At 42.8% G+C, this 72089-nt stretch overlaps 1 pseudogene; it reads left to right on the top strand.

Moving 5' to 3' along the window:
- The first annotated feature begins 20078 nt into the window (after positions 1 to 20078).
- On the top strand, positions 20079 to 56329 carry LOC116874930 (annotated as a pseudogene).
- The last annotated feature ends 15760 nt before the right edge of the window (positions 56330 to 72089 follow it).

The raw sequence follows: 72089 nt of genomic DNA, 5'->3' as shown, positions 1-72089 counted from the left end.
AAGATGATTCAAAATTCATTGCTCATAGAATTAAAAAAAAAAAAAACCTTGAGAGTATGAAGACCTTCACTATTAGAAGGGATCCCATAAAACTTCCTACTAAAGAAGTCATACCTTGTAGGGAGTATGGGTGGCTCAGTAAGTTAAGCATCTGCCTTCAGCTCAGGTCATGACCCTGGGGTCCTGGAATTGAGCCTTGAGTCAGGCTCCTTGCTCAGCACAGAGTCTGCTTCTCCCCCTAACTGCTGCTCCCCCTGTTTGTGTTCTCTTCCAAATAAATGAACAAAATCTTAAAAAAAAAAAAAAAAAAGGAGAAGGAAAAGGCATACCTTTGCTTTACCCTTATGGCAGAATTAATAAAAATTCACACAAATTTACATTTACCTACACTATTGTTAATGTACAGACACATTTATAAATGACAATTTGATATGTTCTGAACTTCCCAGAATGGTAGAGAATGCAGAAGTTCAAGTTTCCTAAGAATAAGAACAATAGATCGGTTATCATTGCATCCCCCCCATTTCTTTAGTACATGGAAGAAAATTCATGTACAGTAATTTGATTCACATTAACAGCTTTGCCTTCTGGGACTTTAAACAGTTGTTTTTGTGGAAAACAGAATACAAATATAATAATTTCAAAAACAATAAGAGTTTATAAAGGCTAATATGTTTTTAGAGTAGAAATAACTCCATGAGAACCAGAATAATCATAAAAGTCTGTCTGGGAAGGATACAACTGAATGTGTGGTTTGAGGAATATAATTTCAAAAGATCACTAGATTCTACTTCAAAAGATCACTAGATTCTACCCTTGGAAAAAAACATGAACAGAAAAAGGGGCAAGGATTAACATGTGCTAATAGAACAAGGAAGGAATTAACCCTCATCCAAGGAAAATCTTCTGAAAAGAAATTGGATGCAAAATCGTTTGCATAAGATTGGAAAGAATGTGGGAGATTAGCTCCCAGGAGTGGAAAGTTTACCTTGGATCATGATTGAAAAGTAAGGCTCTAGAAAGAATTTGTCAGGGCAGTGAAATAATGAATTCGGTTTAAAGAAAAAGAATGTATGGTGGTCATCAGAGCTGAATGAACATGTCACAATCATAAATGTTGTTATTCCTCTAATTTTCAATGACTAAAGTTTTAGAAAGAATTTTGAGGGTAAGAAATGAAAGGTTGGATTAATACTTAAAATTTTAAAGAGAAAATTGTAAGATATATTGTGATTTTGTCCAAATGTGATACATGAAGTGAGGAGTGATGGAAATTTTGTGTCTGGATCAGCTGAGAGTATGTGTAGGTGCCACTGAATATGGGTTGAGAATTTTCAAGAAGTAGAATCATCAGGATTGTCACGAGGGAGATGAATCATGAGAAAGTCGAGTCCTCTGTGGAAAAATAATACAGAGTGAATCAGAGAGGAGTGTTAGAGAGTTTCTATAGTTAAGAAGTTGGAGGTAGAAGAGAAATCACTTAATGGAAGAGAAAAGAATTAAGGCAAGACGAAGACTCTTAATAGTGTAGGACCCAGGGCCCCAAGAGAGAGGGGTTTCCAAAGAAGATGCCCAGTCAGTAAGGTTAGCCATAAGTGTAACTGAAGGTAGCTGGGGGGAGACATAAGTTGAACAGACATTAAAAAAAATCTCAATAAAGGGGTTACATATCATTTCCAGGATCCAATTTTCAACATAACTGTGGTAAAATGAAAGTTTGGTTTGGTGGGAAAAAGAAAAAGTAAAGAAAACCCCCCAAAGACCATATAACAACTGTGCTAGGCAGACCATGGAAGGGTAAGCTGGTGTGGAGGCAATGACTGCTGTGAAGCAATGCTTGATTCTAGGATCAGAGGCTTCGTTTTACACCTATGACATTTTGGGCCATAAAAAGGTACAGAAATTAGAATCAAGATGCCAAAATAAAACCAAGCTATCAAAGGACTGTGCATTCCACAAGAGAACATTCTAGAGCAAATCCACTCAACTATCAGAAATAATGAGAAATCATCCTTTCTTAGTCCATGCTTTAAATTGCACTGTATCATCCCATATTACATCATCACAGTCTTGTTCTCCAAGGTGACTGGGGATGCACGCCCTGGTTGGTTTGGGAATCCTGGGCCATCCTGAGCTCAAGGCGTCCAGGTTGGTAGCATCCTCAGACACCAAGCAGAGGCAAGAAAGCAAGTGCTCCTGGAACAGACAACACCCTCCAACAAAGATGGTCACAATGCACGTTTAGAAAATACATGAAGAGACAGGGTCCAGGCATGAAAGGAAGCAGGAAATCAGAAAGGCCTTCTCATATTGGATATTACAAAATTATTTAAATTACTGAAAGAACTACAAAAGGGAGGTCATAACATAAAGAAGGAGATACGATCGACAGAGACTAAAAACACTCACTTATTCAGAAACTTCAGAAATGAGTTAAACTAAGACTATTATACTATTTAAGAAAGAAAAAAAGGGAATGAATCATAGGTGGGTTTTAATATTGATAGATGAAGAGAAAAAAATGCATCTTAAAGAAATAATCATCATTAAGGTTGACAGTAATTACATCTGTTTTCTCTGATAAAGGCTGTGAACTGCCTTGTTACTATTCCTACGGTTTTGTCACATTTTTCAATGCCAAAACTAAATACTTTTGTTATAATATTTATTATTTTTCACAGAAATAAATATTGCCCTTGTGGGAACCATGCTCATAGGCAGCCAGCTCTAAATAGCAGTTCTCATACAGTTTTAGTGTAAAAGCCCTAGACTAACTTCAAGTTCACGACCACTTTCCAACACTTTACAGAGTTGAAATCACATTAGCGGCTCAAAATCTTAAGAGAGACTGTGTCCTCAAGGAGAAAGGAGATTCAGAGATACACTTGTCTGGGACAGAATTAGCCACATACTAGTAAGAATCATTCAGCCAGAATAGTTGACACAGTTGAACTGGTCAACACCCAGGGACCACAGAAATTGTGGAGTCTTAGACTAAAGAAAAGTGATTTAAGACACTTGTTAAAGATGGACATGAAGAACTTATGGACAAAAGGCTTTGCAGCAGAGGAGAGAGAAAGGGCTCAACTCTGAATTAGGGAGGAAGAGAGGGGTATACAGCCTAGGAGCAGGTGGCGGGGGAGTCCTGGATGCAAAGTTACTAAGATGAAATGTCATGGGGAAGAGGTCCCGGTTAACACAACTTGACAGGACACATGTTGAAGACAAACCAGAGTGATTTGACGTGAGGGTGGCAGAAAAGCATATGATCAGACATGGGGGTGGGGAAGTTTTATTAAGCTGACTCAGCAGGATTCTTGCTAAAACTGGACAAAGTGGGTCAAGAAGATGGTCCAAGGCCAGGGACCAAGGTTGGGGGCTAGTTAACAAGAGGGATCCTGGGAACCTGACTAGGTTTGGTCAAGGAGAGTCTTTGTCAACATTCCATAAGCTCTTCTTGCACAAGACTCAAGGAGTCTTTCAACAAAACAGCTGGAAGAGCCATCGGTGTTGTCCATTTGGTTTCAAGAACTGGGAAGAACTCTGTGGGAATCATCTCTATTTGCTGCAGAACAAAAGCATCAGTACCTGGGAGAAAGGGAGAAACCCTACTGGTTCCTGGGCATACTCATTTCAGCAAGGGAAACAAAAGCAAGGCCCATGAAGCACAGAGGGACAAGAGAAAAGATAACCCCAGCCAAGAGCCAAGGTGTGGCGCAGATAGAAAGGGAGTCTAATCAAAATGGAGGCCACACCCACAACCCACAAGCACTGAACAAGCCCATGTGGAGAAATATACTTAAACACAAAGTCTTCCCCCAACCCAGAAAACCACCACAAAAGTAAAATGGAAAAGAAACAGTAGTATTATCGAATAATTAGCAAACCAGAATGTGATGTGCATTATTGGCAACCACTGAGAGATCACAAAGACAGCTGGAAATCCCACTCCTTCATAGCTAGACACAAGGCATCACAGGCATGCTGTGAGGATAAAAAAGAGCCAGTCCATGAGGGACAGGACCCATGGCACCATTCATCCCAGTGAGTTCACACTCAGTTCACAAGGAATGGGTGACCACTGTGTTTGCTAAAGGGGTGTATTCAGAGGAAAACAAAGTATTCCCATCTTCTTGACAGCAGGTAGTTTTGCAACTTGGAACAAGGTGACCCCCACCCAATTAGGCTCCTCCCCTCCTACAGGGAGAGACAGGAGCGTCCCCTGAAGTTTGCATGTCAAGGAGATGGCTCCCAGGCCCTTGATAGGGGCATTCCTGGGTCACAGAACTGACAAATATTTCAAAGGAATATTTAAAAAGACTCACATATATTTCAAAAAGAGGAGAAAGTGCTTACAGTTATAAGTTTTCTAAAACAAAGGATCTGATTAGAAAGGGGTGGAAATCTCTTATTTTCAACCTGGAGCATTAAGCCTCCTACATTTAATTTACATCCTTCCTTCTGCAGATTTGAATGACAAGTGGTGGCAATTGCTACCCTTGGAGGGACAGGAAGAACTCAGAGCTTGCAAAGGAGTCCCTGTTGAGGACAAAGCAAAGCTCAGAATCAAGTAAGTCATCCCACAGCCACTCTAAAACAGGGGGTCTCTACAGGAATTTGGAAGTTGTGGGCATAGAGGATCACCATAGCAACAACAGATCTCAGACACAGGCCAAACTACATCAGTACAAATCCCACACTTTGCCTCACAAAAGGGAGCAGTGCCATCTCCAGATGGCACTGAATATGGAAGGCTCTGAACAAAAAATGGGTGAGGCGTATGGAAAAACAAGTGTAAACAATCCACTTCCAAGCAACAGAGAAATCCTCAGAAACAGCATAGATATGACACACATTTTATAACTATCTGACATGGGAATCTTGAAAGGAGATGGAGGAAGAAAGAAATACTGCATTTAGAAGAAAAATGGATAAGGATTACAGCAGATTTCACATCAGAAACTGTATAAGCCAGAAGATAACCAAGCTACATGCTCAACGCACTATAAGAATAACAACCATCAACCCCAGATCTGTGCCAAGCATACTTTTTCAAAAATGATTGAGAAATAAAGTCTTTTTTGGGGAAAAAAAGAAAGAAAAGGAAAAAGAGAAAAAAAAAAAGAAGGAAAGGAAAAAGAGAAAAAGGATTAATTTCCAGGAGACCTAGTCTCTAAGAATTGTTAAAGGAAACTCTGTAGCTGAAATAATGCATCATACAAAACTGGAATCTACACAAGGAAAAGAAGAACTCTGGAAATGGGAAAAATAAAAGTAAAATTTAATATATTACTTTTCTTACTGTGGGATGCTCTTAAAGATAACTCACTCAGGCCAAAAATAGTAGCAGAAGCCCATGTGTTTATAACATATGTAGAAGTATAATATGAGAAAATAGTTCAAGTAATGTGAGCAGAAATTCGAGCATAAATTGTTGTAAAGTCCTGCCAAAAAAGGGAGCATCTGATTCATTGTTGATGTATATTTTAACCCCAAAGGGATCTACTGAAAAAGTAAATAAACAAAAGGGTTGTAACTAATAGGGAAGTCAAAGAGATAAAATGGATTCGAAACAAACACCTCATTAGAAGAAGACACAGAAAAGGAGCTCAGAACAAGCAGAGAAGAAATAGAACAATACAAACAACAACAAAAACACTCTAAGAGATGATAGATTTTAATCCAAATACATGATACTGGTATAAACAAGTCAATAATAAATAGAATAAGTCAGATTGTGTAACAAAGAAAGACTTCATGCTGCTGATAGGAAACCAATTTTATTAATTTTTTAAATTTAAATTCAATTAACCAACACAGAGTACATCATTAGTTTCAGATGTAGAGTTCAATAATTCATCAATGGTCTATAACACCCAGTGCTTATTACATCACGTACCCTCCTTAATGTCCATCACCCAGTTACCCCATCCCCCCATCCCCCTCCCTTCCAGCAACCCTCAGCTTGTTTACCCAAGTAAAGTGTCTCTCATGGTTTGTCTCACTGTCTGATTTCTTCCTATTCAATTTTCCCTCCCTCCCCCCATGATCCACTATGCTGTTTCTTATGTTCCACATATGAGTGAAACCATACAGTAACTGTCTGTCTCTGACTTATTTCACTTAGACTAATAATCTTAGACTTAGTTCACTTAGACTAATACTAATACTAATAGAGTTCCAAACAAATCAGTGTAAATTGTAAATATTCATCCTTTCTGATGACTGAGTAATATTCCATTGTATATATGAACCACATCTTCTTTATCCATTGTTTATTGAAGGAAATCTTGGCTCCTTCTACAGTTTGGCTATCATGGATATTGCTGCTGTGAACACTGGGGTGAAGGTGCCCTTTGGATCAATACACTTGTATCTTTGGCATAGATACCCAGTAATGAAATTGCTGGGTCATAGGATAACTCTATTTTGGACATCAAGAGGAACCTCCATACTGTTTTCCAGAATGGCTGTACCAGCTTGCATTCCCACCAATAGTGTAAGAGCATTCCCCTTTATCGACATCCTCACCAAAATCTGTCACTGGCTGACTTGTTGATTTTAGCCATTCTGAGCAGTGTGAGGTGGTCTTTCAATTTTCGAATTTCCCTGATGGCTAGTGATGTTGAACATTTTTCATGTGTCCATTGGCCATTTGGATATCTTCTCTGGAGAAGTGTCTGTTCATGTCTTCTGCCCACTTCACTGTATTATTTGTTTTTTGGGTGTTGAGTTTGAGAAGTTCTTTATAGATCCTGAGTATCAGCCATTTATCTATAACATCATTTGCAAATATCTTCTCCCATTTTATGGGTTACCTTTTAGTCTTGCTGAATGTTCCTTTGCTGCACAGAAGATTTTTATCTTGACAAAGCCCCAATAGTTCATTTTTTATTTTGTTTCCCTTGCCTCTGGAGATGCGTATAGTAAGATGTTGCTTTGGCCATGGTCACAGAGGCCACGGCCTATGTTCTTCTCTAGAATTTTGATGGATTTCTGTCTCACATTTAGGTCTTTCATTCATTTTGAGTTTATCTTTGTGTGTGGTGTAAGGGAATGGTCCAGTTACATTTTTCTGCATGTGGCTGTCCAATTTTCCCAACACCATTTGTTGAAGAGACTGTCTTTTTTCCATTGGACATTCTTTCCTGCTTTGTCGAAGATTAGTTGACCATAGAGTTGAGGGTCCATTTCGGGTCTCTCTATTCTCTTCCATTGATCTGTGTGTCTGGTTCTTGTCCCTGTACCATGCTATCTTGATGATGACAGCTTTGTAATAGAGCTTGAAGTCTGGAATTGTGATGCCACCAACTTTGGCTTTCTTTCCAACATTCCTCTGGCTATTCAGCGTCTTTTCTGGTTCCACATAAATTTTAGGATTATTTGTTCCAGCTCTGTGAAAAATGATGATGGTATTTTAATGGGGATTGCATTGAATGTATAGATTGCTCTGGGTAGCATAGCCATTTCAGCCATATTTATTTTTCCAATCCATGAGCATGGGATGTTTTTCCATCTCTTTGTGTCTTCCTCATAAGTGTTCTATAGTTTCTAGAATGCAGGTACTTTACCTCTTTGGGTAAGTTTATTCCTTGGTATGTTATGATTTTGGGGGCAATTGTAAATGGGATTGACTCCTTAATTTCTCTTTCCCCTGCCTCATTGTTAGTGTATAGAAATGCACCTGATTTCTGTGCATTGATTTTATATCCTGCTATGCTGCTGAGGAGCTGTAAGAGTTCTAGTAATTTTGGGGTGGAATCTTTTGGGTTCTCCCCATAAAGAATCACATCATCTGCGAATAGGGAGAATTTGACCCCCTCTTTGCCAGTTTGAATGCTTTTTATTTCTTTTTCTTTTCTGATTGCTGATGCTAGGTTTCTACTACTATGTGCAACAACAGTGGTGAGAATGGACATCTTTGTCCTGTTCCTGACCTTAGGGGAAAAGATCAATTTTTTTTTCCCATTAGGAAATCAACTTTAAATATAAAGTGATGGGATACGAGTAAAAAGATGCAGCAGAATGTAGATGCATACTCCAGCCAACAGGCTGGAGTCATTTCATTATAATTAGGCAAAGCCAGTTAGTCAAAGCAAGAACACCCAACTTTGACATCAACACGGACGGGACTGAAGGAGATTATGCTGAATGAAATAAGTCAAGCAGAGAAAGGCCATTATATGGTTTAGCTTATTTGTGGAGCATAAGAAATAACATGGAGAACATTAGGGGAAAGAAAGGAAAAATGAAAGGGGGGGATCAGAGGGGGAGAAGATCCATGAGAGACTGTGGAGTCTGGGGGAAAAAACTGAGGGTTTTAGAAGGGGTTGGGAGGATGGGTGAGCCCAGTAATGGGTACTAAGGAGGGCACATACTGCATGGAGCATGGGGTGTTATATGTAAACAATGAATCTTGAAACACTGCCTCAAAAACTAATGATGTACTGTGTGGTGACTAACATAACTTAGAAAAAAATCCTGATATAAAAAAATTAGGACTGCATTTTAGAAAGGGGTTAATTATCTAAAAGGACACTATAATCCTCAACTTGAATCTCCTAGCAACAGAGCTTCCGAACACCTGACACAGAAATGGAAAGAACGGAGAGGGGAAACAAACTCGCACTCAGTGTGGAGGGTTTCCACACTCCTCTGTTGTGACGGATAGAACAGCGAGCTGAGAAAACCGTAAGGATAGGAAGGATCTTCCCAGAGCCATCAGCCAGATGCCTTTGACTGTCACTGCGGAATGCCCAACTCAACAACACTATGTGTACATTCCTTTCAAGAATATTTACATGAAGTATTTAAGAACATTGACTATATTGTGGGCCACAAAACAAACCTCATGAAATTTAAAACTATATATATATATGTATATATATATATAGAGAGAGAGAGAAAGAGAGAGAGAGAGAGAGAGAGAGCGAGCACATGTCCTCAAACCATAATGGAATTAAACTAAAAACCAATGACATAAACTATCTGAACCACCCTCAGATACTTGGGAAGTAAGTACAGAACCTTAAAGAACTCATGGTGATGAGGGAGCAGAAGGCAACTTCAAGACAAAGCAGAAGCTGGCATGTGTGCGACGTTCATCAGGCACTCCTGTAAGAGCTGAAGCTAAGAGAAGAGAAAAACAAATAGTTAACTGATAAAGATCACAATCCCTCTCGACAGGAGTCTCCAACAGTTTACCACTGTCTTCGTGATTTACAAGCAGAAAGCATTCTTATCAATAGCCTGGCTCCCAGAGATGCTTAACTCAATTTTCTGGAGCTGTAACATCACCCTCCCCTCCACAGTGCTGTAGGAAACAGAGGCAGAAGGAAATAAACAAAGTTAGATTTCTTTATGATCTGTGTTCTATTGACAAGGACTTGTGATAGGGAGAGTATAACATTCCTCAGAGATCTCCCAACTGTCTTTTTTCTTTTTTAAAGATTTTATTTATTTACTTAAGAGAAAGAGAAAGTGGGAGAACACAAGCGGGTAGGGTCAGAGGGAGAGGAAGAAGCAGACTCCCCACTGAGCAGGAAACAGGACATGGGGCTCCAACCAAGGTCTCCAAGATCATGACACTTAACCGACGGAGCCACCCAGGCGCCCCCAGTTTCCAACTGTCTTAACTTTAATGCCTTACTAGAAGGAAAGCCACCTTAACTGGGCAGTAGTCAGGACTCCAGCATCTGGAGGGTCTTCTGTTGCATATAAAAGCCCTTTTGGATACCACCCTCCTTTGTTACCTTCCCCAACTCCCAAGTATCTAGTCAGCCATCCTCCCAACCTCGAGGACGGCACCTCCTTCTGTTCACGGGTCCCGTCCCTGGGCTGTAACAAAGTCACATTTGTGCGCAAAAGCCATCTCAAAGAGTTCTTTCTTGGCTGTGAGACCCAGGCTTCACCAACACTCCAAGACTACATCATTGGGATAAAAAGAAGATCTCAAGAACAACAAAAATCACCTTTCATAGAATATAAATGAAAAGCCAACATGTCAAAATACGCAGGACACAGGTTAACCAGTGACTACTGGGAAATTTATAGCATTTAATGTCTTTGTTAGAAGAGAACAAAAATTCTCAAGTGAGTTATCTAAACATTCACTTGAAGAAAATGGAACAAAGGAGGGCGAATAAATTCAGCAAACAGATGCCAGGAAACAAAGGTTAGAGCAAGAAACAGTGATACTCAGAAAAACTGGAAATACAGAAAAATCTATGAACACCTTGGTTATTTGAAAGACCAGTAAAATTGATAAACCTTTAGCCATGCTAAGAAAAAAAAAAGACCAAATTATGATTTGTTATAATATGTAATAACTATGTCTATAAATTCCACGCCTTAGGTGAGACGTACTGGTTTCCTGATAGACACACATTACCAACTTCACTGAAGGAAAACAGGTAACTTGAATAGATCTATGTCCACTAAAATAATTGAATCTACTATAAAAAATTCTATTAAAAATAAAATTCCAGTCCTAATGATTATATTGAAGTCTAAAATAACTTTAAGGAGAAAATAGTACCAATTCTAGACAAAAAAATGAAAACAATGCCATAAAATGAAGGAGGAGGAGACACTCCCAACCCCTCTTATGAGGCAACACTCGCCACCACCAAAACCAGACAAAGAATTCATAAGAAAAGAAAAGCATAGATCAGTCTTCTGCCTGATCATTGCCTCAGAATTCCTCAACGAAGTTTAATGTGGCAATATAATTAAATGATAGCAAGATGAGATTCATTCCAGATTGCAAGGCTGCCTCAGCATTAAAATTTCAAACAATGCAATCCACCATATTAACAGATTACCGATGAAAAATCAGATGATCACGTCAATAGCTACACAGATTGTAACGGACAAAACTGAAAATCCTTTCATGATAAGAAACTCAGCAGGTTAAAAACAGAAGGGAAACCCCATAGTATGATAAACAGCAACTTCAGGAAAACTAGACCTAATATGGTAATTAATGCTATAATGTGCTATAATGTTACATATTGCTTACGGATATGAATGATGGAGTACTTTCCAGCTAGGAGAAAGCAATTTGTCTCCTGTTACAGACAACTTAATTCTTTATATGGAACTTCTTAAAAAATCTGTAGAAGTACTCTTAAGTCTAATAAATGAGCATAGAGAGATCACAGGATCACCTCTCTAAGGTTCCTATCTCCAAATACAACACATTCTGGGGTCCTAGGGTTCAGTCATCAATACATGAATTTTGAAGGGAACACCATTGAGCCCACAGCTGCTTTTCTCATGATCCCAGGGTCCTGGGATGGAGCCCAGGGTCAGGCTCCCTGCTCAGCAGGAAGCCTGCTTCTCCTACTCCCACTCCCCCTGCTTGTGTCCCCTCTCTTGCTATCTTTCTCTCTCTCTCTGTCAAATAAAATCTAAAGAAGGAGGAGGAGGAGGAGGAAGAGGAGAAGGAAGAGGAGGAGGAGTTGTTTAAGGTTGTTTCTGGCCAATGCAGACTCAGCTTTTTGGGGACGCCTGTCATTAAGCCTCTGCCTTCAGCTCGGGTCATGGTCTCAGGGTCCTGGGATGGAGCTCCCGGCTCTCTGCTCAGCAGGGAGCCTGCCTCCCCCTCTCCTCTCCCACTCCCTCTGTGCGCTCTCTCTCTTTCCCTCTCTCTCTGTCTCTCTCAAATAAATAAATGAAAAAAACTACTAAAAAAGAGAGAGAGAGAACATTGAGGAAAAGGAATTGTGCTTGTTTTCAAGTAGAAAGAACAGTTATTTACAAAAGAGAAAAGTGATCAGACTCACACCCAACCTATGCAACACTAGAAGCTAAAAGATGGTAAAATAAAATCTACAGAGTAGTGACAGAAAACAGTTACAGTTCCTGAATTACAGACCCAGCCCAGATATCAGTGACATCATACCTTACATAACCCAGGTGAGGAAATACTTGAAGAAAAAAAAATTTTTTTTCAGTGAATCTGGGGACATGTTGAAAACACCCGGACACTGGCCTGAAGGGATTCCCTGTGGCCACATATGGGAAAATATGAACATAGAATAAATAATAACAGTAAAAGATCATCCCTTTGGATGAAATAGATACGAAATAAAAGCTGAATAAAATACAAAACCTGTATCCCATACTAATATTAATTATCATCTAATAAATATGGAGGAGTGATGAATTTAGAAGACCATCAGTGAAGTCTGAACTGAGTTGGTGAAAATATGAAGAAAAACAAGATATTTACATCATCTCAAATTATCTTTCTACAAATCATGTATTCATCAAAAGGGGAAAATTATTACTTTATATTTTTACCATGTCAGGAAAGATATCAAAGCTAATATCTCCAATCCTGGGATAAAAGGCGTCATGTTCCTCCCTGTGGGATACATTAAGTATTCAACACCACCTTTGTGGTTTCTTGCCAAAGTTCGTCATCTCTCTCTGTACCTGAGGAAATTTCAGGCGAATCTAAATTGTGGCACATTCTGCAAAATAATGATCTATATTCCTCGAAAATATCATCATCATCAAAGACAAGGACAAGGAAAGCTTAAGACAATTTCCTACATTAAAAGAGATTTGGGTCCTGAGTCTAGAGGCTGGAGGTGAACGTTAGGGACACGGCCACAAATGCCATTATTGAGACAATTGAATCAAGGGGAGCAGATAACTCTATTATATCAAACTTGTTTCCGAGACTGGCCCTTTGATCATGGAAAATAACGCCCTTGTTGTTAGGAAAAATGCGCTAGACTTTCAGTGACAAAGCACATGATGTTCCCAATTTTTCTCAAGAGGTTCAGAAAATGTGTATGTGTGCATACATGTGTGTGTGCTTATTTGTGCACACATGAGTGTGTGTGTCTGTGTGTGTGTGTGTGTATGTGTCTGTGTCTGTGTGTAGAAAGGAGAGAAAAGGATGGAAAAGAAAAGGCAAATATGTGAATCTGAATCTGGTTAAAGGTATATGACTTTTTTTTTTTTTTTTTTACTATCATTGCAGCTTTGATGCAGTTAGAATTGTACCAGAGCAAAATTTATAAATACACATTGAAACTGAAAGGGAGACATCAGAAGGAGGACCTACACCTGGTCCATGTCTCCACACCTCCCAATTTCTAGTGACCTGATCGACCCCAGACTACTGGGAGCACTGCACGGAAGTTGTGCTTCTGGAGAACGGATCCGTGAAGGCGTGGATCGCCTACTGGCTATCTCAGTGATCAACAGTGGCTCTTACAGCAGACGCAATGATCATTGAACCACCGATATTCTATGTGAAACATTAAAAATGGTCAGTACCTAATGGGAAATCATATTCTATGAGTTTATCTATTAGATATGTTTTTAGAATATTTTCTGAGCTTTCCTTTGACATAAATTTGAATGAGTACATTAACCTGTTCTTTTAATTAAGCTGTCATATGTATAAGCCTATTTTTGTGAAATTAAGCTGCCATACTTATAGGTCTCTCTCTTGAATCAACTAAGAGTTCTCTATCTTGGCCTTCTGTCCACATTAGTTGTTTTATTCAGAAGCACTCAGCAATGTCTCATATGAGTGTTGATTTACCCTGTATCTTTAACGGGCTAGCCTGTGTCCCTTTGCTCTCTGAGTTTTTTTCTACTTATGATAGAAAGTAAGATAAAACCCATTAAGCCATTTATTTACATGAAATCAGAGCATTTGTTCAGACCCAGCATGAGGTCTGTAGAGAAAGAGGCAATTTCTTTATCCAGCCTAGGAAGGCTGTCTGAAACCAGGATGTTCATAATTTAAAAGGAAATTTTTCTTTTAACTCTCTGTGACTGGTAAAGTTACCAAAGCTCAAACATTTCTACGCCATCTCGAATTCCAACTACTATTAAAAGGCTACGGTGCGGTTCTGACATCTCAAAACTGTGGGCTTGACTCCTTCCTGCATTTGCACACGGAGATGGTACGTGTCCTGCTTCTTGACCTTTGGAGACCTCCATACGCTAAGGGTCCAGTGTGTGCTTTTCAAACACCAAGGGTCCAGCGTAGGATGTGTAAGTTGGAAGTGAAAGGTTCCTGCCAAATTCACCACAGAGAGGAAAGAAAGTGCCTTAAGTAAGTATCTTGAAGATCAGACATATCTGAGTAGTTGGAAGAGTTAAAAAGTAAATTGAAATGACTAGTTTAAGATTGTTAAGAACTCTCTAATTTAATTTAAATCTTTTTCTGAATGCCAAATGAGGTGCATGAAGGAGTGCGAACGGAGGCCCATAGCTGGAGACGATTCACTTTTTGTAGAAATTATTCAAGTGTTATCCGGGGATCCAGCTGGGAGTTCACCCAGGTGACCTCTGGAACCAACGTTCTTTCTCTGAATTTCTGAGAAATGTCAATCTTTCTAAGTCTCTATAATCTAATTAGAAATAAAATAGATAAATTTAAGTCAAGAGACAGGGAAGCCCATACCCTCCACACCCTTTGTCTTAACTTGGTGCGAATGACAGAAAGGTAGGTTCTCGGGATTGAGATGCCCACGGATCTGCACGTTGAAATCAACCTCAGAATGTTCTAAATGCTTTCTCTTGATGAGGTCATGTCTTTAGATTTATCTTTTGTTTTAAACTTAAGTCTATTGACTGACTGAGGGTGTGGCTGATTTCACACGCATTCGTGACTTTCCAGGCGTGGACACTGTAGGGTACAAATACACGGAGTCCCAGCCCCAGAAGACCTTGTGTGGTTTGGAGGAATACAATTGAGAAATGGTTACAAGAGCATATGACACAGTTAATGACAGAAACTCCATTCAAGATTCTTTTGTTGGGTTAAAAAGCCGTCTCCTGTAACGTAAAAAGAAGGCCCCTGTTAGATCGGGCCCCCAGAGAGAGACGACCAGCCAAGTCTCCATTGTAAATGGATCCAACGACTCACTGACACATTCAGCTTCCTTTCTGTGTGAACAAAATTTTTGTCTAATGGCGAAGCTCATTGTTTTGGTTGGTCAAGAGAAGTAACTTCCTATTCTCTCCAAGTTAAACCCTATTGACCCCTCTCTGCTCATCCGATCACTTTCTCTCTTGGCTTTCTGGAGAATGTATCTTTCACGTTCTCTTGCACACACACTGTTTCCATTTGGGATGCACCCTGCTGGGTTTTTCTTTCTCTGATCTCTTAATATTTGTATCCCTCAGTTCCCCCCCAGAGCTCCTCTATCTTCTACTGATAGTCATGACCTCAGGGATCTTACCCCGTTCCATCAGGACCACCACCCAGTGCTGAGAACACAGAGCCCAGAACTCTGAAGGACTCCTTGTCCGAGCTCACAGACCCAACTGTCTGCACGAGAGTTTCAACTGCCAACGAACAGGTGAATGTCACCTCTGTTTCCCTCCTTTACCTAGCATGAGTGAGCCTATAAAAGCACACCTTCCCTTCACTGCTTTAACAGAACAACATCTGTCAAATCAGCCCCATTCTAAACTCTTAATCCATTCACCAGCTTACGTTTCCCAAGAAAGTTTGCACTTGACACATGCCAACCTTCAAACAAATGTGTTACACTGATGGTTGGATTTGGGTGTATGGCTGAGAGACGCTGGCATCTCTTTTCGGATCTTTCTTCAAGTCTCCTGTGGAAGTATCTGCCTTCTGTGGCTTCTAGAGGCCCGTAGACGTGTTGGTCTGTTCCATCTACGCATTTCTACAGACTGGGACCATGGGTACCTTCAGGTTCTGTAAAGGACTCTTGTTGGCTCCATCTTTTCTTCCCTCTTCATTCATCTCTCCCTCTCTGTCTCTCTCTCTCTCTCTCCTCCCCTCACAACCCCTCTCTTCTCCCTCTCTCTCTCTCCCCTTTCTCACTCTCTCTCTCCATTCTCAGTTTTGCTCTCCACTTGCTGAGAGTTTCAGAAATGTAAAGAAAAAAAAATCACAGAAGTAACGAAAAGGCAGAAAGTTGAATGTTATGTAAACCCCTTGTGTGGAAAAAAAAAAAAAAAAAAGGTCTCTGGTTGACCCAGGCAGTGAATACAAGTTTTTGACTTTGTTAATCAGGAAACCATCATTACTTGGAAGAAAGAGCTTTAAAAAGAAATCAAAAAAATCAAGCAAAAAAATCAAAGCCATTGTTCTTTTCTCATATATACTAAGAATTAAAATTAATTCCTTGGGAAACTAAATTCCTCCGGCATATTTTCTATCTCATATACTTTATTATAGCCATAAAACATGCAGAAAGAGGGAAAAGGGTTTGAAATCAATTTTTAGTCAATACTCATTAACTTTTCTTCTAAGATACCTGTTCTGCTGTTCCTTAAATACATCTATTTCAGGCAAGGTTAATGGTTTCAAATGGGGTTTCACCTCAGTTGCTAGCTGTAGAGATTTTTATCAGGAACCGGGGATTTAATTCTGTGTAGGATTAAAGAGAAAGCACACAAGATTTGTAGATTGCCAACTCACATAAAAGGACAAAGAGATCCCCTTTAAATAAGAAGAATAAAAAAATACCTTCATGTTTTATCTTCTATGAAATGCGCACGCAGGACACCTTCCCGTTTCCTGACTGGTTGCAAACAGTGCTCTGAAGGAGACACTGGCAAGCCTGTACTGGTGACTGTTTCAGAGAGCGCAAAACGCGTAGCCACACTGGAGAAGGCCTTGCCCCGTGGACAGGCTGGGGAGAGGACTAGGCCTGCAGGCTGAGGGCTGCCATCAGCTACCCTTTGTGGTTCCTCTCCCACACCCCATGGCCCTCTCCAGAGCCCCGGGAGCAGCTGGTAAGAGCTGAGGGGTTGGTGAAGCCCCTTTTTACCAGAACATTGCCCCAACTCGCCTGCTGCTATCACCCAACTTTCTCCTTTGAGGTCAACGTTACCCACAGTAACGGGAATTAGTAAGCTATTACCATAATAACCACAGCACCATGAGGCTGCGGGTGGGTCCTTGTCACCACAGTCCTGGTGTCAGTGGGCAGGAAGCCACGGTAAGGATCATGAAGATGTAAGCCGGGGTCATGATGCTGAGCAGTGAAAGCAGAGACTGAACAGCAAGAAATGCTGAAAGGGGGAGGGGAAAGGGAAGAAAAGCAGCAGAGCCAAGATTTCCTTCCCCCGATTTTCCCCACAGCCTGCTGGGTCTGCAGAGAAAAACACAGTAACCTGTAGCATAGTCTACCGGGAGCTTGTCTGTCTGTCTGAGTCTGTGATTGTCTGCACTGACCTAAGGAGTCTCCGCTCTACATCCTGTCACTCGCACCCCCTTGGATCCTTCAGATTAATTAAACACAAGTCTCCACAAAGGCTCAGTCCATGTGCTCTGTTCCATTTCACAGGTCTCTGTTGCCCCTGACACACACAGGCCACAGACAGCAGAATGGGTCGATCTGTGTTTAACATAGTTCTGTTTGTGTTTGTACAGCACTCATGGCCCCTCTCCATGCAGATTACGTCAGACCATGGCCGGGACAACACAAGCTGGGCTTGTCCGATGGGGAGATTCACGGACAAAGATGATTCTATGGTCCGGGTTTAGGGAAATGAGGAATTTGACTTTGGACAGATTAAATTTAAGATGCCTATTCTATGCTATAGTGGAGACAGTCCTGTGAACTTTCTTTTTTTTAATTTTATTTATTTTTTGAATTTATTTATTTGAGAGAGAATAAAAGTAAAAAAACAAGAGAACACAAGCAGGAAGAGTGACAGGCAGAGGGAGAGGGAGAAGCAAGCTCCCGGCTGAGCTGGAAGCCCAGGACCTGGAATCATGACGTGACCCAAAGGCAGACACCTTACTGATGGAGCCACCCATGCACCCCCCTGTGAGCATCCTTAATGTAGAAAGACAAGTTGGAAGTGAGCACCAGTGCTGGGACAGAGACTTGGGGATGCGAGCATGACTTTGGGGAATGTGAGGAAGCAGGTCTGTCTCATGGACAGACATCTGAGCAGAGAACCAATGGAATAAGAGCCACGTGGACACCCAGGAAGGGGAAAGGGGATTCCAGGTGGAAGGAAGAGTGGGTATCAGGTTCAGAGCCAAGAGCTGGCTTCGTTTGTGCAAACGGCTGGCAGCATTGCTTGGTGGAAGGGGCAATCACGGCTGGAGTTGGAGAGGGACCTCTGTGTGCCAGCGACCTCCCTGGATGGGAGCATGGGTAGGGTTTTGCAAGCCCCAGAAAGGGTTGGAAAAGGGGCAAGTTTCAAAAGATAGCATCAAATCAAGAGTTAAATTTTCCATGTTAACATTGGAAGTTGAATAGGGAAATGAGTTGGAGGTGAGTCTGGGTTTCGGAAGAGACAGAATGACTGAATCCAGGGAAGATGGCCAGACCCCATAGGGCCATGGAGCTCTGACCCACACCCGCTGCAACAATCAGCCCGGAGGGGTCAAACCCAGTCTGTGACTATCAGCTTCCCTATGCTTCCGCCCTTGCTGACGACTCAGGACCACCCAGAGGACACCAGATGCATTCCCAATCCAATGCAGAGGACACCGCCGTCCAGCATCCCTGGCCAGCAGACGGCAGGAAGAACATGCTTCCCACATTCTCCGTTTCACCAGGAAGCGCCCCCATCCCCTGCCTGTCTTTGAGTCTCTGCTGAGCCAAAGTGATTCCCACACTGTAGCAGGTTCTGAAGAAATAGCCATGGTTTTTCTAGTCTGGGTGGTCTTTGTTTGTTTCTGTAGTTTTCCTGGAGGTTCCCTCGATGGCCTGTCCACACTTTACCTTATGCTTCACGTCTCAGGAGCTGTGGGATCTGGGCTGATGAGGTATTGGCGCTGAGTGTCAACTCTGCTCCTTTCCTTCTCAGTTTGGGGCCAGGGTGCTGTCATGGCTTCCTGTCACTTGGGGCCCTTGAATTGGAGCAGACGTGACGCATGGATGAGTTGGAGGAGAGACCTGGGCAAAGCCAGCACCTGGGGGCCTGAACACTAGCACTTCCAGGTGGGGGGTGCAGAAGATACCCAGCAGAGGGATGGATATGGAGAAACCAATGAGGGCAGAGGAGACTGGTGGATCTGGCCTGGTTCAGGCTGGTAGGTAAACCCCATGGAGCCAGAAGGAGGAGTTTGGCCCCCGCCCACATCCAACCGTGACCATTCAGACCGGACTTCTGCCCTGCAGGCCCTCCCACACCTGACTCTGTGCAGGGCCAAAGCATCACAGTGTACGTGGGGAAGGACTCTAATTCCCTGGGCCAGCCATGCTCAGAAGCATGGTCAGCATCCTCACGGACCCCTGAGCTCACCACAGGGGTTATCAAAGTGTCTTCCAAGAAGTTTCTGGAGTCTAAAGAGGATGCCACGTATGGAGGATTTCACGGAGAAGAGGGAGGATTCTCTTAATTACGATGTCGAGGGCTGTTACAGCCTGTGTTCATGTCGAGTGAGACGCTGCCATGGAGACAGAGAGAGGATACAGCACGCAGAGGAAAGGAGTCCAGAGGTGAGTCATGGTGGGGGAAAGGCAGGCTGCGAACGGACTTGATCTTAGAACTCCCATCAGCCATCATCGCATCGGTGAGAAGGAAGACGCCATCTGCTCTAGTTGGGATGACCCACCTGGTGAAACTTGCTACCAGATGGGAAGAGACCAGAAGAGAAGGAGGAAAAGAGGGCTCTGAGGTGCTGGGATGCGGAGTCCAGAGGGCCATGGCTCTGAATGAGGGTGCTGGCCCCACAGGCTGCATCATGGAGATCGCTTGGGCTCTGTGTCTCCCTTTGTCCATTTATCAAGTGTGTCTCATTATAGGGCTCGGCAGGCAAACACAGCATGTAGTCCAGTGCTCAGAACATATCTCAAGCTCAAAATGTGCGAGCCCACAGCAGCGTCAGTGATGCAGCCTATCCCAAGCCCTGGCTCGGAGGAAGAAGAATTGGGTTGGGATTGAGGAACAGAGACACGATTTGATGATCAACAGAGTCAAGGACTCACTTGTGCGGCATTCTGCAGGAGGCTAGCGGGTGTGTCAGAAAAAGCGAGGCCTGGGGCATCCATGCTGGTTGGCTCTGTGAATTTGGGGCTGGATTTCCTTTACTTTGTGTGCCTGAGTTTGCACTGAAGTAATCCGGGGGGATTGTTCCTTCATCAGTCAGGGATCGAACCATGGCCAACGTAGATACGCACCAGGACAGCGTAGTAGCCTATAACCGACTCCTCGTAAGTAAACACTCATGTAGCAGGAGGATATCTTCGTGTGAGCATTAACAGCTATGAGTTCCATTGCTGGAACTTGCAGCAAATCTCTGCTCACAGGCTCCAGCTGCCTGCTGGGGGGCCGGTGTGAGGGAGGGGTTTCCAAGGACACGGTGATGGGCAGAGCCCAGCGGCTTCCCTGGCGTGGTTACCTTGCCTGAGTCTCTCAGTCCTATGGCCTCAGGACAACAAACACATCCAACATGGGCTAGATACTCCATAATATTTTAGAATGAATGCGTAAATCCAGAGAAAAGTCTCAGACGCTGAGAAGGTCAGATTGCAGGAGAGTTAAAAATCGCTTGTTCCAAGGGCATGGTCCTTTATGTTGGGAATCTTAACTATAAAAAAAAGAGTTAGATAATGTCAGCTGAAATGTCTTTCACACAATGTAGATTTCCTTATATTTGAAGAGACCCTTCACATTTTACTTTTTTTAACCAAATTTCCTTATATCTCCTTCATCTTTTTTTCTATTCCCCTAAATGTGACTGGGTAAAAATCACTTGGGAGTGAGCCATTGTATTGTACCATTTCACTTAATTTTGTGTATGTCTTCAGATCCGCACATGGCCATACAGTCATATGAATTCAAGTAGGTCTTGCCACATTTCAGAGTGGTCCCTGTCACCCCACAAACCTTGTGAGTGAAACCACGCAGGGTAGGTTGGAGGGGAAATTTTGCTGTTGGCAAGCATACTATAAAAAAAAAAATTGCACCTGAATCCAGTGTTTAAAAAAAAATAAAGATATAGAAGAAAATTTCTAGTTACTATAGCAACAAGTGTAAATTTTTCTCACTATTTAGAGATCATACATATTAGAATTGAGCAAACCTATTATATTTCCATCTTTGTGTATCCAAATTAATAACTGTTTCGAGCTAAAAATTTTCTCCTTCCCTGCTTCTATCAAGTGGGAGAAAATGAAACTGGTTTAAAAAAATTAAAATTAAACAAGTCCTTAAATTATCAAAAAAAAAAAAGAAGAAGAAGAAGAAAGAAAAGCAAATGGAAAATAGCATTCAGGTATTGTTTTTCCTGGAAAACGTAGCTCATATTGTGCACCAACGTCCCTGCAGTCTTACCCCCCCACATACATCGTGGAAGACATCGACATTATGAGTCCTCTCCAGCCCAGGGCTCTCTCCAGCCAAATTCTCATTCCTCAGTTCCAAAGAAAGGGAAACCCATGGGACCCGGTTTCTGGGACCTACGGAAATGGGGTGCTGGATGCTGGTGCAGCAATCTAGACCCTGTGAACGTTCTAGAGAGGGAGTGTCCAGCAGCACAAGCAACTGAGGCTCAGAAATCCTCCTTTAAACTCCAGCTCATGTCCTTGGGGATCCCTCCCTCAACCTCAAGATTAGATTAACAGCATTTGAACTCAAAAGATTGTATGGTGGCTTTAATCAGGCTAACATACACACTGCCTCAGCATCAGGTGTGGGATGCAGGAAGGGTTCCCGAGATGTGACCAGCATGTCACTCCATTTCTGTAAAAGCCATCACGTTTCCCCAGGCCAAGTTAGTACCTTCATGCGAGGTCCTGTATTTCCATATTAATAAAATAAACACCTCTATGTGGCTCATTTCTTCACAAGTCGAGGCAATATTGTGAACGACCCCCTGAGGTTGAGAAAATGCTCGGTGATGACCAAATAGCAGAAGTGAAAGTTCCAGTTGTCCAGTTGGACTTTCGGGGAGGGCAGGAAGCGGAATCCGAAGTTGGAAGCCCGCAGGGGGTCCACGGCCAGAGGGCTGTAAACTTGGCTTGGAGGCTACTACTTGATGTGTTGCCTAAGAGCAGGTACAAGGACCCTTACCGACGTTCCACCCTCTGATAAACTGAGTCTGGAAAAACTCTCTGTAATGCCAATGGTACAATATGCCTACTGATTCTTACACCTGTTTTTAAATTTTCTTGTACCTACATTTACCCTTTCCAGTTGTTCATATTGAGAAGAAGAGTTTGAAGGAGGAGATGGTGAGACCATGCCGTAAAGGCGCTCCACGCACTCTTTACCTCCCACCGGCGGGCGTATTTCCCTGCCGCTTCAGATCATACACAGGAAGTTAGATGTCGTTTCACTGCAAGACACTGGCGTGAGCGCCCCTGTTCAATTCTGGTGCGTGGTCATCTGGAGTTCCAGGATGCACCGGGCAGTTACAATCCACACCAACTGAGATCTTTTCTTCACAGGTTTGCAAGATGCCCAGATTTTGAGCCCAAAGTACACTGGTTAGAAAACAGGACTCGAAGCAAAACACTGCCGTTCTTGTTAGAGACGGGCCGCCTCTGGGCTGTTGCTTGGCTTTATCAAGGATCTGACCATTACTTTTTAAACACATGAGATATTTTTATAAAAGACAGAACGAGAGTGTTGGAACTTCCATCGGAGCAGGACGGGATGGCAGGCTCTGTGACCGACAAGCGTTGCCACCAGAGCTGAACCGACGTGCATGAATCACCCCAATTACACTGCGCCCGATCCCGAAGTATATAAAGGCAGAGTGAGAATGAGCTCTCCATATTTTAGGAATATATGCTTTTTGGATATATTTTATTTCTATTATTTTTTCAAGATTTTATTTATTTATTTGACAGAGAGAGAGAGAGATCACAAGTAGGCAGAGAGGCAGGCAGGGGGTTGGGGAAGCAGGCTCCCCACTGAGCAGAGAGCCCGATGTGGGGCTCGATCCCAGGACCCTGAGATCATGACCTGAGCTGAAGGCAGAGGCTTTAACCCACTGAACCACCCAGGCGCCCCTAATTTTTTATATATTTTAAAAGGCATTTTCTTTTATCTGTAGTTTACTATAATTGGCCATTACCTTCCAGTGCTCAAGAACTGCATAGGGCAGTCAGCATTTATGGTCAGAGGAAACTGTAAGCTCTCAATGTCAGTTAAGATAATATCCCCAGAAAGTCAGTCTCTCAAGAATGTGAATTTTACTGAATAAGAAAAATGTTGCAGTTGTCTTCACTTAGGGAAAAAGTGAAGACTGTATAAAATATCAACGTCATCTCCGGTATACACATGATGTTTAAAAATAGGTCCCATTCTGGATCCAGACAAGAGGGAGACAGGTAAGACTCTGCTTAGAAGGGCCTCTACTCTGAGGGCCCGTATGGGAGTTAGAAACAACCTGTGTCATTAGCTGTGGACAGCTGCAGCACATCCCAAACCTCTCCGAGGATTTCATGTGATTGATCTTTGATCTGAGACTGCGATGGACACTTCTAACCTAAAAGGAGCATTTTTCATAAAATAAGAATGGATGGCATCAAATTAGATTATAACAAAAATACCCTCTTTATTAGGATTAATGAATAGAAACATATATACTTGTGATGACTTCATATGCACGCACTTCACAGTCACTCACTCTGATTTGCAAAAGGACAGAGCAGAAATGTACTTGAGGTGGGGGCTCTGCAGCTTTTCCCATCGGTGAGAAAGCTGAGCTGGGCCGAGGAGGAGGAGGGGGCAAGTGCTCCCTGCAGGCCTGTGACGGATGAAATCTAGTCCCAGCACTTGCTCCTTTTTGGTGCACATGAGAGGACGTGTGTCCTGGCAAGGCCTTGCACTAGCTAGAACACATCATGATTTTAGCACCTGCAGTGCAGAAAATCCTATCTTTTCATTTTCCATATAAAATGATACTGTCCAATGCATTAGGCTGAAAGTCTCTGGAATTCTAATCTCCCTAAGAACTCATTGAATTTTCCTTGTTTGTACTTATTTTGGTAGATTCAAGATGGCTGGAAATTCTTTGCTACATCTTCCCCCGAGGAAGAGAAGTCTAATTTTCCTTTCTTCAGATTGGGTCTGGCCTCAGTGCTTCTTCTTCCCCTTCTTTGATTATGGGAGACAGGAGATCCTGGGAGTCTCAAGGCTGGGTCCTAAGCAGTCCTACACCACCCCTGGCATCTGGGCGTGCTCGCTGAGTGAAGCGAGGCTCTGTGTACGTTCAGCTACCTGGGAGCCAGGAGAAAGTGCCAAGGACTCACATGCAGAGCCCAGGCACCGGATACATGAGTGAAAAAGTCAATTTTCTATGCAACTTTATGGAAGTACGACTGATTTACAAAAACCACACAAACTCACTGTATGCCATCCAATGAGACTGGGTTATGCAAAGACCCATGAAGCCGTCACAACAGTCAAGGGAACAGACACAACCGTTACCTCTGAAAGTCTCCTTGTGCCTCTTTGTTTCTTGGATCTGTTTTGTTTTGTGTTGTGTTGTAAGAATGCTTAACATGGGATCTACCTTCACAAGATTTTAGCGTACAGCATTGTGTTGTTATAGGCACTGTGCTGTAGAAGGTGATCCTGAACCTGTTCATCTCGCAAAACTGAACTTTATACCTATGGAACAACAACTCTTCATTCCGCCCATCCCCTGCCTGCAAGCACGGCGCTCCTCTCTGCGTCGACGAGTTGGACGTTTTAGATTCCACACGTAAGAGAGATCATGCAGCGTCCGTCCTTCTGTGCCTGGTTTACCTCAGCATAATCTGTGTTGTCACAAATGGCATGGCCTCCCCCTCTTTATAAGGCTGAATAAGACTCTGTTGTATGTCTGAGCCACATTGTCTTTCTCTGCACATCTGTCCATGGGCATTTGGGTTGTTTGCATAACTTAGCCATCGTGGTTAACGAATGCTCCAGTGAATACGGTGGACAGACACTTCTCTAAGATCCAGATTTCACTGGGGTACCCAGGGGGCTCAGTGGGTTAAGCATCTGTCTTTGGCTCAGGACATGACCCCAGGGTCCTGGGATTGAGTCCCGCATCGGGCTCCCTGCTTAGCGGGGAGTCTGCTTCTCCCTCTGTCTGCTGCTCCCCCTGCTTGTGCTCTCTCTTGCCCTGGAAATCTTACAACAACAGCAAAAAAGATCCAGATTCCATTTCCTGGGATATACAACCAGAAGTGGGACTGCTGGGTCAGATAGTAGTTCTACTTTTAACTTTTTGAGGAACCGCCATCCTGTTTGCATCATAACACCACCATTTTTAAAATTCCCAACAGCAGTGCACTAACTAAGCACCAGGAAAAGCAAATCAGAACCACAATGAAAACAAACAAACAAAAGAAAACCATAGAGACACCATTTTTTTAAGCATTCCAGACTCAACAGAGGCGAGCTGGAAGGCATCTGGCGAAGCACCACCTCCCGCTGTCCGGACCAGGGGCAGCGTTCATGCTGTGTCCTGCCTGCAACACTGACCCACAAGATTGGGATTGTCCTAAAAGAATTATGATTTCATGTCACTGTGTTTTAGGGTGTCTTCCAAAATAGATAAGCTGGACCCTGACCTTCACCTAGAGCCTTTCTTCAGTATCCCACAAGAGCAAAACCTGATGGAACTCCCTGTTTGCTGCAAGCCCCGTTTCTCAGCTGTGACTTTTTTCCTGTGTGTACACTTTACTAGCCCCTGGTGTTCTGCTGTGAGGTAGTCCTCTCAGTGCAGACCACTAAAATATTCAGCGGAAATTACTACTATTTAACAACAGGGAAAAGTCGCAATTTCTCTTCAGGCCACACTGCAAACTGTCAAAAGCCTGAGAAAAGAGAAAACAGCGCAATACCCAAAATGTATTTCCCATCAGTCAAGTAAAATGCATAAGTCTTCAGGCTGCCTGGTGATTTTCTCAATCATATTACTTTGTTTTTTAAGATCTTAATTCCCTTTGTCTTTTCTTGAATGCCTATATGCTACTTCCATGTAGGTAATCTCAACATATTAATTTTCTGTTTATGCTTGGTTACAAAATATTAATGCAGTAACAAAAACCGTGCCCTGAGCATAGGGAAAGAATGAAGCAGTCATGGCAAGCAGGTCTTCATGCTGTTTCTGGTAATCATAGGGGTTTGTTTCAGGTGGAACTCTTACGTGTGGTGACTATTGGAGAGGATATTTTGAAAGAAAATGAGAAAAAGGTTTAATTAGTAAGATTTGAAACCCTGACTTATGTTGTCAGCAGAAAGCTTGTCATTCGTTTATACGAATGGGGATACTTTCTACAATATCTTAAAAATGAGAACTTTAATATAAATGCTCACATCTTTCAGAGGGAGGGGTCAGTTTTACCACAAACTAAGTATACCACCAATTTAAAGAGCTTTAAATATTTTGGAACAGAATGTCAGTGAAATTTCTAACAGAAAAAAACAAACCTCATCACTTAGGTGTAGCAAGTTTGCCATCTACTGATCAGTGGGATAGCGTTTCCTTATTTTAACATAACAGGGAATTCTGAATGTGGGTGGATCTGTTTGCATCTAAAATAGCAGTATCAATATTTCAAAGCAAAACCATTTAATGAAAAGTTTTCAAAGCAAAACCACTGGAAGCAAAGCCTGGGGAGTAGACAGGGGGCGCGTGAGGCTGCACCAGCCTCCGGTCATTCCTGTCTGGTGGGGAGACGCAGACCCCAGTTCAAGGAAACAGGAGATAATCTTGTATCTCCAGAGAGGTAGAAGCAGGGGTGCTGTTTGGTTCTCCCAGTCTTCGGGGCACCTGGACGGGGACTGGCACCCTTTATCTCCACCATCACTGTCTCGCTAAACCTACCTGCGTCCTCAAAGCTTCATCCAGAGCCACTTGCTCTCAGGAGGTTGCCAGGGATGTTTTAGGTCGCTGTCTAGGATTACTGTTTGGGAAGAAGAGCAAACCAGGTGCCTAGAGGAAGTCTCACATCCAAAAAGAGAGGCGCAGACAAAATTCCCGGATGAGTCCATGCATAGCAGTACTAGCTGCAGTGGTGATGAGTCCAGTTGCGCTTGGCTGCAAAGGCTGAGAGCAGACCCTCGAGCTTGCCCTTGCCTCTGAGTACGTACTGATTTAAAGTCTAATGATTTAAAGTTTAATGATTTAAAGTCTAATTTCTTATTGTTTAATAAAACCAAAATTTGGTCCCTTATTCATTTAATAAACCTTCCCCAGACATCCTAACACCTGATCGTTGTCCCTGCGAGATATCCATAGGCAGACATCACTGTCTCAGTCCTGGTCATCCAAGTGGAGCAGGTGAAGATTCACATGACGGCCTGGGGTCAGGGGGGCCTCACGATGCCCTAGTCCAGCCAGAGCTTCTTTGTCTCCCACCCCCGCGGCAGCCCCGTGTGCAGCCCCGCACACAACAGACTGTTCACTCGCCCTCCCTGTGCTGTGGGCAGCTGGATTTACGGAACAACTTTAAAAAATTAGAGGCATGATGTCTGTCTCTCTGGAATTTGTCACAGTATAAGAGATTACTGTATTAGGACATTAATTCACAAGGAGAGCTGGTTTCCAAAAGTAAAAAGTGAAGCCACTTTGCACGCACGGGTCCTTCAGGTCCCTATTCTTGAGGGAAAAAGAAAGCATTTTATTTTACAATGAAGTTTCAAATTAGCAGGCACCCGTGTAAAAAACACATGTTAATTTTTCTTTGAGAGTGACTGGGTTTAATTTGCAGGTCTTACAATTATTCTAAAATCATTTTAATCCCATACAGAATTGTTTCTAAGAAAAGAACGGGTTCTTGAAAACAATTCCTTGGTTCTAAGTGTTAGAAGACTTCTCCGAAATTATGATTTGTATAAAGTGTCTGTTGGTATCTTTCTTTGGTTTGGTCCATATCCTCCCTCTCTTGTCCAGTAAACTGTTTTATTCAACATGTATTCATCATCCCAGAAGACGCCTGCTCTGGGGCAGTAGGATGAAAGAACGCCGAGAGAAAGCAATCAGTCATCCCACCCAAGAGTTTGGGGAGAATAAGCAAATAAGCCTACTCCGGTGGGGCAGGTAATGTCTTTCAGGGCTGGGACATTCCGTCAGTTCTGTGGTTGCCAACTTAGCCATGTCATATCTTGGCTATCAGACTTACTTTCACAAAGAGGAACGATTTTGATACATTTAAGTATGTGTTGCAGATTCTAGAATCAGAATGCCTCCTTCAGAAATCTGGTTCTGCCAAAAGCTAACTTTGTGACTTTAAGTAATGTATATACATGCTCTGCCCTCAATGTTCTCATCTGTAAAATGGGATGGCAGCTATGTCCACCCCATGTGGTTGGCAAAAGGCTTAGACAGTGAATGTGAGAAGTGCCGGGGGCAGTGTCTGATTCATAAACCATGGGACTTGCTGTTTTATTACTATCATTATTAATTTGGGGCTTGTCTCAATTATCTTCTCGCCTTTTGGAGCCTGAATTTCATAGGGTTGCAGTAACTTGATTATTCTAATTGATAGTTTCTTTTGGACTGGGTAAAATATAAAGCACTGGGCTGTATTTTCCATGTGATGCCTTAAGGGGATGATGTAGGTGGGTGACAATCAAGACAGAGTCGAGCCATCGGGCTGGGGTTCTTCCCATGCTGCCAGGAAGCCCTGCTTACTGAGTTCCCAAGAGGTGTGTGCTAGCACAGACGCACAACGTTGCGGGGCTTGTGTGACTTTTCCAACATCAACTTCTAAGCCATCAGCTTGTTTTTAAAGGAAAAAAAAATGTGGTTAATGGTGACTCAACACACTGGCACAGGTCAGAATATTGCACCAGGAAAAGAAGACACAGACTGGTCTGAGCTCTGCCAGAGAAGAGACGTGTGGTCACTGACATTCCAGCTACTCTTGCTGTTCCTTGGTTTCTTTCTACAAAAACACAAGGAACAATTGGATGGTGTGGATTTATTCCCAAATATAAAGCAATCAATAGGGGGCACCTGGGTGGCTCAGTTGGTTAAAGCCTCTGCCTTCAGCTCAGGTCATGATCTCAGGGTCCTGGGATCGAGCCCTGCATCGGGCTCTCTGCTCAGCATGGAGCCTGCTTCCTCCTCTCTCTCTGCCTGACTCTCTGTCTACTTTATATTTTTTTAATTTTTTAATTTCTTTCCAGTGTAACAGTATTCATTGTTTTTGCACCGCACCCAGTGCTCCATGCAATCCATGCACTCTCTAATACCCACCACCTGGTTCCCCCAAACCCCCACCCCCCGCCCCTTCAAAACCCTCGGATTGTTTTTCAGAGTCCATAGTCTCTCATGGTTCAACTCCCCTTCCAACTTCCCTCAACTCCCTTCTCCTCTCCATCTCCCCATGTCCTCCATGCTATTCCTTATGCTCCACAAATAAGTGAAACCATATGAGAATTGACTCTCTCTGCTTGACTTATTTCACTCAGCATAATCTCTTCCAGTCCTGTCCATGTTGCTACAAAAGTTGGGTATTCATCCTCTCTGATGGAGGTATAATACTCCACAGTGTATATGGACCACATCTTCCTTATCCATTCATCCGTTGAAGGGCATCTTGGTTCTTTCCACACTTTGGTGACTGTGGCCATTGCTGCTATGAACATTGGGGTACAGATGGCTCTTCTTTTCACTCCATCTGTATCTTTGGGGTAAATACCCAGTAGTGCAATGACAGAGTCATAGGGAAGCTCTATTTTTAAGTTCTTGAGGAATCTCCACACTGTTTTCCAAAGTAGCTGCACCAACTTGCATTCCCCCAACAGTGTAAGAGGGTTCCACTTTCTCCACATGCTCTCCAACACACGTTGTTTCCTGTCTTGCTAATTTTGGCCATTCTAACTGGTGTAAGGTGGTATCTCAATGTGGTTTTAATTTGAATCTCCCTGATGGCTAGTGATGATGAACATTTTTTCATGTGTCTGATAGCCATTTGTATGTCTTCATTGGAGAAGTGTCTGTTCATATCTTCTGCACATTTTTTTATAGGATTCTTTTGTGTGTGTTGAGTTTGAGGAGTTCTTTATAGATCCTGGATATCAAACTTTTGTCTGTACTGTCATTTGCAAATATCTTCTCCCATTCCGTGGGTTGCCTCTTTGTTTTCTTGACTGTTTCCTTTGCTGTGCAGAAGCTTTTGATCTTGATGAAGTCCCAAAAGTTCATTTTTGATTTTGTGTCCTTTGCCTTTGGAGACATATCTTGAAAGAAGTTGCTGTGGCTGATATCGAAGAGGTTACTGCCTATACTCTCCTCTAGGATTCTGATGATTCCGGTCTCACATGGAGGTCTTTTATCCATTTTGAGTTTATCTTTGTGTACAGTATAAGAGAATGGTCAAGTTTCATTCTTCTACATATAGCTGTCCAATTTTCCCAGCACCATTTACTGAAGAGACTATCTTTTTTCCACTGTATATTTTTTCTTGTTTTGTCGAAGATTACTTGACCATAGAGTTGAGGGTCCATATCTGGACTCTCTACTCTGTTCCACTGGTCTATGTGTCTGTTTTTATGCCAGTACCATGCTGTCTTGGTGATCACAGCTTTGTAGTAAAGCTTGAAATCAGGTAACGTGATGCCCTCAGTTTTATTTTTGTTTTTCAACATTTCCTTAGCGATTCAGGGTCTCTTCTGATTCCATACAAATTTTAGGATTATTTGCTCCAGCTCTTTGAAAAATACTGGTGGAATTTTGATCGGAATGGCATTAAAAGTATAGATTGCTCTAGGCAGTATAGACATTTTAACAATGTTTATTCTTCCAGTCTAAGAGCATGGGATGGTCTTCCATCTTTTTGTGTCTTCTTCAATTTCTTTCATGAGTGTTCTGTAGTTCCTTGAGTGCAGTTCCTTTACTTCTTTGATTAGGTTTATTCCCAGGTATCTTATGGTTCTTGCTATAGTAAATGGAATCGATTCTCTAATTTCCCTTTCTGTATTTTCATTGTTAGTGTATAAGAAAGCCACTGATTTCTGTACATTGACTTTGTATCCTGCCACGTTACTGAATTGCTGTATGAGTTCTAGTAGTTTGGGGATGGAATCTTTTGGGTTTTCCATATAAAGAATCATGTCATCTGCGAAGAGAGAGAGTTTGACTTCTTCATTGCCAATTTGGAGACATTTTATTTCTCTTTGTTGTCTGATTGCTGTTGCTAGGACTTCTAATACTATGTTGAACAAGAGTGGTGAGAGCGGGCATCCTTGTCGTGTTCCTGATCTCAACGGGAAGGCTGCAAGCTTTTTCCCATTGAGGATGATATTTGCTTGGGTCTTTCATAGATAGATTTGATGAAGTTCAGGAATGTTCCCTCTATCCCTATACTTTGAAGCGTTTTAATCAGGAACAGATGCTGGATTTTGTCAAATGCTTTTTCTGCAACAATTGAGAGGACCATGTGGTTCTTCTCTCTTCTCTAATTGATTTGTTCTATCACATTGATTGATTTGCGAATGTTGAACCATCCTTGTAGCCCAGGGATGAATCCCACCTGGTCATGGTGGATAATCTTTTTAATGGGCTGTTGGATCCTGTTTGCTAGGATCTTATTGAGAATCTTAGCATCCATATTCATCAGTGATATTGGTCTGAAATTCTCCTTTTTGGTAGGGTCTTTGCCTGGTTTGGGGATCAGGGTAATGCTGGCTTCATAGAAAGAGTCTGGAAGTTTTCCTTCTGCTTCAATTATTTGAAACAGCTTTAGGAGAATAGGTGTTATTTCTTCTTTGAAAATTTGGTAGAAGAAAAATCCACTTTAAAACATGGATCCTATGCACATTGTCTCTTTCCCTCTTTTTATCCATGTATGTATGCAGCCAAACCCCAGGTCCCTTCCTAGTCTGGGGTCCTGACCTCATATCCCCAATTTAGTAATTAATGAGCTGAACAATTAAATATTAGAAGCTTTTAGTCCTCACTGGAAAGATTTAACTCGTTTTAAAAAGTAGGCATTCTGTTCGATTTTGCTCTTTTCTTCAGAAGTTTGTTATTTCTTTAAACACACTGTGTTCTCCAATGTTCCCAGAGAAAAAAAGCATTAGCACACACCAAAAAGTGCATTTATTTCCCAGGTAAATGACCGGGCTTCATAAATCTCTCTCTGTGCAAACACATAGCCCTCGGGATAGAATCATGGAACCCACCACACGTCAGTGTTTGTCTGCGTTCTGGGTTATGGTGATCACCTTCAGAAGATCACTACTGTTAGCGCCTAGTCTTTTCTCATAATCCCACCATGGCTTTTATCTCGTGTGGAAATCACATTGTAAACTTCATCAGAAGTAACGAGTCATAGGGGGAGCTGGTTCACCATAAAAATAAGGTCTCCCTCCCTCCCTCCCTCCCTCCCTGTCATCAGCTCCATAGGTCAGAGCCATAAATGAAGGCTTTGATCCCCACAGATAAATGGTTCTGTTTACACACAAGGAGACACTGGAAGACCCAATACTGCTGGCTTCTCCCGGGAAGTTATAGTCTGATGTGATTTCCTCCCCGGGCACGGCATGTGGAGGAGAACAGCCCCGCTTGGTCTTCTGCCCAATGGACAGGAGTGTTCAAATGAACCCCAGGTGGAGAATGGTCCCTCGTGTTGCCCGACAGTCGTGCTCCATCCACACCAACTCAGAGTCCAAATATACCGCTCAGGTTTTCCGGAAAACGTCCCCATGTGGTTTGCGTCCCTGAAGACACAGGACAGCCCTGAGTACCTGAGCACCCCCCCACACACACAACCCCCCCCACCAGGTGGAGGTCCCCTTCCGTGGGAATCCCCTTGGCTTCCCTGCCCGCCATCTAGGTGATGTGATCACGAGAACGGTAGGGATGACGGTGAGGGTGATGAGGATGTCTGACCTGTGGGAGGTCTTGGTATATTCTGGATTTAAGCCCTGTTGGGGTTGTGTTTGCTGAAGTGTCTCCTGCACTGCCTTTATTTTTTTGTGCTTCTTGAATGCTGTCTTTCCATCAAGAGAAGTTACAAATTGTAATATTACCCACTCAGTCTTCTCCTTTAGGATCACACAGAATACTGACTAGTAATTGTCGCCTGATGTTGGTAGTTTCAGAATAAGACCATGGACTAAGGCTGCTTGAGAACAACTCTAGTCTGATTTCCCCTCAAAGCCCTAGCAGAGAGAAGAGAACTGAGATCTGGCAGGTGCCGGGCAGGGGCCAGAGTCACTGGTCAGAACCTGAGCCCAGAGGGTCAGCACGGTGCTCAGGCCTCGGCACAAGGGACAGGAAATTGGCCTTCGCTGTGCAGAATGCCCACCTGAAACCTGGCTCTGCATGTCCCATAATTGCACACTGGGTGCACCCCACCCTCCCCGGAGCCTCCCTTCCCAGAATAGGGAATACAGGGGGTGACGATGAGCAAAGTTGTTGATTTTCCCTCCCCGTCTTTCCCAGCACATGCTGCATCAACCCCACTATGCCCAGGGGGATGAGCCAGCCTTGTGCAATCACCAAGTGGAGGTAGGAAACAAATCATAAATATCAGAAAAGAACGTAAAGGAACATAATAGAGACTGAAATAAAATTAACAGATTATGGAAGGATAAGAATTACTCCCTTGAGGGAATATGCTACGACAGTAGCATTTTCATCATGTAAGAGGTGTGCCAGGGCCTGTCATTAGAGCAAGTCCGTGGCAGGTCCTGGAGGATGGGTGGCAACCCACCTGGGCAAGGCCCAGCCGAGATGCCTGCAGGCTGCTCCAGCGTGCAGACCCAGGGCGGGTTTGCTGGCTTGGAATCCCATGCTGCTTCTAATGTTAGAAATATAGACAGGAAATTGAAAATCCCCTATTTGACCTATTGCTTCCTAGGACCAGCTAGCCATTGGGTAGCTGCTAGCTGATTAGTCAAGGCAGACACAATGCACTCTGATGGTAATGCCTTCAGTTTTGTGATGCAGTACAAACCATAAACCAGAGTCCAAACCCTTGCTGAGAGCTCACCTCTGCCTGTCCACGGCTGCCTCTCCACCTGCTTTTTCTCTTGCCAAATTCAGTTTTCATCATATATGGTCTAAGGTATTCAACCTTTGTATTTTTGCTCAAACTTCCTCCTGGAGGAACTTGCCTTTTCTATCCACTCCCATTTAAGTGCATCCCTCCCTAATACCTCATTCAAAGTCTAGCCCCCGCTTTGCACTTAGTGGCCTTCCCTCCATCTCTTCAGCATTTAACCTGACAACCAGCTCAGCTTCAGTCCTGTAGACAGCTACGTAGCCCTTGGCTAAGGGTTGGAGTCTCTGGAAATACAGACAAAGCAAAGTTTGTGGCACATGCTCTTGAAAGAGGGAATCTTTTATGGCATCATCCCCTTGAAGGAGGAAAAAGAGAGAGAGCTGGTTGGAGAAAGCCATGGTCATCCCAACCAGAGCTCTGCAGAGAACAATGCTGTCAGGTGTGCCAGGCAGGGACCCAGCTCTGCAGCGAGGAGTCCAACCAGAAGCTCACCTTATTACCTCCTTCCTCCGATCGTTGCTGGTGCACCCTGCCTCAGGTCTGTTCTCCAGAGTCAGACAGCAAGATGAGGGGTGAGGGCACATGAGCATCTCTCATGGGAGAGGCAGGAAGGAGATTGGACAGAGGGAGAAGGTGAACCTAAGCCAGATGTAGGCCGGCATCTCAGTGGGCATCTGTGGAGATGATCCTACCACCACTTCACCCATCTGGACCAAGATGGAGGGGCCAGGATGCTCAGACCATGCGCAGTCCCATATGCTAGCTGCTCTGGAATAGCCAGACTTGGGACAAAACAAATCTTAAAGGTGAGCCCAACACTGAAGAGGCTGAGAGCTGGGTTCTTTCCACTGAACACAATCCTCCATCGGGGCTGCCAGTGTCACTTTGGGAAAGGGGATCTGGGAAGCCAATCTTCATGTACGAGGCATACTTGGATGGCGTTTCTCACATTTAAATGTGTCTTAGTTTAATTAAGTTCTTTGAGGAAAGCAAAAGACAAAAGACATCTGTCTTTCTGTCTCGAGACAACTTAATGCAGTGGACAGCATGTAACAAAGTCTAGGTGGTGTTGGTGTTTGCCGTGTGCATAGTATGTACTGGGAGGCTTTTATATCATGATCTCATTTAATCCTCATGCAATCCTAACTATAGATGGTATTATCCCCCCAATATCCCAGGTGAGGATCGGAATCCCCACAGTTTTGCATGGCAAGGTCCTATGTTTTAATAATGAAGCCATGGGGTTCTGGGGTGGTTTTGAGTTGGAGTGAGTCCAACTTCAAAGTTCTTAATTGCTACATTGCATGTGCCTCTTCCATATATAACTCTTGTTTTCATTGTATGAATGAGTGGAATATAGAAAAGATGAGGTTTTTATTCAAAATTGATGGTGATATAAGACTAAGGTGAATGTCCCGGAATTATAATCCTGTCACTATGGTCTAAGATTTTTCCACATCCCTATATGTATCTTCAAGTCTCTCCAAATTGAGCACATGTGGAAACATGTAGACAAGAGTTCAGATTGAACGTATGATAATGACCTAAAACATGACGTCTGGGACCTTGGGAGTGTGAAATATTGGAGTCAAATATAATGAGCCTTATGTTGAGAAGAAACATATCTTTTCTGTATTAAAGATCTTCTAATGAGTACCCAGTGACAAATAACTCAGACTGAAAGATACTTCACTTTGAATTACGCCAACCACCTCAAGTAAATAAGGAAAAAGTTGACATACCTCCCTATAAATCCAGCAAGAGCATATGCTTTCATTATATATGGTGAAAATATGTGAAAGGAAACAGCAGATATATTTCCATACGAGTCAGTCACTCAGACAAAATATTTACCCAGCTTCTGCAGAGAAATTACTTAGCCAAGACAAAGTTGCTCACTTTCAGAAGCAGAAAGGACTTGTGAAAGTTGAGGCTTAATTATTGAAACCACTGAAGCAATTACAAGTGAGATACGCTTTTATTTTTTAAGTAAGGCTGTATTACTTTGTTAGATTTTATTTAAAGTGCTTTTATAGAATTTTTTCTTACTAAAAAATTGAACATTCAAAAGTAGAGTTAATATATTGAATTCCATATGCCCATTATTTAGATTAAATAGTTATCAACATATGCCAAATTTTATTTCATTTGCAACTCTAGCCATTTTTGCCTCCCCCTCTCCCATAGATTACTCCCTGGAGTGAATTTCAAACATTACATAATTTCATCTACATGAAATTCACTAGGCATGTCTAAAATATAAAAATCATATTAAAGACAAACACAGAAATATAATTATATTTAAATATAACTATATCTCCTTATTATCATTAAATATCCAATTGATTTTCCAATATCTCTATTGCATCATAATTTTCTAAGGGTGGACTTACTTCTGTCTAGGGCAAAATCAGATACATGCTTCATAACCATTGATATTTCCCTTTTAACGTAGGGGTCAGTTACTTTCTTGGCACTTTATTTTCAGAAAATATCTTTTAGTCTAGACTTATAGATTGGATTCCATTGGTGCTATTGAGTCTACTTCTCCATCCTCATTTCCTCTAAAATGTTAGCTAAATCTGGGAGCCTGATGAATTCCATTATTTTGGCATGAATACTTCATAGGTGGTGGGACCTCAGAGTTCTCATGCTATCTGGTTGTCCTATTTTGAGTTTTATCCGTCATTTATATTACCTAGATCCCTTATAGTGTTATAAAATATAAAATAGTAATATTCCAATTTATAATTTCTTTTAAAAATTTTCTCAGCTGAAATTTATCTGGAGAAACTCCTTCCCATCTTTAGCAGGTTAAACCCTGCCCCCCGCCAAAATGTGAGCCCATGTCTTGACCCCTGGAAACTGTGAATGTCACCTTATTGGGGAAAAAAGGTCTTGAAAATGAGATTGGGTTAAAGATCTTGAGATGACACCATCTTGGATTATCTGAGTGAAACTTACATCCAATGACAAGTGACTTTGTAAGACGAACACAGAGGAAACTCAGAGTGAGAAATGGGGAAGGGCCATGGGAACACTGAGGCAGAGACTGAGTCATGTGGCCATTAGCTGAGGGCTGCCTGTAGCCACCAGAGGCTCGAAGAGGCAAGGAAGGATCTTCTGCCTGTGTCTTCAGAGATAACACACCCAGCCAACAGACACCTTGGTTTTGAACTTCTTCACTTTGAACTATGAGACAATACATTTGTGTCATTTTAAGAAATCTAGTTTGGTGACCCATTGTTACAGCAGCCCTGGGATACTAATCCCATCATTTGGTTAAACTGAGCCTCCCTATGTATCAGGAAATTATGATAAATATTTGGTGTTTTTCTATGTAATATTTAAGAAATAATAGATATGATAAAATAGGGCACGTGGGTGGCTAAGTCAGTTAAGCATCTGCCTTCATCTCAGGTCATGATTCCAGGGTCCTGGGATTGAGTCTCACATCGGGCTTCCTGCTCCACAAGGAGTCTGCTTCACCCTCCGCCTTTGCCCCTCTCTCTCTCTCTCTCTCTCTCTCTTTCTCATGAATAAACAAATAAATCTTTAAAAGGAATAAAAAAGGAATAATAAATAAGATTCCTACTGTCATCCAGAGGAAATAAATCGTGGTCTTCTTCCCTTTCTTTTTTTGGGAGAATGAACATAAGCCTATGATTTAAACATATTTAATGTGTGTCAGTATTTTGATGTTATGATCAATCCTTATTGGTTCTCCAATGCTCCCTTCTGTAATAACTGTGAGTCCCAGATAGTGTCTTCCTGAATCTTTTTGATAAGTCTGTGCTTTCTTTGATAGCTTCCTTCCCTCCTGATAAGATGTTCTAGACTCATCTTATGCATTTCCTCCCCCAAATGTGGAATCAGCTTTCTCCCCCAATATGTCTGAATATGTCTGGGTATTTAATGAATTATAAAATAACGTGGCATATCTTTTTGGGAGTCTGGTAATAGTTTCACTAATGTCAACGTAGTGAGACTAAAACAATCTTGTTAATTTTAAATGAAGTCATTTTTAACCAACTAATGCGCCCAAAATCTATGCATAGCCCCTCTTTATCCTCACCCTATTCTTGAATTCACCTCGTCCTTACCATGGGATAAGATGAAGTGCTCAGCTGATTCCACGTGCAAATTTGTGATAAAGATGAGAGTTGAGCATCATAGTAGATGGCAGTAGAGGGAGTGTAAGGACAATTGTGTTGACAAATCAGCACCATAAACAAAAGATAGGAGAACACTGTCAGTCTTTGAAGCCAGACAAACTGAAATAAGACTGTATTAGAATGAAAGTAGTGGGAACGACAGGAGGCTATAAAAGAACAAAGGAAGCTGTGACTGTAACAACATGCGAATCATCGGACGTGCTCTGTCATAGACCCCATGGCCACACCAACACACGCCCATCTCTAAAGTGAACTAACCATGAGTCATGATTTTTTTTTTATTATTAACTAAATTACAGAGTTCCCCAAATTCTTCTTTTTCCATTAATGTCCTTTTCTACCCAGAACCATCTGGGATACCATGTTACATATTACATCCGGTCTTCATGCCTTCTTGATGTTCTCCAGAAGGAGGTTCTTGGTTCCTCCTCGTGTATCATGCCCTTGAGAGTTTTAAGGAGTACTGACTGGTTGGGTGTTTTGTAGAATCCCTCAATTTTGGGTTTGTCTGATTTTTTTTTCATGATTAGACTGAAATTACAGGTTGTTTTTTTATTTTTTGAAAGAATCCCATAGACGTGAAACGCCCTTGTCGTCCTGTCACATCTGGATGCGGGAGAGTCACATGGTAGCTCCTCTGACATTGACCTTTGCCGTTGGCCACATAGCGTCTGCCCGCTGCTCACTTATGACTGCTCCTGACAGGCTGCCCACCCTTGCAGACAGAGGCAGTATCCACACATCTTATTTCGAATTATTCAGTGAGGCAGATTTTACCTTTTCCTTTCCATGTATTGATATATTTTAATCATGTGAATTCATGTCTATTTAGTTTCTATCTTGGTCTTTAATAGGATATGATGTTACTGTTACTGTGCAAATGTCTCCATCCTTTGTCACCAGGAGGTCTCTCGGGTTGGCTCCTGGGTCCCTTTGACACATGTTCTCCATCCTTCTGTTTCTGGAGCACTCATGTCTGTTCTGATCCTGCAAGATGCTCCGTGTTTATCTTTCATTTTCCCCACACTAGTGCCTTTCCCCCAAGAGGCCTGGCTCCCTCTCTGGCATCAGGGACCAGGATCCAGGTCATGGTCCTTCTTCCAGACCTGTCTTGCCTTAGGTCAGTCTATGTAACCAAAGCGGCATGCATTCCATCTCATGCATACACACATACCCACACTTATAGCGACGTACGTAATTTGTTTTTGTTTTTTTAAAGATTTTATTTATCTGATAGCGAGAGAGGGAGCACAAGCAGGGGGAGTGTGAGAGGGAGAAGCAGGTTTTCCACTGAGCAGGGAGCCCAACGTGGGGCTCGATCCCAAGATCCTGAGATCATGACCTGAGCCAAAGGCAGACCCTTAATGACCAAACCACCCAGGCCCCTACGTATGTAATTTGTGACACATAACATATATTCTCATGTATATATTCCCTGTGTACACACACACACACACACACACACACACACACCTGTAATTGTTTCTGCCTCCATCCAGCCCCCTGTGTGTGTCTGCTGAGCAGGACTTCAGACCAATGACTCTGACTCTGCTCTGGGACCTCAGGGTTGAGCTCTGCCTCCTTGCCACCTCTCTGTGACCTCCCTCTCTGGCAGTGGTGACAAACATGGCTCCATCCTCCACGTTTTTGCTAAATCCCAGGAAATCAATAAAGAGGTAATAACTTTTAAAAAATGTGTGTGTGCTGATTACATTATATTTTATTTAATGATTATTAGTTTATTTCTATTTTATAGGAATCTTCTTGAATCAATCTGGATAATTATACTTTTCTAGAATACTGACTACCTTATGTATATTCTCACATTTATTTACAACCTGATATATTATATATCTATGTAAACAGAAATTGCAAAGGCAGTCGTCTATAAAATGTAATTATTTGGATTCAGTAACATATCTAATACCTAAATAAACTTATAATTCAATCGCATATAAAGGGGGTTAAAGCCTCAAACACCCACATTCGCCTGTCACTGCCTGGAGTTTTATATTACCAAGGGCAAAATTACCATAGAATTAGCAGCTAAAACAATGCCCGCTTATTAGCTCAAAGCCTTCTAGCTCAGAAGCCTCAGGAGACTTCTGCGTGGAGAGTGCCGCCAGCCCAGCTCAAGGTATGAGCCTGGCTGGGCCCTCACCTGGAAGCTGTGGTGAAGGATGCCTGTCCTTGCTCCTTCAGAATGAAGGAGAAACCAGTTCTTCTGCTTGTGGGTCTGAGGTCGCCATTCCTTGCTGGCTGCCAGCTGGGTCTCTCTGGGCTCCCAGGGGCAGCCCACCTTCCTTGTCACAGGCTCCCTCCATCATCAAACCAAAGGGCAAACTGAGTGTCCCACACACCTCAAGTCTTTCTCCCTTCACCTTCCTCCATCAGCTTGAGGAAATGCCCTGTTTATAAAGGGTTTCCCTGAATAGGTCGGGACCACCTGAGTAATCTCCATTCATTAGGGCCAACTGATTCAGGCCTCTGATTATGTCTGCAAAATCCCTTCACACATGTTAGGATGAAGTCTGACTGATAACCAGAGGGCAGTATTCCTTGAAAAATGCAGAGTGACAGAAAACAAGAAGGACAGAGACAGAGTATTTTTATGGTGTTTTGTGAGGTTTCTGTTTCTTCTTTAAACAGGCTGGTTTTCCAAATTTCAAGGAATAGATATAAAAAAATAAAATGGAAATCTTATCTAATCATTTTTGAGATAATTATAATCTTGATAGCAAAATTGGACTCGCAAAAAAAACAGTAAAGGAAATTATAGTCAATTTTGGTAAAGGATGTATGCTCGAATAGAGTATATGTGATGTGAATTCAGTAGTGATGTGAAAATACACTATGAACAAGCAGAGTTTATATCAAGGATGCAGGAATGATTCAGCATCAGAGGACCTGTCAACATAATTCACTACATAATTTATTGAGTGATAATAGCCATATGATCATTTCTCTAAAAGCAAAATAACATTCAACAATAACCTGTAGGTAGTCATGACAAAAAAAAAAATCAGACTAAGAATGCAAACGAACCTTCTCAACCTGGTAGAGGAAATCAACAAAAATATTAAATTTAGGAAGGAACCAGGAGGTCACTGTCACCATACCACCTCAGCATGGAATGAGAAGTCCTTATTAGTGCATTATAGGGAGTGGGGAAGGGCTTAAAGAGTAACAAGGAAAGGACAATGTTACTATTATTTACAAAAAGATACAATTGCATATACAGTAAGTATAAGAAAATCTCCGTATTGGAAGATTTGTATTCCTGTTCTGCTGGTAGATGACGGTCAGCAGACCTGCAGATGTGTGTTTCCTGTAGATGTATATGCTTCTTGTTGTCTTTTACATGGTCCATGTTCATTCAGTGAAACCTTTAACCAGGAGAAAGATACACTACCAGTTTTAGCTGGAAATCGTGCATCTGAGGAGCTAAGTGTTGCTCATAGCTCTGAAAACTGAGGAGTACTTCCAAAAGCTGGAACCATAATTAGTGCCAATGGGCATGTGCAAGCACCACGTAGAGAAAGGAACCAAAGGGGCCTTACTGAAGAGAGCCACTTACCGGGGGCAAAGTCTTTATAAGATTCTACAAATTAAATCAAGATGAAAATACAGTGTCATGAACAGAAGAGTTATTTATGGAGGCATCATGCGATGAGGTTGGGGTGTCTGTGGAGAGTCCCGGACAAGACTCAGACCTGAGCAGGTGGAGACGAGAAGTGTGCATGTCCATCCGACTGGGAACCAGAGGGTTCACAAAGCTGTCATTCCGGGACCCACCCAGTGGAGGTAGGACCTCCCCACTGTGAGAAGGTGAGAGTGGCATCTGGTACCTGGAAATGACTTCCTGGACAAGGTGGTACCATCTCATTTGGGATGACAAAGGAAATGTCCTTCTGGAAGAGTTTACTTTGATAATGGTAATGTGGTTCCTTGTCACAGACACTGCTTGCACTTTGATTATTCAATAAGAGTACATTAAGTGAAGACACAGCATTTCACACCAATGATAACAAAATTGAAAATATCACAGGAAAAAAGAAAGAGTCAATATTAGCAACGCAGTAATAAAAGCTCAGAAATAAATCAGACGGTGCTAAGACCTTTATGGAGAAAATTCTAAAAATATATTCTAAAGATGTATAAATTAATATTAATAAATGAGAAGTTCAAAACCAGTATGATAGAGTTTCTAACACAATTATTACATTAAATCAATCTAAATCCAATTTGTGATGGGAGAGTTATTGACTTGGAGGAGTTTTTTCTAAAATACATATAGAGGGGCGCCTGGGTGGCTCAGTGGGTTAAGCGTCTGCCTTTGGCTCAGGTCATGATCTCAGGGTCCTGTGATCAAGCCCCACATCGGGCTCTCTGCTCTACAAGGAGCCTGCTTCCCTCTCTCTCTCTCTCTGCCTGCTTCTCTGCCTACTTGTGATCTCTGTCCGTCAAATAAATAAATAAAATCTTTAAAAAAAATAAAATAAGATAAAATACATACAGAAATCTGAAGAACCAAATAGAGCGGGCAGTTTCATAGCAGCCAACCACATGCGGGAAGGTAGACTTACAAGGGGCCGAGAGTCATTATTTAACCATAAGCAACTGAAACAGAAGAGTGGACACAGCAGCTTGGGCTCACTCCTCCCTCTTCTACTTAACAGCCCTAGGACTGTTAGCTGTTGGGCCACAGTTGTCAACTGCCCATGCCTCAGTTTCCCATCTACACCAGGGATTGGAGCCTGCTACAGCCTAGAGCACTGGAGCTAGAGTGGGGAGCACAGAGCTGGGTCTTGTTACTGGCTTCATTGCCTGTATATAGTTTGGTAAAATCACTTAAGCTCCATAGGCCTTGGTTTCCTTTTCAAACTGAATAACAATGCCATCATTAATCTGTTCACTTTTTCCCAGTTTTATTGAGAAATAATTGACCTCCATCCCTGTATATGGTTAAGATGTATAAAGCAAGAAGGTAGGTTTCTCTGTGTTGTGAAATGATCACCACACGAACTTTAGCAGCGTCCATCAGCTCCTAGAAATGCAATAAAAAGAAGAGGAAAAAAAATTTCTCCTTGGGATGAGAGCAATAAGGACCTGCTCTCTTATTTCCTTTCCTACGTACCCCCCACCGGTGGCAGTTTCTGCCGTCTCATCCTGCTTTGCCCCCCAGGACTTTGTCTTACAGCTGGATGTCTGTGTGTTTTGACCACCTTCCTGCATTTCCCTCTGATAACCACAAATCTCCTTTTTCTGTGAGTCTGTTGAGGTTTTTACTTTCCTTTTTTTTAAAAAAAATTTGATTCCATATACAAATGAGGATGTACAGTATTTGTTTTTGTCTGACTTATTTCACTTAGCATAATGTTTTTTAAATATTTTATTTATCTATTTAATGGAGGGAGAGAGAGAGAGAGAGAGCTCAAGCAGGGAGAGTAGGAGAGGGAAAGCAGACTCCCCACTGAGCAGGGAGCCTGATGCGGGACTTGATCCCAGGACGCCGGCGATCATGACCAGAGCCAAAGGCAGATGCCTAATCTACTAAGCCATCCAAGCACCCTGATGCCTTCTTTTAAATGACAAAAATGAAAGTACTATACACACTCTGTGAAATTTAAATTCTCAAAAGGGGTTTTCTCTTTTTCCTTTTGTTTTTTCTCCCATAAAATGATACTAAGAACCCAAGTACGGTCAGGCTGGATGTGCCATGAATTAGGAATATTGAGCTCTCATCTTCTCTTCCAGGACGTTCCCTGTTGCTGGCCCGTGCACCATGCTCAGCTCCCAGTTTTGATGTATTCTCCAGGTGCCTCTCACAAGGGCCGTCCCATCACATAGAAATACCCTGTTAGACTGTTGACACTGTAACAAAAGCAGAAGAACGGCAGAAGTCTACCCCAGGTTTCAATAACTGTGGTATAAGCTTCTGATAAAACATATGTGAATTTATGCGGAATCCTAGACAAAGTGAGGTACACACAGCCACCAAAGTGGGCAACAAAATGGACTGTTTTGCCATCGTACGTAGCACCAGTGTTATGCCGGGACGGGGGCAATGGTTTCAGTACACAGACTGTGACCAACTTGATTGAGTAGGCTGTTCCCTGGACGACTGGGGAGCACCATTTAGATTTGAAAATTGATTATAGTAACTTTCTGGCAGTTGCAGGAAGGTGTGTCGAGAAGTGGGGAGCACAAGCAGCATGTTATACTCACACATACAGACCCAGGGAATATGCAGCACCTGTGAGATCCGGCCACACCCCTCCTGTGACCTCACCTGATTACAAACTGCCGGGTTTCACCAGCTACGTGCTGAGCCCCTGGGCAGCATCGTTTGGTTCTCTTTCAGAAATGCTTCCTTTAGGCATTCAGAATTAGCACTTAGCGCCACAGTCACTTTCTGAGAAGAAGAACTGGTGAAAACAAGCTGAGGAAGTGTGGGCGGACGGCTTTCTCCCCAGTCCAGACCCCAAGGCTGACAAAGGCCGTACTGAGGATGGAGAGCAAGGAGATAGATGTGCAGAAAGCTACCCAGTCTTTGGACTGCCGGGTTTAAAGGTGTCCTGGTTCGAGATCTGTGTTTGACCGGGTTGTCACAGCAGTTACATGTCTCTAAGTGGCATCTCCTTGTCCATCTGTTCTGTGACGGGGACACAGTTGGCAAAGACTTCACTTCCTTCCTTCGCTCCCCACGCCCTGCCCTCTCCACCTGCCCCACACCCTGCCTCTCAGCCTGGGGTCACTGGGAGGGATCTGTGTTTTGAAGGCAAAGATGGTAGTTGGGGAACCAAGAGCAAGACCTGAGAGAAAGGGCGAATTCCACCTTATGAGTGACGGAGGGACTCGACTCCAACAGGTGCGAGGGACCGAAATGGCAGCGAGGGGACATGAGAGGACAGGAGGATGCCAGCAGGAATCTGTTTTCAGGGGAAACAGTGCAATCTGGAGAAGAGCTGTGATGGGAAGGACAGAGGTGAGGAGGGAGAGTCGGGAAGCTTCTCAGGCGTTCCTGCTGAACCTGCTCTTTGCAGCCGTTTCCTCCCTTACACCAACAGAACCTAAATCAGCACTTGTATTCAGTGTCAACCCTCTTGGGCAGAGAAGGCAGAACAGAGGGAACCCAGGCGGGTGCTCCTCTGGGAAGAAGACTGTCCGCTGTGGCCCAAGCTCCAGGGTGGTGGCCACTTCTGTGGGAAAACAGCTTCCCCTCAGCGGGGCCTGCAGGTCTCTGATGAAGAGACCGTCTTGAGGGGCTCCAGGAGTTTTCCAGTGTAACCTGTGCATGTTTAAGGAGCAGATGAAGCCGCAGAAAACAGACATGCTACGAATGCTCCTGGAGGTGGAGGGAGATCAGTGACCAAGGCAGGTTCAAGGCCAGGGCTGGGGGAGAGGAACAGGTGGTGGGGGATGGGGAGGGAGGAGGGAGCAGGAGAGCCCAGGGAAGACCCCTTCTCCCAAGACTTCAGCTGACCTCTGAGTTTCTACTATGTCAGCTCTTGGGAAACATAATCCTCATGCCAGAGAGGCCTACTTAGGATGGCCCGTTCTGCTCTCCTAATAACAAAACCTAACATCTAGCAACAAAGCTTAACACTTACGTAGTTCTTATGATTTCCTAAACATCCCCTTTCTGTGTTTTACATATTTTAACTCATAAATCTTTATGTCCATCTTTCTAAAATGCACTGCATTCGTTCATTTCACAAGCGGGAGTTGAAGCCGCAAACGGATAGAATCATGAGAGGCTAAAAACGTACAACTGATATGGGAAGAAAGACGGGAAGAGCTCATGAAGTAACATCTGCTTTAGCGACCACCATTATTGCTTTAAAAGGGGAAATTAATCTGGCGTTCACATGGGGCCATGCGTCCAGGCTTCAGAGAATCTGCATGAACATAGTTTCAGATGGAAACAAGCAGAGTTCCCCACATAGAAAATTGTGACTGACCAATCAGAGGATTATACTTCCACTGAAGCAGAAGATTAGGAAAGTTCTTACTGATTGGGGCCAGACGGGTCATTGGAAGAAGAAGTATTCAATCTCACGGCGTAATGGTTTGGTGCATTTGTCGTGGGTAAACCCTAGCTAGCGGGGAAATGCAAGACTGCAGAATGAGGTGACAGGTGACCAAAGTACTCAAGATTCATGCTTTCAAACTGCACATGATGACCCATCATGGGTTTTGAAATTAATTTAGTGGCTTGTGACCCTCATTCTAAGGTATGACTTAGACTAGACTAGATCAGAATAGATCAGAGTAGAGAGTACACCCTGTCCTTGCCATCACTGCCAGAGCCCATGTGCCCCGTCTCCTCTGCACCTGTCTCCCACTCCCAGCCCCATTTTCAGGTCAATGCAGGCAAGAGGATGCCTTCTGCTTTCCCGTTCTTCTCCAGATGCTTCCACATCAGCCTTCAAGTTGCACGTCCACATCTCCAAGTACCAGGCAACCCAAGGAACATATCAGAAGAATGGGAACACAGGAGTCATCCAGGAGCCATTCAGGATTGAACAGCATGGAGGGCTTTTCCTGCAGCTGGGGGGACAGTTTCTTTTTATATACATACGTCTCATGTCTTGTTGCATGAACTTAGTATATAATTTAACTCTCTCTCATACTAATAACATTGTTGCTTCTCTTTACAGTGGAATTAGATACATAAACATAGCATTTGGTGCGTCTTCGTCTTCGGTGTCTTCGGTGAGTCAGAAGAGGATTATGCTGGGAAAGACACTGTCAGAATGAGCAGTCCAAAGACAGACGACAAACCTCGGTCTCGTCGTGGATATCTGGTCCTGTTGCTCCTTGGTACTGAGAGATCTTTCTATCTGGTATTGACAAGGGACAAGGTATATATCCCAGGGGGTGTTTAACAGAGAAAAATCCCAGTGACTTCTCATGGTGCCTCTTTAGTTTTTTTGTCAAACACATATGGGCTGAGGAGCCTGTGCTATCTTTCAGGCTCTGCTCTAACTGGAGTTACATAAATTACCTTAATAGACTTCTCCAACAAGCCCGGGAGGTAGGCACTACCCTTACTCCCATTCTACAGGTGGGCCAAGTTGAGGGATTTGACCAAGGTAGGCACTACCCTTACTCCCATTCTACAGGTGGGCCAAGTTGAGGGATTTGACCAAGGACACAGAACGAGCAAGCATTGCAACTGGTCCCCTGGCTAGAGATTCCCCATGGGAGACACCAGACTCTGCCTTTCTCTCACAGCTTTGGGAAAAGAGCCACAGGAATGTGATATATCAGCTTCTGTGGTCAGGGAGCCCATACTGCAGACTGAGTCAGAGTCAGCAGGCCTTTTGCACACCGCGTTCTGTGTTAAATGCAGGATAAGCTGAAGGTGTGTCCTTTCCTCATAACAAGACAGAAAGTAATTAAGTGGCATGCTTTCAGGGTCCCTTTCCATGCTGCCCTGGGACACACTGACCTTAGTGAATTCCCTTGATGATGCTTTTCCCCACAGGCCTCCACCTCGAGGTAGGGTGGTGCCCTCCCAACCCCTCAGGACTCAGAGTGGACCCAGCCCTCAGCAGCTCTCACTGTGACTGACACATCTATTCAGTAAGGCTGGAAGCTACTGGTTTTTTATATAATGTTATTTCCAAATAATATTTTTGAGAAAGTTGCAACACAGTCTTTGTGCATTTTGGTCTTAGCTTCCCAATCATCCGACATTATCCTGCAACAGATAGATTTGCCATGACAAGCTCATTTAAAAAAGTCACACCACTGTTTATACGTTAGGGAGTCTTTTCTCTTAAAACTTTACTGTCAGCCCACGCTGAGATGCTCAAAATGGCACACATCTTAGTCACAGGGGATGTTATTTGTTAAAACTACATAACTTTAGTTATACTTTCCATCCATTTAGGAAAAAATTTGGAATGCAATTTGCCTACTTTTATGCAAAACTGTAGTTATGGGAGAAGAGTTATTTACAGATTCCATGGCATTATTCACTACTTTCCACAGAGTCGGAATTCTTTACTCTGCTCAAAGCCATCCCTTTAAAGTTTCAAGGCATAGTGCCTCGATGACAGATTGCATTTTTGGTACCTGCATGTCTACTTTATATGCTGCTTGTGGTAACTGTAATAAGAAGAAATTAACTCAGAAAATCTTCTCTAATTCCACTGGAGAATGTGGGTTTTTCTGAAGTTTTTAACAAGCATCCAACATTTCTAATCTACAGCAAAGGCGTTTGTGAAAGAGCTGCTTCCAGCTTCTCCTTGTTCTAGTTCTTGAGTTGGAATATCAGCAAAAGGCTTGTCTGCTAACTTTATTCAAATGATATCAACCGTGTGGTCCAGAGCTAGCCCGTGTGTGGTTCCTTGAGTCTGGAGAGCTGAGAGTATGTGTGGTAAGGGGCCCATAACACAGATTTGACCAAATTTTCTTAGGGTTTGTGGTGATGGCAGCACAGCTATACTGTTAGGGTTGCTGCCCCATGCACAGAACAAATCACTGAACTCTTCGGTTAGTGTGTGTCGCTATTTTTGTTACAATGTAACGACTGTGAGTTCCCGTATCTCCCCCAACTCTGGGTCAGTCAGCAGACACTAAATTTTGAACTTTAAACTGACTGGAGAGGTGAAATGAAAGATTCCTATGATGTGCTCTGGAATGTTAAAGTGTCTTTTAATTATCTACCATCTTCCACTAAGTGCAAGTGTAAAGTATTTTTTAAAAGCATGAATATTTTGGCAAGTTGATGTGAGTGGAATATTTGAGCCTAATATGTCAAGAAAAAACAATTTTAGCCATGTTTAACATCTTTGGCAAAGAACGGATGGTAAAATTACAATTTCAGCCTTAAGTGGCAAATATGACATTTTGATTATCAATTGTGATTTATATAAGGTGGATTAATTACAATTTTATATTTCAGTATTTTAGGTCATTAAACATGTACATTTTGCTAAATTGTATAGGTCCCTATACTCGATGTTAGGCACAGTTGTGTTTTTTTTTTCCTTTTTATTTATTTTCAGTGTACCAGAATTCATTGTTTATGCACCACACCCAGTGCTCCATGCCATACGTACCCTCCTTTATACCCACCACCAGGCTCACCCAACCCCCCACCCCCTCTCCTCCAAAACTCTCAGTTTGTTTCTGAGTCCACAGTCTCTCATGGTTCATCTCCCACTCTGATTTCCCCCAACTGCCTTCTCCTCTCCATCTCCCAGTGTCCTCCGTGTTATTCCTTATGCTCCACAAGTAAGTGAAACCATATGATACTTGACTCTCTCTGCTTGACTTATTTCACTCAACATCATCTTGTCCAGTCCCGTCCACGTTGCTACAAAAGTTGGGTATTCATCCTTTCTGATGGAGGCATAATACTCCATAGTGTACATGGACCTCATCTTCCTTATCCATTCATCCATTGAAGGGCATCTCAGGTCCTTCCACAGTTTGGCGACTGTGGCCATTGCTGCTATAAACATTCATCTCTTGAAGGGCATTTTGGCTCTTTCCACATTTTGGCTATTGTGGCCATTGCTGCTATAAACATTGGGGTACAGATGGCCCTTCTTTTCATTTCATCTGTATCTTTGTGGTAAATACTCAGTAGTGCAATTGCAGGGTCATAGGGAAGCTCTATTTTTAATTTCTTAAAGAAGATCCACACTGTTTTCCAAAGTGGCTGCACCAACTTGCATTCCCACCAACAGTGTAAGAGGGTTCCCCTTTCTCCACATCCTCTCCAACACATGTTGTTTCCTGTCTTGCTAATTTTGGCCGTTCTAACTGGAGTAAGGTGGTACCTCGATGTGGTTAATAAATCAAACTAAATAGGGCAGATTCTTAAGTAACTCTGTATACCAGAGAGACTGAAGTCAACAAGGATCCAAAACCATGGATTTGCCAAGAACTTCCTTCCCAGAGAATTACCAGATCTGTAGGGCATACAAACAGCCAAGATGATAATTCCAATAACAACAGTCGTAGATACATCTCCACTCAACCCCCATGGTCCTTGCATACGAAATGTAAATGAGGAAATCAATAAAGATAGAAAACCCACTACTGTTGGCTTACAAGGACTAAGAGTTATTGAGCATTGTAAATGTCACTTATTTTGCTAAACATCAAATAGGAACATGAACAAATTGTTTTTTTTATCGAAAAACAATACCTTGATATTAATTGACTACAGGTCATTCATCTATATACTCAGCCAACACAGTTTTTCTTTTGTGCTTCACAAGAGTTGGGTGCAGTGCTAGGGATAGGACAATAAATAAGCCATAAAGATTCTTACTTATTTTGTTCTTTGGGTATATTTGATTTATCACTGAAAATGTGAAGCCACATTAGTCTTCTTGGCAGGAAGGAAATGCAAGGTGCTGAGCTGAGCCAGCTCACGGCTTTGATGACACATGTCTTCTGTCTTGGAATCTTCTGTTTCTCTTCTCTTCCATGGGATCTCTGACAACACCGTTACCCTTGTCACCTTCGTCAGACCCTCGGCTTCCTCCTTCATGAACATTGGTGAACATCAGTGCTGTGGTTCTCCCTTACTTTTCCTCTACTCTCTAAATTGGATCCATTGATATAGCATAATAATTTCTCAACATTTCTATTCCAAGGATGTCTATATAATCTTCAGACTTGTCTATTTTAAAAAATTCAGGATTTCGTAACCAGAGGGTGCTTGGCCTTATCAGTCATTTTTGTATAAAGGCCCAGATAGTAAATAATTCAGGTGTTTTGGTTTGCATATTATTTCTTTAACATATCTTATCCCTTTAAATATGTGAAAGAAAGTTTAACAGAAGGATCATACTATGATGATCTGCCAGTGAGATCTGGCCTGTAGGATAATATATGTCCAGCTCTGATCTAAATCAACATTGCAAAATTGATATGAAGTTTCCAAGATAATATTACAAACATAGATTTTCAGATTCTGAATCTTCATATACATTCCTTCTTAAGTGTAACCTGCCTGAGACCCACCGGAGACTGGATTTTCTCTACACCCATTCCATTTCCAGAGTTTCTTGGCACAGAGTTTCTTGGCTGACACAGTGCTAAGTATTCTCCATGTGTTTTCTTCCTCCTGGATGCACAGAAATTTCCAGCTTTCCTTGTAGCTAGGTTGAGATCATGGAAGTAAGTGAATTCTGGACAAAGGGATATAAGATAGACGCACTTTCTGGACTTGGGCTTTATAAAAACAGAAAACATGTTCTTTAGTTTCTCTCTTAAACTTTTTTGGAGACCTTAGAGGCAATGTATTTAAGACACTAGAGTGGCACATGGAAAGAGACTGCCTGTCATTAACCACGTAGACAGCAGTCATTCAGAAGTATCTTACTTGCTAATAAAACTTGCTATGAGGTAATCTGTTATTTACATCACTGATGCTTAGATTTCAGGGCCGTTCGTGTTACAGCAGCATTGCCTAACGCATCATGCATAAACCGATTATAAACCCCAGCCCACGATAATGAAACACCTGTCCATCTTTCCTTGCAAAATTGCCTCATTTTCCAACTCAGTACAATTCGTCATGTTGCACATTCTGCCTGATATGTCCAATCTAGTCCTCGTGCCATGTTCCCTCCACCCAATAATATAGCTGTCAACTTAACAGTCATTCCATTTATCGAGCTATCTAACTCTGATTGATGAATAATAGTACTTATCCATCAAAGAAGACACGAATGCTCCAGGCATCCACATCTTTACCATCTTTTTTCCTTTTAATGAAAAACAAAACAGTTTCTATTTTCTAATTTCAGAAATAGCTAGACTAAGAAATAAAGAAATTCTCCTACTCCAAAATCTAGAAATATGGTGGGAGGCAGGGAGCACACTAAAAAACAAAGGTATAACAGAAACAAAAAAGGAATTTCCTAGTGGCTTTCATGGAGAGGGGATTTAAAACAAGAGCAGTAAATTTGCAAGGTGACTCCTAGTCCTCCTGGTAGGATGTTGACAGGGACAGGAGCCAGAAGCATCAGGGTCTCAAGATGCAAGGACACTTCACGATAAATGAACCATAGAAAGCATGAACGAGAGACAGCATAAATGAAGTAACAACAACATGAAATACATTATGTTTCAAGCAAGAGAAATAAATTTTAAAAACATTCCAGACACATTAAAATTAAAAGACACATAAACCCAGGTGGGGAGGAGGGTGAAGAAGTTATAAGACAACCAGAGAAGAAGACAGAATATCTAAATGAAGCTGATCTTGACTGGCAAAGGTTTCACGTAAATAATAGAGGAGAGAATGTATTAGTAAACCATTTAACAATTTAGCGCATCTGCAGTATACCAGGAGAATATAATTCCCAACCATGATCCAATATGTAATTATTCAAAACCCAAAATATTACAAATATTTTCAGACAAAATTAAGAAAGACAATTTATAATTTTTGAAAGAACAATTCAAGAACGAAGTTGCATGAGAACATGTTGCCTAGTAAGAAGAAAATGATTTTTAAATTAATAATTCATTAATTAAAATATTAAATTTTAGGAAATACAAATAAGTATTCAGTTTCAATAAACACAAATGTAAAGAAAATTATAATAAGAGTAAAAATGAGGAGACTTTTTTTTCAGATAGTACGGTATAAATGTGCTTGTATGGGGTGTAAAGATGGTAGGTATTTCTAATGACCAAGTACTCTTCTGGAAGGTCATAGAAATAAGGATCAAATTTAGACTGCTATTCAGGACCAAACTGACCTTCTAATGGTACCTAGGATGATTTCCCTACTGACAACAACTCTTCTGGGGGAAGAAAGAAAGAAAGAGAGAGAGAGAGAGAGAGAGAAAGGAAGGAAGGAAGGAAGGAAGGAAGGAAGGAAGGAAGGAAGGAAATCTATCTGAAACAAAATTGTGACATTTAGCATATTAGATAATAGAAAAATTGAAAGCTATAATGAATTGGTACATTTAAAATTATGAAAGATATAAAAGAAAACATGCAAGAAATATGTAAAGAAAGGGCATCTGGAGAGTACTTGACAGTGGAAAGCTGTGGAGCGATGTTCCAGAGCCCAAAGAGATGAGTTCAGCATTTGGGGCTTTTTTGTCCCTAAGAGATAGCATTTCAGACATTTGCAACAGGGTAGCTGAGGGGATGTGCATGGTTTTTGACAGACTCATGGAACCTAACCAAAACTTGAGTCTGTAATCTGCCAAGAAGCAGTTACTTGGGCTTCTTGTTGGGCTTCCAGAGGGCGGTACCCCAGAGCAGGGTGCACTGGACATCTGTCTTCCCAAGGATGAGGCCCAGATGGGAATAGGTGTGATCCCTGATTTGTTCATGGTGTTTGGATATAGTTTATAACCCAGATTTTTGACAGAAGAGAAGGTACATCTCTTGTGGAGGCTATTGTATTTGTGGGTTTCTGTCTTTCATCAGATTAGGGAAAATTTTGGCTACTACTTCTTCCAAAGACTATTCCAATCCATTTTTTCTTCTGCCTGGTAATTCTATCTACATGTATATTTGACCACTTCATATAAGCTAACAGGTCCCCAGTGTTACATTTATATATATATATTTAAATCTTTATTTTTCTTCCTATTGCTTACTTTTGAAAATTTCTATCCACCTATTTGATCTGTTCTCAAGTTCATTTATTCTTTTCTCCATCATCTCCCTTTTGCTGTTAAGTCCACCTCTTGTATGTTTTTCTAAAAAATTCAAATGTTACAAGTTTTCAGTTCCATTACTCTGTTGAGATTTCTTATATCTTCATTGAAAACACATTCTGTTTTACTTTAGTGTAACTATAATGACCTCTTTAATATCATTTTTTAATATCCTAGTTTCAATATCTGGGTTATGTTGCACTGAGTTTTGGCACATTTTATTATCTATGGCAAATACACTGTATTTTCTTATTTCTTTGTATGCCATACAATTTTAGATTCTATCTCAGACATTGTGAATGGTAAATCATGAGGATCCTGTCTTCTGCTATTTTTTCCCTTATACACACTGTCTTTTGTTGTAACAAGTAATGACCCTGGCTTGACTTGGGCTGAAAAGCTGGGTGGCAGCTCCAGTCCCAATTTAGATCTGCCCTCAGTTGGCCTGCTTTTGTCTTCCACACATGCATTTATCTGTGATCAGTGATATGGGCATCCTCACTCTGTATCTTTCACTCATAGGACTTCAGAAGTCCCTCCAGCACTCTTAGATTCTCCAGCATCAGTTCTCCAAGACCACTGTACATCTGACCACATACTTACCACCTACTAGTTCTCTTGCCAACTTACAACAATGTCAACTTCACTTAGCTCAGAGATGCATGCCCTTAAAAAGGAACTTATCTTCACCTCTCTGTTCTAAATGTGCACTAGTCATCCATCTCCTGATTCTATTCATTGTCCTATACTTTCAGGTGGCTACCCATAATTAGTCCAGATTTTGTCATTGATTTGTATGAAGGATTCAGTCTGGATGAGTCTCACTCTATCACCTCTCATGGTCTAATTTTAAAATTGAAGTAATGAAAGTCAGAAAAACTCAACAATATATTCAGCATCCCCAAGCTCTTCAACAGCAGACACATAATTAAAGCCCCAATGCTCTCTAGATCATATTTTGCTTCTTTGGTCTCAAAATTAGTTATGTAAAACAATAGAGACTTGCCATGCTTTAAGAATTTCTGTATAAATAATTTGGTATAAGAGGTATGTGTGCTTTTTAAGTAGCATTACCCCTCCTTCTACACAAGGTAGTTACAGAGGAGAAAGGGTAACTGCCCCTTTTTTAACTATAGTTTTGCTAAGTGTTCATTGGCTTAATTCTTCACTTTTTATAATTTTTAAAAGTGTTTCTACAGTTGCCATAATATAGTCATGAAAGTGGGAGTTAAGAGACTGAGAGAAGAGGCTGGAACAGCCATCATCACCCATGGAGAAACCCTACCTCTTGGTGAAGACTATGTCAGTCTCTGCTGATTAGTAGGTAGATGCAGAAGTTAATTCTTTACAGCTCTGGGTTGAGATCCAGTTTCTCAAGGCTTTAAATTAAGTGCAAATTCAACAGTGCTGGATGGATGGTTTAACATCAGGAGAGTTGCCTCCTCCTTGGTTCGGGCCCTGACCAGAGTTCCAGATGCCAAAAACCCTTGGCATCTGCAGGAGGAAGAGGTGCTCAGGAGGCATGTGAGTGGCTATTCTCCCACATTGGTGACCACTTCCTGGATGACCTCCTGCCCTGAGAGGACATCCTTTACCTCCAATATATCGTCCCCTTGGCACAGAAGCTTTCCAGCTATTGGCAACGATCAAAGCAGACCTATGGGAAGAAAAAGTTTCAGGTAGCTCCTGGCTTAGCACTTCCGAGCTAAACACTACATACCCTGGAGAAACTAGCCCAGAACACTGATATCAATCTAAGTTGTGAGAAGGTGACTATCACATTCTTGTGAGATTCCTGGTGTGCTACCCATGAGACATTACAGGTGAGCTAGCCCTACACTCACACTGTGATGGCCAGCTGGAGCTGGTCCCTGAGGGCTCCATCTCTATGTCTCCAATGGAGCAGACCACACCAGTGAAGGCTGAATCTAGGGCACATCTTCAACCACTTGCTGATCTGGATTCCCACCTGAGAAGCTGATGAATGCAGCACCTGGATGGCTCATGGTTCTTACTCGGTCTTAAACAGCATCTTCCAACACTCTCTCATCTGGTGCTAGTGTGTTGGGGTGGTGTCAGTATGAGGACCAGAGCCTGGGGGAGACGGCTCCCCTGAAGATTGTCTACCAGCCCACAAAACTTCTGAATGTCTATAGCCATTCTGGCCCTGTTTGTGTGTGGGCGTGGTGAGAGGATAGGTGTTGTGCTTGGGGAGTAGTAGATATCCCAGTGGTTTGATGCCAAAGGCTGCTGCAGATGCATTGACCTGAACATGCCTCATAGCTTATGATGGCAGAGTGGTGGTTTCTGGAATTATGGGAAAGATGCTCCAATCACAGTGTTTGGATGTATACAAATAAGGCTAGTGGGTTAAACCTTATTAGAGAGTAACACCATTATTGACCACAATTATTGCTTCCATTCCTGTACTGCGTTCAGAGTGTGTACAAGATCTTGAATGGTTTACAATAAGAAAATCACTTGAAGATCTGTGTAGAGCTGGTTTATTTGGGTGGACAAACAGGGTTGTTTGGAACACATTACCTGTGTGGATACTTCTATCAGATTAGCTACGGCCAACCTGAGTGTTGATACAATCTTCAGGTAATCCTCTGAGTGGCTTCCTGGAGCCAGTGTGGGAGCACACTTCTACACCAGGCCAGGATAACTACGGAGACAAAAGACCCAACTCAGCCTGTGGGCAGTTGTCCATATTGGTGGAAGTCAAGTTAGCATTCAAAAAACCCCAAATGGAGAAAGCATGGATTATTAGCGTGGATTAGTGAGGATTATATCCCCAGCACATACAGCGGACTTTCCTGACTTTATTAAATCTCCTTCAGTAAATGATAAAACCACATTGCATTCCAGGTTAATGTACCAGCTAATGTTGATGGCACTCTAGAAGCTTGTTGGGGGATAATGGCAATGTCTTAACTTGAATTGTCAATTTCCACTTTTCAAAGCATTTTTAATTCTCTTTATCTTCATTTATTATTACTGTAACCCCAGAATGTAGACAGGCCAGTTTAATATATAAGAGTTTCCTAGCAGCTTGCCCAAAGACACTCAGGAGACATGCGTAACAGGGATGGCAATGCCATTTAACCTGTGTTGATCATTGTCTGCATGGCAAGCACTGTAGAATCCACTTTACCATCTCCCCATTCCCAGCTCTTCTCTTTTTCCATTAGACCAGACTGTGCTGGGAGTGAAAAGAAGTGTTTGTAGATTGATCACAAGGGAATAACCCACATGTAAACAATTAATGTAAATATATTGTTATTAGTTAATTCTTAACTGTCAAAAATCCACTCAGGCATTTGTAAAATGTCTCTGAGAAGGGATATTCACAGCCGTTATAGGGGAGAATCAAGTTCATATTTCTTAAGGTAGATTTTGGAACAACTGACCAATATAAGCAGATATTTCCTCCTGTGGTAGGAATATTTCCAATACCTACCCCAAAACCACAAATGATGCAGTGTGAGCTTTTGGCCAAAATAGGAGAAAATACCTTCCTCTTCCATATTCATTTTCTACTTCTGCAAATAAAACCTCAGATAACCCCACAATTTTTTTTTTAAATAGTGGGAGTTGAGGCAATAATTTTAGTGTTGGGGTCCACTAAAACATGCACCTATGGAAATAAAATAAAGCATCCACTATGTTTGTCATCTTACCTGGCATTTGTCTGCACTAATTTCAGGCACTAAGACATTTATCAGGTGACATATGTGTTGTGCAGAACTCAATTATTGCTTCCCCACAGAATGTAGTGATTTAAGAAGCTTCCCTTTTAACAGGCTTTAGGTAGATAAATTGGAGAAGACAGAACCAAGTTTGAACAGTATGATCACTTAAGACTTCCCCTGTTACCATTCAAAAAACAAACTCTCCTCCTGTATGTGGATACCAGGAGTACTCACTTTAATGTGGTTGTACTCTTTCAGGGTTCCAGGAACTCTAAGAACATAGTCTTGACATGAGGTATCTCTGTCTCTCTTTTTAATGATGAGTCAACTTTGAGGAACCTCTTACTATCATCTCAGACAATCATTGCTTTCATTTTTTATAATTTTTTTTAAATATTAATTAAATATTAAGGAACATAGATGTTTACCCTGGCACAATGGCATTTATTAATTATGTCATTAAAAAACTCATCTTTCATTTCACCTGAACATATGATCAAAATGAATTCTGGATTGTCATTTAGCATTTCCTTTTATTGGAAACCAACAGGCATTTAGAAGTTTGCCAAGGGAAAATTCTTGAAAAACAGTTGAAATTTTAAAACTGTTTGAAAATGACAGTATTTCAAATGTTATTAGCACTCTCGAAAGTTCAAGTACCATATTTAAAATGAGTGATCTGATGTTAAATTTGTGGTAAGCTTTTACCATAATATTTCAAATCAGTGTGGTTAAAGGATGAGGAATACATTGGAATATATTATAAAATATATATTAATATATTTTTTATCAGAAACTGTCAAATCAGCTTCAGAGACATTCAATTCAGAAAGTACTTAATAACCTCAAAATGATGAGCATCTGATGAAGGGTAAAATCATTTGAAAATAGTGATGATAGCACTTTCAGAATAGATGGAAAGTATCTGGCTCTTAGTTGCCATTATGTAAATGTCTTTCCTCTTCTCCCCACTAACTGCCCAACATATGCTCACATATACACCTGCCTTCCCAGGGATAGCCAGCGACTTCTTTGTGTGAGTGCATATCAATAGGGTATATCAGTCACTAAGAAACAAAACAGAAAAATACACTAACATTATTTTGAAAAAAGCATAAATAATTCTATAGGAGAGAAAAAATAAAATCGTAGTAAAAAGATAGAAAAGGAAGAGAAAGAATTACAGATGAAAAAATAGAGAAAGTAAGAAAGAGGGCAGATTTGAACAGAAATATATCAGTAATCACATTAAATGTGAACTTTCCAAATGCCCCAGCTAAAAGACAAAGCCTAAGTGGATTGGATAGAAAGGACCAAACCAAACTGTCCACACTAATACAAAGACATAGGTGAATTTAAATAAATAGATAAAAGAAGATAAAACAGGCAAAAAAAAATGCCAAAACAAAGCTTGACTAGCTGCATTAATAACAGACAAGAAAATTTATGAGGGAGGAAGATAATGGACAGAGGGGCCAGGTCAGTTCTCCAAGACAATAGCACAATCCTTAGTGTGTACGCACCTAACAACACATGTGGCAAAAAATAATATAAACGAATAAAGGAATTCTCCCACTCAGTAATTGACAGAATTAGTAGATAGACAATCAGCAAGGAGATTTAAAACTTTAAAGGAAATTTCCAAAAAGCCCTCAGAAATTAGATTCATGAAGATGACTGTACGAGAAGAACGAAGAAAGGGACCTCGAGATGTCTGGCGGACTCATTCGGTGGAGAATGCGACTCTTGATCCTGGGTTTGTGAGTTTGAGGCCCACATTGGGTGAAGAGCCAAATTCCCTTAAAAAACAAAAAGAAATGAACTCCATAGAAAATATTAGTGACCCAGTAGCTGTATAAACTGAGGAGTTAAGATTACTGACGCAAAAAGAGATGATGTATCTTAAATACTATGATACAGTAACTAACAGAAATAACAGTAGGCAGTCTGCTATAGGGGGAAAAAATGTTTCCCTTCTTCCCTGCTAGCTTCTCTGGCTGGTCTAATAATTAAATTGACACAAGACAGGTTAACAGGAGGGGGAAAAAAGCAAACGTAATTGTATGTTGTATGTATGGGGGACGGCCAAAGTTCTGAGACTCCCAGACAGTCAGGCGATTGGGGCATATATGCCGTCCTGAACTAAGGAGGAGGGGTTAGGGGTCTGAGGCTTCAGAGGGGAGGAAGACGATTCACAGGTAGAGGGAGGAGCAAATCTTGACCAGGTACACATGTGGCATTATCAGAAAGCTCAGTCTTTCTGATATAAAATGATTTATCCGCTAATAGCTGTCTTTCTGGTACAGGCTTCCTATTTATATCTTTAAAGTTTTTAGGCAGTTAAGGGAGAAGTAAAACAAAAACAAAAAAATAAAACAAGCAACCTCAGGGCTCCTGGGTGGCTCAGTGGGTTAAGCCTCTGCCTTTGGCTTAGGTCATGAACCCAGGGTCCTGAGATCGAGTTCTGCATCAGGCTCCCTGCTCAGTGGGGAGCCTGCTTCTCCCTCTCCCTCTGCCCTTCCCCTTGCTTGTGCTCTCTCTCCCACTGCTCGCTCGCTCTCTCTCTCCCCCTCTTTCTTTGTCAAATAAATAAACAAAATCTTAAGAAATAAAAAAGGGGGGAAAGCAGCAACAAAAACAACCTCGTCATGAGTCTCTTGGGCCACGGAAAATTGCCTTTAGCTCAAAATAACCCACATGCCAAACTGGTACATTTTGAGTCCATGTATTCTGTCCCGTCTCACCAGGAAGTTAATTATGAAACAAACTATCCCTTACGTCAACGGATCCAAGATAATGCCTCACTGTTTCTTTGAAGTTATACTGCCTAGCCCCTCCCCAACCAAAATCAATGATTCTAATACATAGAAAGGAAACATATTTTAGGAATAGAGAAAAACATCAGGATACTTGACTTTATAATCTGGATATTATAGAGAGGTGTGTTTTGCTGTTGTTTTTCATGGTGATAAGGAGCGTTTTCTCAAAAACTCCCCTGCAACCAACAAAAGAAGAAAGAAGCAGGAAGAAGGGTTAGCGGCCAGGCTCCAGAAAGAAAGGCGAAGAATGGATTTTCTGATGAAATGCAAACAGGGCAGTTTTCTGAGGATGACAGAGCAAGAGCAGTGTGGCTTTGGGGGATGGGAGAGCTTATAGGCTTGCAGGCTAGCAGGAAAATGGAAATCGCAAACATCTCTAACGGAGTAAGAGAGCCAGTGGGCAGCAGCTCGTTCTTCACTGAACGACGTGAACAAGCTTTCTGTGGAGTCCACCGAGAACAGAGAAGAGCTCTTACAGATAGCAATAAAAGCAGAAACAAAAAAAAAAATAGTAAAGAAAGAAAGAAAATGGGAAGAATGCTTTCTCACATGGACGGAGTCAAACCCCCGTACATTACAAATCCTGGGGAGGAAAACCGGACTCGAGATGGAAGCTACGGCATGGAGAGACGGGGAGCAATGGAAGTTTCCTGAAGGTGCACAACAGAATCCATGCAGGATGATGGGAATTGGGGTTCTGAGACAGGGGAGCGGTGAAGAACACACCCCCACGGCGGTCAGCGGCAGGACACAGTCCCCGGGCTCAGGAGAAGGGACAGGAGAAAAGAACATGATGAAGTGAGGTACTCGAACCCCAGGTCTGCTTTAGACACTGAGTGCAGGGAGGGAGTAGGACAAGCCAGCAGGTGATGCAGAGAGTCCCTGAGATCACAGCAGGGTTGCTCCCCAAGTCCTCCTTCTCCAAGGCCACATTGTGGGCGAGAAACCCCAACGTCCACTTGTGACTTGGGGTTTATAGGTGAGAAGTGTGTGTTTGGGGGGAGCCGCAGCGAGGGCTGAGGACAGCAGGCAGAGGCTGAGTGGCCAGCCCCCCATGCTGGGGACAGGTGGTGGGCTCAGCAGGACGGCCAGGGGCCAAGAAGCAACATCCCACCCTCAGGGCACAGACACGTTCCCTGGGAAGAACCAGGAGAAGAATTTCCACTTTCAAGAACAAGCTGTGTTCCCACCAACATCCAGGTACCCGCAGGAAACGCACGGCATCTGAGATGAGAGCCCAAAGCTGGGGAGAGATTCAGTGTGCCCCAGAGAGGGGCCGGCCGCCCAGGGGGACCACATCCAGACTCCCCAGCCACAAGTGCACACTTTATTCTGCACCCTCCAAGTTACCCTATACAGATGAATTCAAAAAAACAGGTTGTGTTTATGCGTGGCCGGTAAGACTCAGCCGTGTAATAAACTGCCAATGACGGCGGCTCAGTGAGCTTCGGGACGGGCTGGCATTTTGCACGTCCGACGCTAGTGGCCCGCTCATGTTGAGCCCTCAGCACGCCAGCTGTTTCTCGTTGTGTTTTACAGTGCGGTAAATCGAACTATGTTGTCAAGGGTAAATGTCGACCCCGTTCTCCTTTCACATAGATGTGCAAATAAGAACATCGCTGTGGCTTTTGGATGAGGCTGAGCATGTGCAACAGAGCGGGATGACACTGGTACTAAGTCAGCACTGCGAGCCCACGCTGAGAGAAAAGCACCAGGAATCACTTTTGCGCCGTGCTGCTTGGAACTGACCTTCATTCATCCTGACATTCATCCCTATGTGCGTATCAGGTCGGTGTGTAGGTTGTGCACACACACACACAGTTCACAGGGCAGTCATGCTGATTGCTCCTCCACAAAGAAGGAGGACAACAGAACTGAGAAAGATAATCAGGAAGGAACATGAAGCCTGTGAACTGCTGTGGAACTTTGTTTTTCTGTTTATGTTGTCATGAGCCCAACCACAAGCTTGGGGGGTGTACGCGGAGGGGAGCAAATTCTGAAACCAGGAGCAGCTTAATGCATCACCCAACTGTTACCAAGAAGAATAAGCTGGGACCCCCTCACAAAAATTTCAGAAATGTTGGCTATGTGTAGATATATTATAAAGATTTTGCAGGGCGCCTGGGGGGCTCTGTCGGTTAAACATCTGCTTTCGGCTCAGGTCATGATCCCAGGATCCCGGGGTTGAGCACAACATTGGGCTCCTTGCTCAGCGGGAACCTGCTTCTCCCTCTGCCTGCTGCTCCCCGTCTATGCTCTCTCCCTCTCCCTCTCTCTCCCGCTGTCTCACTCAGGCTTTCTGTCAGATAAATAAATTAAAAAAAAAAAAAAAAGACTTTTTGTGCACCGGGTGGCTCAGTGGGTTAAAGCCTCTGCTTTCGGCTCAGGTCTGGTCTCAGGGTCCTGGTATCGAACCCTGCATCAGGCTTTCTGCTCAACGGGGAGACTGTTTCCTCCTCTCTCTCTGCCTGCCTCTCTGCCTACTTGTGATCTCTGTCTGTCAAATAAATAAATACAATCCTTAAAAAAAAAGACTTCTTAATGAAAAGGACAGAATCAAACATGCTGTCCACTGCAGATTTATGGAGAGAACCCTTGCTGAAAGGAAACCATTGTAGTCCAAAAACAAATAAATACAGGAAGAAAGAAATGAGTGAGCACTCCGTAGACTGACACCAGCCGAAGAGAAAGGGGACGGACAGGTGTCAGACGGGAATGAAGACGTTCCCTGAAGCTGGCACGAAACCAGGCACCGAGAGGGACAGAAGGGGGTGGTGACAGATGGCAGCTGGGGGTGGAGGAAAGACTGAAACCAGTTTGGATGTGACATTTCCAGGCAGACCTGAGCGAGATGCTTTGGGAAGAACAGGGGTTGAGCAGGAAAGAAAACCAGTTCCCATTCGACCTCTGGGTGGCAAGAGTAAGTAATACAGAAAGGACAACAAGTGGGGTCTGGGAGGTCTTCCCACAGAGGACCCCTTGGGGAAGCACCCTCTGTGCACAGAATTTTGGCACAAAGGCCAGGAAGGAAAGGCTGGAATGCCCAGTGAGGCAAGACGAGAAATGACTTTCAGTGAGAACAAGGCACTGGAAAAGGGGTTCAGCCCTCGTGCCCTGGCAGAAACTTAGAACGACAATGCAGAAGAGAAAACACCTTCATGGGAGCTAAGTGCTCTGGGTAAGGGACCCCAGCACGTGGGGAGCACAGAAACGAGAGAAGAATGTTGGGGGCAAAGGAGGCACCTCAGTCCTGTCCCAGCCCGGCAACAGAGAGGCCCTTCCAGGTGAGAGAAAGCAAAGGGGCACCTGCCTCCCACGGAGCCCCTGGACGAGGCCCAGTCTGGGGCAGGTCACCCTGGGGACACGCAGCAGGCCTGTGGACCAGACAGGGGCTGAGGGGAGGGGGGACATGAAGGGATGTTGGTCCGAGGGTCCAAAGCTGTAGTTACGTGGGACCACCCAGCCCGTGCTTTGAGGCTGTGCGTGAGCACTGTAGTTCCGGACCCAGCTGTCTGCTGGGAAGACGCTGAGAGCTGAGTGCGGGTGCTGTGCTCACACACAAGAACACGGGGACGTGGAAAGGGTCGTTAAAGAGCTGGACCATGGTGATCACACCACTGTGCCCGTGGCCACCTGCTCCCCCATCGTGCGCTGTAAAGACACCCAACCCTGCAGCTCGTCCTTCAGCAATAAAACATAAATAAGACAGAGTTTTCTTAAAAGGAGAAAGTGAAAAGAAAGGAAGACTATAAGCCCGACATTAGTAAACACTGACCCAGAAGAGGCAAAAAGAAGGGATCACCCTACAAAAAATGGCAGGAATTACGAAATTCAAAATTAATTCTTGAAAAAGTAAAATAAAAATAAATTAGCTTGTTAAAAAGTTGAGAATTAAAAAATTCAGATTAGTTATGTTAGCGACATTTTCTAAAACCTGGCATGAATGACTCAATCCTTTAAATCATTCTATGAAGTGCATCAGCTTAGAGAAATACACTAAGCAAGGTGACAGTTGTCTCGCGGGTGTCTCTACTGGACCCATGCATGGGGACCTCATGGCAGTCTGGCCGCTGCAGCCTGACTTAGCACCCCTCACCTCGGGGGTGGACCAGGAGCCAGAGTGGGGCCAGGGTCCCAGGTGGGTGCCTTCCAGCCTTGCAGTGGGCTCCCCGTCCGCCCTTTCTTTCCTCATTCAGCCTAAGTATGATTAGGTACAAATGTTGACGTAAACTTGAAAATGACTCTGTTCAGGCTTTCGGTGGAGCTATGAATGTATCCTTCTCATCTTTCAGTAAAATGAATTCTAAAAGGGAAATACAGTCACGAGTGCTCTGAGAGAGATGGCTGGGGTGTCTCTTCCTTGTGATAAATGCGTGAGGGGTTATGCCCTGGTCTGGGGGGCTGCGGGAACAGAGTGTCAGACACTGGACAACAGACCTTTACTGGTCACAACTGGACCAGTCTGGACGTCCCAGATCAAGAAGCCAGCAGATCCGGGGTCTGACAAGTTCTCCTCCTGTGTGCTTGATGGGGTCTTCTGGCTGGGTCCTCACGTGGAGGTGGGGCTCAGTGGGATCTCTCTAATGAGGGCACTGAGCCCACTCCGGAGGGCTCCATGTCAAAACCCAGCCAGCACTCCCAGTGTGAGATTTCACACGTGAATCCTGGGGGACCCCAGACGTCCAGCTGTTAGGCCATCCCTTCATGACCTGTGATGGCTTTTGCCCAACATAAGCTCAGGAGGAGGAGTCAGTGTATCAAGACAGAGGGCATCTCAAATCATTTCTAGAGAGAGAATATTCATCCCAAGGACCGACAGCTTGCTCAAGATAGGATGGGGAGGACAGTGTGTCTCAGATTTTTCTGGAAATGACTTCCATCACTACCACTGGTGGCCACGCCACAGTCCCACTGGCTAACACGACTGACTGTTCATGGTGGACCCAGATCAGGCGTGTGCGTGCCGCATTCCCAGGGCACCGCAGGCTCCGAGATTTGCTGGAAAAACTTACAGGACCAAAGCACGGTGACACTCAGGGCCATGTTTTTCACAGCAAAGGACGTGACATAAAATCAGCAAAGGGAGAAGGCTCGTGGACCGCAGCTCAGCAGGCTTGGCTGGAGCGCCCAATGCTAGATGCGGCTCTCCTGCAGGACTGCCTGGGCACACCGTTTCCCTGCAATGGCAGGTGACACGTTTCAAGTGTTGCCAACGGGGATGCTCACGCTAGCCTGGGTGTCCTGGGGGCCCGTCACGTAGGCCTGCAGCACCTCTGTGACTGGCCTCCGTTACTGGACTCTGCAGCCCTGGGTGGGGAGCAGGTATCCACCACCGATCTTATCCCAGCACCCACTGTCTCAACAGACTGGTCAATGTGGGTCCGGGCCTCAGCCTCACAGAAACGTCCCATCAAACAGAGCATCCCTGAAGCTCAGTGCCCAGACGCTGCCGAGGGCTGCAGTGGAACCCGATGCAGGCATCTGCAGGACTTGCCCAGCCCTGGCCTGTGGAGTGAACACTTCCTCCTGCAACGCACACAGCACCTTAAGGTAGAGACCCAGCCTCTGGCAAACGTGTCCCCGCTCCTGAGAATGAAACAGCCAACGCTCAGCCCGAGCATGTAAGATCTGAAATGCTATGATGGATTGTGAGACTGTGGTGAGTAGGATCAAGAAATAGGCTTCCAAAACAAGGAACAGGGCATTCAAGAGCTCTGAGGATAACAGAACGTCCCCACACGTTTGTATGAACTCAAGGAGGCAGCAGCAACCAGCAGACACTGAAGAAGGAAAGGCACCAGGCACACGCACCGCTGAGGGGAGAAAACGGGCGAACGGAGCAACCAGGTCAAAGGGAAGAAGCGCAAGGAACCCCAGAATGCAGAAGTTACGAGCAAGGCAAGGGACGGAGCATTTTCCTGTTGAGATATCAGGCTAAGACGCACGCGAGAGATCTATGAGTGTGGGCAGGAAGGCCACGGCTGTGCGCACTAACCACACGGTACGTAGGACTGAGTTGAGAATGGTGAATTCAGAGGAACATTCAATCGCGTCTTCATAGCAGGTGGCCACCCACAGCCACAAAACGGAGACTCGTAACTAATAATGACTGCAACCCTCTTTGTATTTTTATAATAAGCTTGGGGTTTTCCCCCTACATCTTTTAGCAATGTGTTCCTTAATATAAAGACACGTGTATCCTATTGTCGGTCTTTTCTTGATCTCTTTCTATTTTTCTCATAATAAATTCAAACAAATTAAATTTGATCCTAGAAACTCCCTGTGTAGAGTCTGATCCCATGTTTATTAAAGTATGTTTACTTCTTTTTTTCTTTCTGTTTTTCTTTCTATTGCTCTAACCAACGTGTCTGGAAAGATGCTGACATAGTTTTCTAAGTGGTGAGATTACTGGTAACGTTTTGCTTTTATCTTTGTATTTTCCTACATGGCTTGAAAAAAAAATACACACACACACACACACACACACACACATATTTAATGCTGATTATAAGGGATGTTCAAGGGATGAGTGTGGGAGGGAGATTTCTCTCACTTCTGATGCATCTGAAAGACTTGCCCATTCGCTCTTATTCTGTGTTTTGTTTTCCCATTGAACTACCGGGTTAAACAACCCGTCAGTCAACACCATTTTGCAGAATGTGACTATCTGTCATCAGGATTTGTAGTGGGTCACAAAATGCTACTTTCATACAACCTTTCATACTTTCATACAACCTTTTGCATATTACATCTTTTTTATGATAAATGTGTCAAAAATAATTTCATTTATTGTAGGCACAGAATCCAATTCCTTAGGTGAGTCGTGGTGCCCGACAAAATCCTTTGGAGCGCAGGGACTGCACGCCATTTCCATTCTCCCCATGGAATGAGGAACATGAGCAGCAACATAACAATTTAAATGCAATTTTGTTTTTTAATCACATTATTATTGAGCATATAATGAAAAATAAAGTTTTCCAAGTGGAATAACTTTATCAGTTCAAGTGCCTGCCTCAAGGCTAGATATGGCATTCCCTAATCAGCAAGCTGTGTAATGAAATTTCTAGACATCGGTGTTTGTAATCAGATTACCTCACCATCACTCTGGGTCAAGAAGATATTATTTCAGCGCTCAGGATACATTTGTGTTTACTATCTTTTCATCACTCATTTTAGTCCCTTTTCTGAACACATAAAATTTCTATGCATATTCTCGCTGTTTATGGGGTAAGATAATTAGTTAAAAATGTCCCGAGTCTTCACAGCAGTCTGTAAGCTGCCATCATTTTGCTCTATGTTAAATCACTTTATAAAGCCTTGATACAAAATATGAAATGTGGTTCAGCCGCAACTGAATGTAGCTTAACCGATAATGGAGCCCTCGATTTTGCTAACCCTGAGTAACACAGTCATTCACACTAATGGAGTCTGTCTGCCGCTGGCTTTTCTGTGTTGATTCAGAACAAAGTACAGGGCATCAGGAGTGGCTCACAGGGTTTGCACCGGTCTTCGGGCACTGTCTGTCTCCCCAGCTAACATCCTGTTTCCTGGCTCAGCTGAGTCACAGGTCCTGGTGCAGGGGGAGAGTTTGGGGCACCTCCAGAGGTAGACTCCTTCTAATCTGGCCTCTGGAAGACAACAAAAGGGACTTTCCTGTAGTAATGGTTCTCAGGCACGATGCAACGAGGATGTGACCAACTTTTATTCTTGGCCCTTGGACGTCCAGTTCACCCACCCAGCGTCCAGGTCATCGCCATAATGTACTGTGAAGACCCGATTATCTGGTAATTAGAAAACAGAACATTTACTCCTCCTTGTTGCTTTGTTTTAGTCAGTGACTCCTAGGTTTACCTCTTGTTCTCTTTCCAGAAAAACAAAACAAAACAAACAAACAAATAAAAACAAAAAAACAAAACAAAACAAAAAAATCAGTCCAGGCTTGACCAGCCTGCATATGACACGACTAAAAACAGCTTTAGTTTCTTATTTTCCACGTTGCCATGAGATCAGACTTTAAATACATATCACAAGTGATGATGACACATCAGTTGGGACGAACGGTACTGGAGACGTCGGGCCCTTCCGAGGATACAAAAAGAAACAGACGCCGTTCTTGTTGACCCAGGCTCTATAACACACTTGTGTCCCCTCGAAAGTTGAGGGTGAGCTCATGCATTGGTTCCTTCTTACCACGCCAGCACGGACGCCACTGGCAGAGAGCAAGCCGGGTGTTCAGGAGCTCCTGAAAATGTCTGTCTGTCAGGCCAGCCTTGGGCTCTGTGCACGGGAGCTCGCAGCCCGCCAGCAGAGTGCACCCGTTCCCTTCCAGGGGCTGAGGTGGGCTTCGAGCCACAGGCCTGCACGATCCTGGATCATCCCTCCATCATCAGCCCTCAGACTTCCCACCTCTGTGGCTGCACCCACTCTCCATGCAGCATCCCAACGTCCCACAAGCTTCCACTAACTTAAGGACAGGCTGCATGCAACATTTCGTAAGTTCCCTCAGCTTGTACAAGACGTCCATTTGTGCAGAACCTCTCTTATATTTTGAAATATTTTAAGCAAAAAAAGAAGGTAAGTAGCATTATAATAAATGGCCATGGACCTACTTCTTATGTTTTGACATAAGTGATTATTCTGCCACCTACGCTCTAGATTTCTTTTAAAAAAATAAACCTAACAGCTGTGTCTCTGTATTTCTCCAGTATCCTCTTCTGTTTTCTTCCTATCTTGAACTTTCATGAATACTTTAAAATAATCTACTTATATATGCAACCATAATATATGCAGAACTGATTTTAGAGTATCCAGTCAGTGATCTATTGGTGTGTCCTTGCTATGGACTGAGTGTCTGTTACCCCTCAAATTCATAGATCGAGGCCCTAAATAAGGTCAGGAGGGTGGAGCTGCCCCTGTGACCTTAGATAAGGTCAGGAGGGTGGAGCTGCCCCTGTGATGGGGCTTGTGTCTTTATAAGAAGGGAACAGAGCCCTCTCTCCACCACGTGAGGACAGAAGGAGAAGAGGGCCATCTGCCATTGAGGAAGAGCCCTCACCAGACACAGCGTTGGTGCCTTGACTTTGGACTTCCAGCCTGAGAAGTAAACGCCTCTGGTTTAAGCCAGCCGGTCCATGGTGCTGCGTTGTGGAGGTTGAATGGTGCTTCTGGGATCTGGGAACCTTCTGCGACTTGCTTTTCTTCCTCAACTTCTGTCTGATACTTAGTCACAGCAAATCGTCTACCTTAGGCTCATTTATGTGAACTATCAAGTACAATGTACCACTACTGATGCGTTCTTCTGTCAATAACATTTAGTTAAATGTTTCTCACGGCATGAGTGCCTTCATCTCTCCAGGAGCAACACCGAGAAGAGGATCTTCAAACAGAGCAGATACTTACGAACATTAATCCAAACTTCTGTGGGCAGGTCTGACTCGCTGCAAATGGGCACATGATTTCCTCTTGCTAAAAACAATAGATATTTACAACTAACAAACCCTTTATTTTGATTTGTGATGCCTTGGCTGTTGCCTTGTATCTAACTTCCCTCTGAGTTCGCTGTTCACTACGTGTCAATCAGGTCGAGATGATTGTCATGTTGGGGGGAGTATAACTTACCTTTTTGAATGCCCTTTTCACATCCTTTGACATTCTTCTCCTATCACATTACTAGTCTTGTTTGTTTGTTTTTAGATCCATGTGAATTCTAGATGGACCCTCGGTCATTGTTAGTAAAGTACAAGGAAATTGTCATCCTCCACAATGGGGCTCATATTTTCACCGTGTCCTGCTGCTCAGACATTGAAAAATCCACAGGAAATAATTTTATCCTCTTTTTTTTTTTTATTTGTCCATGTTATGTCATGTTTAAGAAATCCTTCTCTCCAGTTGACCAAGCTCCCCTACCACGTTATTTTCAGAACTGTGTTGGTATTATTGGTCTTTTATTTTTCCCTATAAATTTGGGAATAGACTCAGAAGTACCAAATCTTTCCATGGTTCCTGACTATGTCTGAATTTAGTCTATAAATCAGTTTCAGAAGCACCATCACATCTGTGAAATGGAGCTTTCTTGGACATGTCTGTCCTCTATGCCTTTATTAGCTCCACACTGACATTTCTCAATGACATGTTTATAACCCTATAAGAACCACGCATGTTCCCCTTTATGTGTAATTGATATGTATCAGACTTTCCATCCTTTGTAAATGGTAGCTTTTTTTTCTATTTACACCACCATTTAGAATTAAAATTCTGTGGATGACATGTGGGCATCCCACTTATTTTTCATTTCAATTATGTATCAAAACATTGACTCTGCAACATTTTTCTGACTCACCTGTACAGGGTATTTAAGTGGTTCAGGGAAACCATCTCGTATTTGTTTAAAAGTAGCATTTTGTTCGTTCTTTTCAATCCTCACAAATGATTACTGTATCACATCTGAGTCTATTTTCAAATTTGCATCTTGCCTGTTCCTATGTATCTTATTTACTGTTCCCTTCCCCATTGTATTACTCATCTGTTTCTGCATTAAAAATTAGTGGGTGAACTATATGATACTCTCAATAGATGCTGAAAAAGCATTTGACAAAGTACAGCATCCTTTCTTGATCAAAACTCTTCAAAGTGTAGGGATAGAAGGTACATACCTCAATATCATCAAAGCTGTCTATGAAAAACCCACTGCAGATATCATTCTCAATGGAGAAAAACTGGAAGCTTTTCCACTAAGGTCAGGAACACGGCAGGGATGTCCGTTATCACCACTGCTATTCAACATAGTACTAGAAGTCCTAGCCTCAGCAATCAGACAACAAAAGGAAATTAAAGGAATCCAAATTGGCAAAGAAGAAGTCAAACTATCACTCTTCGCAGATGATGTGATACTATATGTGGAAAACCCAAAAGACTCCACTCCGAAACTGCTAGAACTTGTACAGGAATTCAGTAAAGTGTCAGGATATAAAATCAATGCACAGAAATCAGTTGCATTTCTATACACCAACAACAAGACAGAAGAAAGAGAAATTAAGGAGTCAATCCCATTCACAATTGCACCCAAAACCATAAGATATTTAGGAATAAACCTAACCAAAGAAGCTAAGAACCGATACTCAGAAAACTATAAAGTACTCATGAAAGAAATTGAGGAAGACACAAAGAAATGGAAAAATGTTCCATGCTCCTGGATTGGAAGAATAAATATTGTGAAAATGTCTATTCTACCTAAAGTAATCTACACATTTAATGCAATTCCTATCAAAATCCCATCCATTTTTTTCAAGGAAATGGAACAAATAATCCTAAAATTTATATGGAACCAGAAAAGACCTCGAATAGCCAAAGGAATATTGAAAAAGAAAGCCAAAGTTGGTGGCATCACAATTCCGGTCTTCAAGCCCTATTACAAAGCTGTCATCATCAAGACAGCATGGTACTGGCACAGAAACAGGCACATAGATCGATGGAACAGAATAGAGAGCCCAGAAATAGACCCTCAACTCTATGGTCAACTAATCTTCGACAAAGCAGGAAAGAGGGAAAATTGGACAGCCACATGCAGAAAAATGAAATTGGACCATTTCCTTACACCACACACGAAAATAGACTCAAAATGGATGAAGGACCTCAATGTGAGAAAAGAATCAATCAAAATCCTTGAGGAGAACACAGGCAGCAACCTCTTCGACCTCAGCCACAGCAACATCTTCCTGGGAACATCGCCAAAGGCAAGGGAAGCAAGGGCAAAAATGAACTATCGAGATTTCATCAAGATCAAAAGCTTTTGCACAGCAAAGGAAACAGTTAACAGAACCAAAAGACAACTGACAGAATGGGAGAAGATATTTGC

The sequence above is a fragment of the Lontra canadensis genome, unplaced genomic scaffold, assembly GCF_010015895.1.
Source record: "Lontra canadensis isolate GAN:19392208 unplaced genomic scaffold, GSC_riverotter_1.0 scaffold39, whole genome shotgun sequence".
NCBI lineage: Eukaryota > Metazoa > Chordata > Mammalia > Carnivora > Mustelidae > Lontra > Lontra canadensis.
This window is presented reverse-complemented; position numbering and strand designations above follow the sequence as displayed.